Source organism: Oryza glaberrima, chromosome 12 (assembly GCF_000147395.1).
Source record: "Oryza glaberrima chromosome 12, OglaRS2, whole genome shotgun sequence".
Lineage (NCBI taxonomy): Eukaryota > Viridiplantae > Streptophyta > Magnoliopsida > Poales > Poaceae > Oryza > Oryza glaberrima.
This window is the reverse complement of record NC_068337.1, coordinates 12290558-12362646: the sequence shown is the minus strand read 5'-3', so window position 1 is coordinate 12362646 and position 72089 is coordinate 12290558. Positions and strand designations below refer to the sequence as shown.

At 41.4% G+C, this 72089-nt stretch overlaps 2 protein-coding genes, 2 long non-coding RNA genes and 1 pseudogene across 11 annotated transcripts; 2 read left to right on the top strand and 3 right to left on the bottom strand.

The window, feature by feature from the left end:
• Positions 1–254: 254 nt before the first annotated feature.
• On the bottom strand, positions 255–1290 carry LOC127756650 (thiosulfate sulfurtransferase 18-like). The gene is made up of 3 exons (XM_052282008.1): positions 923–1290; positions 710–763; positions 255–622 (listed from the first exon to the last, which is right to left on the bottom strand). The coding sequence occupies exons 1-3, from the start codon at positions 1217–1219 to the stop codon at positions 554–556; spliced, it is 420 nt and encodes a 139-aa protein (XP_052137968.1). The 5' UTR covers positions 1220–1290; the 3' UTR covers positions 255–553.
• A 4950-nt stretch (positions 1291–6240) lies between these two features.
• Positions 6241–7644, bottom strand: LOC127756517 (uncharacterized). The gene is made up of 2 exons (XR_008013229.1): positions 7002–7644; positions 6241–6895 (listed from the first exon to the last, which is right to left on the bottom strand). It is a non-coding gene; the product is annotated as an uncharacterized LOC127756517 (long non-coding RNA).
• A 23262-nt stretch (positions 7645–30906) lies between these two features.
• LOC127757841 (subtilisin-like protease 4) lies at positions 30907–33275 on the top strand (annotated as a pseudogene).
• An 8983-nt stretch (positions 33276–42258) lies between these two features.
• Positions 42259–47262, top strand: LOC127756711 (uncharacterized). 7 transcript variants are annotated; one of them, XR_008013291.1, is made up of 5 exons: positions 42259–43558; positions 45378–45482; positions 46150–46234; positions 46384–46461; positions 46577–47262. XR_008013291.1 is itself a non-coding variant. In XM_052282084.1 (3 exons), the coding sequence occupies exons 1-2, from the start codon at positions 43016–43018 to the stop codon at positions 45480–45482; spliced, it is 648 nt and encodes a 215-aa protein (XP_052138044.1). In that variant the 5' UTR covers positions 42260–43015; the 3' UTR covers positions 46577–47262. The 7 variants fall into 7 exon arrangements, 2 of the variants coding, with proteins under 2 accessions (XP_052138044.1, XP_052138043.1); XR_008013290.1 differs by having other exon boundaries at positions 46150–46387; XR_008013288.1 differs by having other exon boundaries at positions 46150–46461.
• LOC127756712 (uncharacterized) lies at positions 44188–45894 on the bottom strand. Of its 2 annotated transcripts, none has more exons than XR_008013293.1 (4): positions 45781–45894; positions 45332–45502; positions 45046–45196; positions 44188–44959 (listed from the first exon to the last, which is right to left on the bottom strand). It is a non-coding gene; the product is annotated as an uncharacterized LOC127756712 (long non-coding RNA). The 2 variants fall into 2 exon arrangements; XR_008013292.1 differs by having other exon boundaries at positions 45332–45493.
• Positions 47263–72089: the final 24827 nt, after the last annotated feature.

The window sequence follows — 72089 nt, the reverse complement described above, 5'->3', positions numbered from 1 at the left end:
TAATATAGAGGTTCCGTGATAGCGGATAATGAGGAAATAAAGAACTTGAGAATAAAAGTGTTTTATGGATACAAATTGGGTGAAATTAAAGCAGAGATCGGGAAGAAGAAGTTAGGGAATTGAGATTGGAGAAATGGAATTTGGGAAGGAGATTCCCGATCTCCGCTTCCATTTCACCTTTGTATCCCCAAAACACCTCTATCTCAAGCTAGTTATTTTACCTAGCTTTTCATTGAAAATTTTAACAGTCGGTATAGTGCTCCATCAATTCTCTCAAGCAATTAAGGTTGACTTATTTACATATTTTGACCGGCCGAACATATAGTCGCATATACATTCAACCGATGGATGGATCGATCGGAAACATCTTTAATTATGTTCTGCTTCGATCGTCGTCTTGTCTTGAGCAATAATCAAGCTGCCACATCTCAATAATCTGTAGCGAGCGACAAGTATAGTATATAATCACCCCCGAAGAAAAAGTAGTACTCCTCCGTAGTATTATATAATTAGTGGGCATGATCTGTAGGTAAAAAATCAGGCTCGGGTGCGGTTATTGTTGATTAGCAGCGCGGAGCAAGGAGAGGTAGCCGCCTTCAAGGTTCCTCATGTTCTTGAATCCCTGCGTGCGCATATATTCAATTCAATTCCTTCACTGAATAGCTGAGAAATTTGTAGATCAAGGCAAGGCAGGGCAGGGCGTACATACCGCGGCGACAAGGTCTGCCGTGGCGAGCTTGGACCGGACGCCGGAGCGGCAACCCTGCATCATCATCACCACCACAATACCACATAAATGATAAATCCATAATCTCTAAATTGTTACCCAGCAATATTGCACTTAATTGGATCAGTAGAAGAACACAGGTACAGATCGAATAGAGGATGGAAAATTAAAATAGCAATGGAGTTATATTCTTACGACGATGATGTGGTCGTGGGCGTGGTAGAGCGCGGCCACCTGCTGGACGAAGTGCGGGTTCTTCTCCTTGGCGCGCGGCGTCACGGAGAGGTAGTAGGGCACGTTGCGGGCGCCGGCGACGTGGCCCTTGTCGAAGTCCTCCCACATCCTCACGTCCAGGTATTGGTGCCTCCCCGAGCTCAGCAGCGCGCACGCCTCCTCCGCGTCCACGCTCCTCATCACCCTCTCCGTCTCCTCCTGCTTACTGCAATCTCCTCCTCCTCCGCCGTCGCCGCCGCCTCCTCTCAGCGAGCCCATATCGATCGATCGATCGGTCGACCGGCGCTTAGCTGGGTGTGGCTGTGTTGCTCGCTGATCTCTCCGACGGCCGCGGCGAGGCTCGTCTTTTATAGGCAGGTGAGTGGCTCAGTGCATTATTGGTTTGATTAAATTTCTCAAATATTTTTGGGACTAATTAATCGGAGGAGTAGTTGTTGCCACCGATCGATTAGCCGCATCCAGGCATAATCCATCCAGCTAGGTAGGCCATCATGCGAATGCGATGCTGCCGGGCCATCATTTTCTGATAAGTCTTCGCCTCGATCGACCCGATCCTATGCCCTACCTAGCTCGATTAATTTTGTTGTACTGCGCTATCTGCGATATGTTTACATGAAACACGGCTGGTGCCACGCCAGTTTCAGATCAGCCTTCCCTGGGTCGCAGGAAAAAAGGATGATGCATGCATGCAACACTGAAGAAAGATCAGATAGGTACGATGACGCGGCGACACATCCCATCACACATAAAAAACATACGCTGACAGGTATATAAAAACATCTACTAACAGATAATATAAAAAACTATAAAAAATATTGCAACTAGTAGTCCCTCCGTCCCATAATATAAGGGATTTTAAGTTTTTATTTGTATTGTTTAACCACTCATCTTATTCAAAAAAATTTGTGCAAATATAGAAATCGAAAAGTTGTGCTTAAAGTACTTTGGATAATAAAGTAAGTAAAAAAAAATCCGAAATTTTTATGAATAAGACGAGTGGTTAAACAGTGCAAGCAAAAACTGAAAATCCCTTATATTATGGAACAGAGGAAGTATTATGAAGGATAATTGTTCTATGAACTAGGAAGGTAGCCCGCGTATTTGTGCGGGCATGTTTTTATTTCGTTGCGAAAACAGGTCTAACAAAAATAAGTTTAAATTAAAGTGAGGGAATATTCATTGTATTTTTTCTTTAAAAATCTTGAGAAACTTTAATTTCTCATAAATATATAATTTTTACCATCTTGCTATCTCCTTTTTAAATTGATCAAATATACATATCTTAGATAGTGATTCTCATACGTAGGACCCTACAGTATTTTTAAGAAAAAATACCTAGTCAATATGAGTCTTAAAATAAAAATTAGTAGGAAATTTCTAATCATATTGTTATAAGAAATGCTATTGATTTTGTATTGACACCTTAGAGGCATTTACATGCAAGCCGTCGAATTTAGTGTATTCGTTTAATTATTATTGACCTTCGTCTCTTGATGTGTCAAAGCGAAATATGACTTTTATGTAAAAAGTTTAAAAGAATAAAATATCATTAGGATGTAAAATGAGCTTTCTTTTTTCCCTGTAGCCAAGGGAGTAGATTGATTCAATACTACCTTTGTGGGTTAAGTGCTCCACTAATATAGTTCATTGTGTAAAAGCTTCAACGCTACCTTGTGGGTTAAGTACTCCACTAAAATAGTTATGTGTAAAAACATTACAAAAGTCATTTCTAAAGGTAGCCCATGAGTCCGAGGCAAAAGGCTCATCACATAGGGGGCTACACATTTGAGGAACTTGTGAAAAGTATTCTCGCGGAAATCATCTGATTAGAAGTGTGATGAACACAATTGTACATTCAATTAAAAAAGTTGGAAAAGTGGCTTAATGTTGTCATTTCACATTGATTGGTTATGAAAATAATGGTATATACAAATCTTTGTGCCCATATCATTGTTTGCCAACAATCAATAGAACTTGATAGTTACTTTTGGTGTTCCTTTTGGTATGTAGCAAATTGGCTACATATTTTACAACTTACTGTATCCTTTGTTGAGATGCACCTGCTTTTTTTTCTCTGTATACTTGATTGTCTCATTGTTTATTAATGGATGCCTTGGGTGCATGTGACATAAATATATTTCAACTAAAAAGCCTTCTCGAGTCTAAATTGATTCCGCAGTGTGGGAGATAGTTTATTATTTCGTGTAGAGTGTGTGAGACTCCATGTAACTTAGCATGAATATGATTTCGTTGCGAAAAATAACTCCACATGTGTGATTATTATGTAGTGTGGTATGATTGTTGTCATGATTTAAATATTTTTACTCTAAAATTTATGATTAAACATTAGGAATATACATAATGCAAACGGTCACTTTGTGATTTTATTTTAGCTAACATGCATTAGGCCTTTAGTGATTATATTTATATTGCATAATCCTAAATATGAAGCCTCCAATGCTTACCCTATTTTATCTTGTTTGAAAGAATTAGCCATTTATACAACCATGATAGTTTAAATACTAAATAGTTTTTAACTTTTAAGTTTCTAAAATAATTGTTCGATAAAGCTTTTAGCTCGGCCATATGTGATACACACATGTAGTCCCAAGCTAATTTTCCCCGTCACACTGATAGTGTCCCGAGTAATGTCGATGGGGGCAAAACTGTGACCGATTAGAGTCTTAATTTTTTTCAGTTCAAAGAAAGAAAAATGAATCTCAATTTTTTAGACTACTATCCAATGTCTTTTGTACTCTATATGTACGAACGAAGCTATAACAAATCTATTTTCCTTTGCGTTAGATCGATGTACATGGCCCACACCATTAATTTATATAGATCTAATAATTAAAATCAATAGTTCTGCCGATTTGAGTGAAAACTGATGGTAAGAAATATTTTTCTTCTTTTAGAATTTATAGGATTTTATCTAATTTGTTATAGCGTCATGTGACGATTTAGGAGCATTTGTAGGATGACCATGCGGTGGCTTAAGAATGGTTATTGGAAGTATAATAGACTTTTAGTATTTTTTTCAGTTTCAGAAAGAAAAATGAGTCTCAATTTTTTAGACGACTATGTAATGTTTTCTTCTTCTGTAAGTGTACGACCGAAGATATAACCGATCTCATATCTGTAAGTGATCGATCTATTTTATATAGATCTAATGGTTAAAATTAATTTCTCTAACGTTTTAGATGAAAATCAATGCTAAAGATATTTTTCTTTTTTTCTTAGAACTTGTAGGGTTTTTTCTAATTTATTAGAGAGTCACGTGGCGATTTAGGAGCGTTTGTAGTATATAACACAAGACACGTATAATTATATTATTTTGACTTACCAAAGGGGAGTAATTTCTTTTGGAACATTTTGGTTTATTTTAATTATTGTGAAATTATGTTTGAAGATAAAATCTATATTGTTATTTTTTATAATATTTTAGAATTATTTAAATGGCATGTAAAAGTTAGAAATTATAACCAAAACGTGACATTCTTTTTGAAAGATTAAGTATAAGCAATTTAGATGTTATATTTTTTTAATCATCAATTGTGCTCATCTATTGTGCTTTCTAACTAATATTGTAATATATAAAAATAGGAATAAGAAAGAGTAAATTTCATAAAACTACATATACTACATATACTTTGTATGATCTATCACAAAACTATATATTTAAGAACTTATTTGACAAAACTACAGATTTAATATCTTCGTTTATCACAAAACTACAAGTATTATGCACAATATATCACAAAACTACAAATTTAAGAACTTGTTTCACAAAACTGCAGATTTAATATCTTCATTTATCACAAAACTACAGGTTTAGTGTTTTCATTATCACAAAACTACAGGTGATAATGGAGACACTAAATTTGTAGTTTTGTGATAAATGAAGACACTAAATGTGTAGTTCTATGATAAACGAATACACGAAATCTATAGTTTTGTGAAATAAGTTTTTAAATCTGTAGTTTTGTGATAGATTGTACAAAGTACCTGTAGTTTTATGATAAACGGACATACTAAATCTGTAGTTTTGTGAAACAAGCTCTTAAATATATAGTTTTATGATAAATTATGCAAAATAGCTGTAGTTCTGTGAAATTTACTCGAGAGGAAACAGACAAGGAGGAAGAGATTAGGCATACGGGCTGTCCAAGTAAGTACGTACTACGACTCCACGTACAGTCTTGGTAGGGATTGGAGGATTGTTTTTTTATAGATCGATGTAATGGTTAAAAATACTGGGTCCACCAGATTAAATAAAAATCAATGGTTGAATGTTTCGTTTTTTTCTTAGAATTTTTAAGAATTTTTATAATTTATCATAGTGCCAAGTGACAGCTTGAGAGCGTTTGTAGGGTACACGTGGCAACTTAGTAGCGTTTGTAGGAAATTTAATGGACTTTTAGTATATAATAGATAGATAGATAATAGATACATGTGAGCCCTGACCATGACCTGATAAGCTGATATGATCTTCTTCCTGCAAAAGAAAAGTGAAAGGTGAGAAAGGAGCTGATAGGTACTCCTACATGAGAATTCTATTGTCCGATGTGTCAGGTTGATTAGGGCTTGGGGGACGCGTGGATGGAATATTGCGACCCAAGGGATCAATTTGGTGTGGGCAATCATGCAGACCATGAAAAGGATTGCACATTTGGTGATATGGGTATGGTCCTCAGCTGGTACGAATAACACCAAACTTATCTCCTCGGCTGGTAAGTATAGCACCTAACTTATCCACTATGTGTCACTCACCAATTCTTTCTCTTAATTTCCAGGATACACAGTTATAACAAAGAACGCACACAGCACATCCCCTTTCCACTTGTCTGAATTGAACAGTGGACCCACAAAGTCTGGATCAAAAAAAAATATATCTCGACAAATGATTTTTCAGCGTAATCTGAAACATACATCAGAATATTTCTTTTGTCATTTAAAAGGATGATAGTTTTATTGAAAAAAAGAGTAAATTTCATTTTAGGCAATCTTTATGGACCATAGTTTTACTAGCACTACTAGAATAAACAATTTTTTCAAGCGGCCAAAACATGTTTTCACAGGTGGACATATCTTCCGCATGTACCTAAAGGTATGCGGACCAACCACCGCCTGTGAAAATCATTTTCACATGCGAAAATTCAATCTTCCCAGGTGCTAGGTTAGTCCGCCCGCAAATAGTCTCTGGCGCCAAAAAAAAAAAAAAACCTCCCCGCCCTCGGGTATCACCCACAAATCACAAATTATCCCAAAATCTCCATCCATTCAACAAAATCCAATCATAATTCATTTATCAACACAATCCTCCATACATGAACACAAGATCTTCGGATTCGAATCCACAAAACCGACTTGCATTGCAGATTAACATCATAAAAAAACAAGCAAAAATTGTCGAAGGGTGTAGCTCCGCAGCCGTCGGCCACCTCCCTGTCGCCCTCTACTGCTGCAGAGGGGAGGGCCGCGCCGCCGCCAGCGGCGGCCTCCCCCCTCCAGATGGATCTGAGAGGAAGAGGGAAGGGAACCGCCGCCGCCGGTAGCCTACTCCTCCGGGCAGATCTGAGAAGAAGAGGGAGGGAGGGAGGGGAGGGCTGTGTGACGGCCGGCCTCCACCCTCCGTCCCCCTTCGGGCAGGTCTGAGAGGAAGAGGGAGGGAGGGGAGGACCGCGCCAGGGAGGGGCCGCACCGCCGCCGACGCTGCTACCGGCCTCCCCTCTCCGTCCCCCCTTAGGGCCAGGTGGATCTGTGAGGAAGAGGCCACTGAACTCATCCGTGTCGTCGTCGCTGTCGATGAGGCCCCTCCGTCGTCGACACAGTCGTCGTCGCCATCGCCGAGGCCCCTCCCTTGTCACCGTCATCGTCATCGTCGCCATTGCCGAGCTCCACCCCTCGCCGCTCCTCCTTGACCATTGCCGCATCCTGGATCCCGCACCGACACCACCTCCACCACCGGGATTAGAGGGGAGAAGCGGGGATGAGAAGAGGAGAAGAGGGGAGAGAGGAGCCGAGCTCCCGCCGCCCTTACTTGTCACCGAGGCGCCTCTGGGATTGAGAGAGGGAGTCATGTGGCCACCATCGGCCTCCCTCTCAGTCCGCCCTTAGGGCTGGAGTGAGACAAAGAGGGAGGGAGGGAGTCGCGCCACCGCCGCCGGCCTCCGAGGGAGGGGCGCCGCCACCGTCGGCGGCCTCCCTCCGGGCAGATATGAGAGGAAGATAAGGAGGGGGCCACGCGGGGAGGGGCATGCCTGCCGCACCGGGGAGATACCGATGAGAGGAGATAAGAAGCCGAGGAAGAGGACTTAGCCGATTTAATAGCTACTACTGCTGTTTCTACGGGTCTGTTTGGTACAGCTCTAACTTCTAAATTTAACTCTAGAAGTTGGATCTGGAGTGGAGTTGTGGAGCTGTCTGAACCCAGCTCCACAACTCCAGTTCATTTTGTGAGAGAGCTCTACCCAACTCCACTCCCAGTTTTGATAGAGCTGAAACTGTTTGGCTGAGCTCCAGCTCCAAAGTTTTGATAGAGCTGAAACTGTTTGGCTGAGCTCCAGCTCCAAGAGGGGTGGAGCTGGAGCTGGAGTTGTGCTAAACAAGCCATATTTTCTAGATGGACCACTTAAGATCCCATCTGAGAAAATTGAATTTTTCTAGGCGGACGCCTTAAGAGGTCCGCATGCGGAAATGAAATTATTGTTGCAGGCGGAGCCTTATGTCGTCCATTTGCGAAGATGATTTCGCTGGCAGAGCCTTATGTCGTCCGCTTGCAAAAAATATATCTTCGCAGGTAGATGACGGTATCGACCCCAGTTGTCATTTTCGTAGGCTGCCGTTTGGCTCCGAGAGGTCTACTCGCATGGGAAAAAAAAATGCCCATATCTACAAAAATGTTTTTTTCTAGTAGTGTAGTATTAGACTCTTTTTACTTAACACCATGCATATTGACAATTCTTTATACTTTGTACTGGGTTCATGATTTGGCAACCAGTTGATTGGCAATCGAGTAGATCTAACAAGAATGGTTTTGGTTGACTCTAGGTACGACAAACCCAGACTGCAATAGCGTTGACGTCACAAGTGATGGGTGTAGCTATTAGAGTTTGTGTCGAATATGTATATAAAGTCAGTTACGGTTTATGATTTGGAGTTGTTCTAGCTATTAGGAATAGATTAAGAGTTGGACTCTGTCTTAGGTCTCTCTTAAACTAGGTGATTCCCCGCGCTTTGCTGTGGGAATCACTAAGCAATTTCAATATATTTTTTCGACAATTGAGCTAAGAGTAAAAAGAAAAAAATAATAAAATGTCAGGACTCAGGGTTTATCAGTACTTATCATAAGCAAATAAATGATACCCGCGCTATAATGTGGAACATGCTAATAAGTATATGTGTTAAATATTATAAAAATGATAGATAGATTTGTTAAAATATTGTGGAAATGATGTGAGAGACGATGATATATCAATATTGGTTGAGTCCACTGTTGCCTTTATATATCAATATCACAAGAGTACAATATTTGGGATAGCATAATCTAGTCTTTGTCGGCTTTGTGTCATAGAGCTCTCACACGTACTTGACAACTAGTGTAGTATTCGTCCTTGAATATGAACTCGACGAGATTGGAGGTAGCGCTAGATCCCTCATGTTGGCCTCTTTATGGCTCCTACATTGGGTTTGTCTAGATCTATATTGGTTGTTGTTGGCATGTCCCCTCTCCTACTAGGTGGTCTTGTATTTATAGCGAAGATCATCTTCCTCTCCAAGTAGGACTAGGAGAAATAGAACATGATATGGAGAAGACCTTATCTTCCCCGACTATGACTTTATCACCTTCTATTCCAGGGAGATAATTTCCTTCTTTGTCCGCCGTATTTTCTTAGTGAAAGAATACCTTCTCGCATACTATTTGGTATATTGTATTTTGTATACCGCAAACCCATTTATAGGAGGTATGCCTTATCCTTGACACTGACAATTAGCTCGATTCATAAGACATCAAGGAAGAAAAGGTTCTCTTCATGTCATATGAGATTGATTTATCTATTTGGTCATGACGCCGATTATGTAGATCAAGTAAAATTTAAGACGGTAGATGGAGTTGAACATGGTCTTCGGGGAGTCTATGATGTGATAGCTAGGAAGGAATTCAATTTTGCTTGCTGATAAGATGACTATAGTCATATGAGAGAAGGTGGATCACTGTTTCTTTTTTGCACAGAAAATAGTAGGGGAGGCCCCTACGGTATATATATATATTAAAAGAATAGAAGAGTTAAATTACAAGGGGGCTACAAAGTATCCATCCATGATTGAACAAATATTTTTTGATTATCTCTAAGCCTAATTATTGCAGGTGGAGTCAAGAGGAAGAAGTTATATGAATAGTGGAGTCTCTTGTTTACAGTGAGCCTGGTGTAGGCTTGTCGCTCTGCGTGAGCGATGAAAGAACCAACTCAAGTCCTGGTATATGGATGTTCATGCAAGGAACAAATTTAGGTTGGCGTAGCATATTCGCTAGGGTGGAGTTTGTTAGAGTTTGTGTTGAATATGTGTACATAGTCGGTAATTACAGTTTAGGATTTGGAGTTGTACTAGATGTTAGAAATAGAATAAGAGTCGGACTATGTCCTAGGTTTTCTCTTAAATAGAGGGGTGGACCTGTTGTAACAGTATGGCGACTTAGCATAGGTGAGAGGTAGCGGCTACCCTTTTTGTTCGGCTGAGGATCTGACCTCTACAATGCCAAGACAAGAATGGAGTTCAGGATATCTGCTAATTGTCCCTCAGAACTACTGAAGTCAATGTTTGTCAGGGTTATGGATACCACATACCTAATAGTAGTTGACTAAATCTCGGCAGGACCCACCACATTCCATGTCCTATACGGAAGCAACCTTCGGATATAGGAGGAGTTCTGGATAAGGAAAGACAACCAGAGTTCTACATAGAAACGACAAGGACTACTCGGATTGTATCCATATTGGTTTCCCTAGTTCTACTTGGACAAGGGGACACCTATGAGTATAAATACAAGGCCCCCTAGGAGGAGAGGGGACACCCACCATGGGACAGAGGATCAACACCCACCATGGGACAGAGAATCAACATACACGAGACAATCAACACCCAACACAATCGACATAGAAGTCACAACATAGAAGCCTACATACGCCAAGACACGCCACCGGATATCGACTTCAGGGATAAGCACGGCTAGTACCCTACGGTGTCTCCGGATACTGTCAGGAGAGACGAAAGCGCTATCTCTGATCTCACCGGGCACGGATTCGAGGAGAAAGGCTACCCTGTTGTCGACCACGAGTCAGATCGTCAGACCGCCATGTCGACAACAGTTAGATAGGCTACCCCAAATATTGTACTGGTGTGATTATCATGAATAAGAGCAATACCGACTTCGGCCAACAGGATGTAGGGTTATTACCTGACAATTCAGGGGCCCGAACCTGTATAAAAATCCCTGTCTCCATCTCTTTTACCTCAGTCTCGCGTATATCCTAGCACCAACGATCCCCATACTATGCAAATACTGTAGTCGAGACATCAAACGTCGACAGTGGCGCGCCAGGTAGGGGGTTTTGGTGCTTCAAGGTTTCGACGAGATGGGTTTGAGAGATGGATTCTCCAACAAGAAGCTACTCGATGACTTCGGCCGTGGAGAGATCCAACCTACATCTTCCGTCTAGATCGGAACCATCATCGTCATCGACAACTTGGTTTATCGAGATCATCCAAGCCTCAAGCTTCGCTGCGTACCAAAAGATGTCAGATCGTATGATGTCGAACGAGTATGCAACAAGGTAATTGGTAGATTGGTTTTTTAAATTAATCTACTAATTTCGTAGATACATCCGACATATATCTACAAAGGTACGTAATATTTCATATGCAATTTATCGTACCTATTCAGATCATACAGTATTGTCAGATCAATAATTTATTATGTTTACCTAGAGCATGTCTTTTATACAACATCTATTGTGCGAGTGTCCCCGATGTTAAATCGACTACGGTCTAACGCTGGGGACTCGCTCTATTTTCTTTCGTATAAATCATGCTTGTTTACGGTTTACATAATCCCTGATATTTACATCTGTTCGTTATATCCTGATAATACTAGAAGATCCATGCAGTTTTTTGAGTACATACTCGATATTATCTGCTATATATCTTATCTTCTAGAAAATATTTTTCAGGAACAATCGAGCACACGAGTAGGTTGTGGTCAAATACACCGCATTATCGAGAACGATCTTGACAAATGCAGAGTCGTTGCGCCCAACCTACCAAAGAAGACCGACGACCTATCTCATAGCGCCGGCCATCGCTGGACTACTCGAGAAAAGGTTGTTAATGGATAATTCCTCGTGAACGTCGTCGGCTTGATCACCCGACATGATTGCGAACGGACATCCGGATATGCTACAAGTTGGGTGCGTGAGTCATGCTGGCTACATGAGACGCACATGCAATAAACCAACTCTAGCATCTCCATTGGTGTTCGAGAGATCATTCTACATGTTCGCTGGTCCTCGAACCAGTACGTAGCAATCTCTCGCACTGCAACCTCCATTGGTGTTCGAGAGATAATTCTACTCGCTCGCTGGTTCTTGAACCAGTACGTAGCAATCTCTCACACCGCAACCTCCATTGGTGTTCGAGAGATAACTCTACACGTTCGCTGGTCCTCGAACCAGTGCGTAGCAATCTCTCACACCGCAACCTCCATTGGTGTTCGAGAGATAACTCTACTCGCTCGCTGGTTCTCGAACTAGTAAAACGTAGCAATCTCTCGCACCCTGACTTTAGATGGTTGAGGAACAGCTACGACTAGTCTTCGACTAGCAGAGTAGCGGTCCTCGCACCACGACTTCAGACGACTTCAAATGATCGAGAGACACCTACTCATTGGTCCTCAACTAGTCAATCGTAGCGATCTCTCGTACATTTACTTTTAGTGGTTGAGTTACGACTACTACCTGGTTCTCGACCAGCGGTGTAGCGATTTTCCCACTATTTCCACTTCAAGTGGTCGAGTTTAGACTACTGCCTGGTTCTCGACCAGCGGTGTAGCGATTCTCCCATTACCTTTACTTCAACAAAGTTGATATCAGGCCTCCGAGGAACCTAAAGGAACTTTGGCTGGGGACGCCCAGAGCCGATAAGGCCTTGTCGGATCCTTCAGAGACGAAAGACCATGTAAGATTTGGTCGTGTAAGAGTTCTCGCCGTGCGTATTAACCAAGCCGTGTTAGCGGAAATGGATTTTCCAACTTCACGGCTGGGGGCTAGGATCAGTGCTTGTTCAACCGAGGCAGGTCAAAGGTCCAAGAGCCTTATCCTCCGAGAATGATTCTCCGACAACAAAGCTGGGGGCTAGGGAGAGTGTTTGACTCATAAACTGACTGATCGAAGTCGGTAAAAGAGTAGACACTCATATACAAAACATTGGTCTGTAAGTTTAATTCATTTTCAGTTTTCCATACATATTATAACATGTCACCCTTTGAGCGCATTCGCTCGGGGGCTATTTTTGTCTAATATTCTTTTTTGAGTATTGATTTCAGGAAAAATCTATTCGACATTATCGAAGACCGCATGTCTCTATGGTTCTACACCAAGATCGACTAAGGTGAGTACGACAAATGTCGACAAGGCTCTGTCGTAGACTCTACGCCTACTCGATTACTCGAGAACGGTTGATGGATCTCGACAAGGAATACGGAATGAAGAGATGGTGTACCCGCCGAGATAAAATTTCTTGACTTCAATCCAAATTCTCGATTACAGCAAGACGGGAGACTTAGTCGTATGCTCTGTACTTTCTTGGTTGATGTCGGAGATTGACTCAGACAAACCCTTTAGGTGCCCGCACGAGGCTGACAAAGGAAGTCTAATGTTATCTCTTAACTCACCAGGAACGGTCATGTGAGCTCGATAACAGTTCCTTCAAGATCTGCGGTTGAGAATATGAACTCGTTCATTTGCATTGAAGTAGGAGGCTACTGTCAGGGTTATGGATACCACATACCTAATAGTAGTTGACTAAATCACGGCAGGACCCACCACATACCATGTCCTATACGGAAGCAACCTTTGGATATAGGAGGAGTTCTAGATAAGGAAAGACAACCAGAGTTCTACATGGAAACGACAAGGACTACTCGGATTGTATCCATATTGGTTTCCCTAGTTCTACTTGGACAAGGGGACACCTATGGGTATAAATACAAGGCCCCCTAGGAGGAGAGGGGACACCCACCATGGGACAGAGAATCAACATACACGAGACAATCAACACCCAACACAATCGACATAGAAGTCACAACATAGAAGCCTACATACGCCAAGACACGCCGCCGGATATCGACTTCAGGGATAAGCACGGCTAGTACCCTACGGTGTCTCCGGATACTGTCAGGAGAGACGAAAGCGCTATCTCTGATCTCGCTGGGCACGGATTCGAGGAGAAAGGCTACCCTATTGTCGACCACGAGTCAGATCGTCAGACCGCCATGTCGACAACAGTTAGATAGGCTACCCTAAATATTGTACTGGTGTGATTATCATGAATAAGAGCAATACCGGCTTCGGCCAATAGGATGTTGGGTTATTACCTGACAATTCATGGGCCCGAACCTGTATAAAAATCCCTGTCTCCATCTCTTTTACCTCAGTCTCGCGTATATCCTAGCACCAACGATCTCCATACTATGCAAATACCATAGTCGTGACATCAAACGTCGACAATGTTGATTCTCCAATTCTCCGCATACTCCCTGATGAAGTGATATCTTGCTGCAATTTGTTTGCTATGATCATGGAACACATGGTTCTTGCTAGGCTATGGTAGATTCACTACACCAGGTCATGTCATCTCTGACAGGCTCATATTGTCACCTTTGATGGGTTTGGCCCTCATTAGAGATTAGTAATCAGTGATAACTTCACCTCATCTCTGAAGGGTGGTGGCCCATCATAGGTGAGGTTGACCGCTATGACCAAGTGGGCTGTAAAGGTTGCGTTGATCTAGCATAGTGATTTGTTGTCGATCAAGAGCTTAAATTGGTTGGGAAGCTCGCTCTTCAGCTCCACCAGCAGGTGTGCCAGCCATATCCCCTAGCACACTGCTATTGTTGTCGTCACATACTCCGTCTCACATGAAGAGAGAGAGAGAAAGAGAGAGGCGCCAAGGTTGAAGAGGACTCTGCTTGTGCTCTTGCAGGTGTCGACATCCTCTACCATGTCCAAGTCTTTGTAGCCGATCAGAAATGATGGCATCGACCCCCTTTTGTAGCTGCAGCAAAAAGGGATCATACCAACCGAATCTGCTCCACTACTGCTAGATGTTTGACCATCAATGATGACTCCATAAAGCGAATTACATACCCAACTGCAAAGTTGTGGTTGGGCCACATGTGCACCAAGTAGTGTAGGCTACCCACAATGCTATGATACTAGGTGGCATCTATCGGCGTTGTTGTGCTTGTCTTGTTAAGCATGAGGCAAGGCTCCATCAGAGTGGGAGCTCAGCTTTAACTCGCCCATTCCAGGTTTGTCTAGTAGGCACGGTGATGTAAGATCAAGGAGGCTGACTGGGGGGGGGGGTGAATAGGCGGTTTTAAAACTTTTGGCTAAAACAGAGTTTTGTGTACGGAAGCATAAATCAACACGGTTTTGCACAATTCAAAACCTAAATCAACTAGTCACAAGTAAGTGCACAAAGAAGCTAGACTATGTTGAGGTTTGCAAGCTAGGGTGATAATAGCACAAATAAACTCTAGTATGTAAACTTGCTCAAAGTAAATTTGCACAGAGTAAAGGAGACAAGCGACAAAGGATTTTTCTACCCGATGTTCGGAAGCTTGCCAACTTCCTACGTTACCGTTGAGGCGAGTCCAACTTCATCGCTCAAACCACGAAGCCACCGCAAGCCCCATTCGTCAAGGGGTGGGCAAGATGGGAGCCGGCCCACAAAGTGGTTTCCCAAGCCTCTATCACTATGGTTGTTCTGCCTCCACTCTAGAGATGGCGAACACCGAGCCACTCACAATCAAAATCAGGCCTCCTCCACAACCTTCTTGGAGAGGTCACCGGACAACTCCTCCAAACCGTCTAGGAGGTGTCAACCTCCAAGAGTAACAAGTCTAGGATGCTTGCTGAGGATGATCAAGTGCCACACTAGCTCTAACAATGAAGCAATGCACTTGGATTGGCTTAACTCACTCTCCAACACCTCACTAGATAAACTAAGTGCACAAGGGTGCGAGAGCTCTTGCAAGGCTTCAAGATAATGCAATGGAGTGCCAAAACCTTACCCTTGCTGCTGGGGAGTGGGTATATATACCCCCAACCACCAAAACTAGCCGTTGCAGGGTAAAACACTTTTAGGACATGCCTACCGATCTGACCGCGCTAATAAACCTGGTCAGACCGGCCCTCTGTCCAACGGTCAAAAAACTAGCCGTTGGGGGGCTTTCTGACCGCTGGCTAATTTTCAGCACAACCCACTGACAGTAAAACGAAACGATGATATCTCTTAACTCGGGTCTCGGAATTTGACGTTCTTGGACTCTATGGAAAGATAATTCAAAGGGCTATCCAACCCATGAATAATACATCCAAGAAACACAACTTTTGTTAAGGATAAAGGACTCACACTCCAAAGGATATCCACCGGACGTACCTACAAAATGTCACTCACTCCTATTGGACATGCCCACATCTCTCTTTGTTTGGGACTTGAGAAAACTCATCACACTTGGCTAGACAGTCCCACCAAATGCACCCACATGCATATGAACTAATATGGCACAAGATCATCCACGTGCTCGCTTCATAGATCCCTCTTGATAGTACGACGCATATCTAGCAAATCTGGTCTACACCAAACACCAAGATCGGGGAAAGACTAAGAAAACATTCTTAGTTGCATTATACCTTTGCCTTGCGCCATCTAACTTGTGGTCAATGGTTGAGCCAAGATCAACACTTGTGACCATTCGGTTGAACCATGTTTAAGCCGAGGTCTTTGACCATCCTTTGTCAAGACTTTCTTCACATCACAATCTTGACTTCATTCTTATCAACATGGCGATGTTTTTGGCTTGGTGACCATCAACCCATGGTGTCATCCATTAGCCTCATCACGGTGGGACCTATTCCTTTGCACAACTCACAGGAGAACATTAGTCCCAACAAATCGGTTGTCATCCTCCACTTGGTAACCAACCGATTGCATTTGAAAGATATGGATATGTTTGTTGAGTATTCATTAGCATCACAAGTGTCATATACTTGTATGCAAGCTCAAATGCAAAGATCCAATATAAATAATAGGTGAACAACATGGATCTAGAACATGCACAATAAATATATAGGATTTGCTCCCCCTAAATATATACATACAAATACATATACAATAGAGGAAAGTGTATGCATAAGTAATGAAGAACCAATGGGGTTTATCCTATACATTTGGAGAAGGCATGTAGCAATGATAAAGATAAACAAAAACAAATACCTTCATGATCTCCATGTTCTCAATGTAGAGAAGACTAAATAAGATAAGACTCAAGTAAACATTTAGTCTCACACTTATATAACAATAACATAGAAATCATATATATGAACCTATCAAAAAGTAGGAGATAATAAATGGTACATATCACTTTATCTCCATGAATGTCATCCTTGTCATGATTAAGGTCCATCACCAAAGAATGCATATCTACCGCATCTCATTATTGGGAATTAACCTAGTTGACAACTTATGTAAAAGAGAAGTTAATCCCATAAACATCACTTTATCATCTATCACCAAAGCAACAATTACACAAATTGTTTAATCCAAGATCTTTCAATCTTCTCTCTTTTGTGACAGATAATAACCCGATATAAAAGACAGATAATAACCCGATATAAACAATACAGAGAGATGAGATAAAATATAATTTCAAATCAAGATAGAAATCTTATAATAAACAAAATATAGAATAAGCTCTCCCTCAAGATGTGCATACATATGGATATAAAGGAACGCATATGCACATAATCAATCAAGATCAATGAGGGAGCTCACGCTATATTTTGGATCCACAAGAGAGACCAAGTTAGAATATGTGAAGTTTAACCTCTTATCATTTTTATTTTCATATTCAAATGAGATTAGTCAAAGAAAAGCTCATAAAAACGTTAGTCTCATATAATTAGATTTATCATTAATCACCAAAATCAAATTAAGGCACCTAAACTTACAGGTGCGTATGTGGACCAGTTTAGTAAGATGTCAGTGGTGCTTTGACAAACCTTGATCCTAAGGTAGAAGATGAGTGGCCCTAGGTCACTCATCTTGAAGATGACCTTCATCTCTTCTTTTAACTGCTTGATCTTGAGTCCCATGCTACCGGTGATGATGAGGTCATCGACTCTCAAAACTGACCTAGGTTGTGTGTGGTCTGTCGCCACACTCGCACCTCTTCCTTCAGTGCGATTTCATGTAGCATGCTTTGTCTAGGTTGCCGAGTTATAAGCCAACTTAGATGAGAGGCCAAAGCTCAGTTGGCCTAGGCCTGAGTGGAGTAACTAGGTGTCAAACTGCCGACTAACAGTTCTGGGCTGGAAAGGAAAGGATAAAGTAAGAAAGGACTGGTGTATTTTTGGCAATTTCACAATTTTATTGAACATTTTTGCATAAAGTGTTTCGAGTTATCCCTAAACATTGTTAGTCCAATTTGTCTTTGAGAAATAACACAAGCTATTAAAAGAAACAGACTTGACTATATGAATGTCCAAAGCTATTGAAAGAACCAACATCTACCTGAAATCATCCATGGTAATTAGTTAGGACATGCTTTAGTTTGAGAGTTCTCAAGTAAAGAAATATACTTGGTTTAGTCCTTGTGTTCTATTATCAATTCCTGTGCGTTCTTTTTTAGATAATGGATAGAAATACGGCCTCTATATCCATAAAGGATATACACAACCATATGTTACAGGAATACTTAGATCCCAAGACTCATAATTGAGAAACAACAAGTACAAAAACAGAAAAGACTAGAAGACTAGCTTCAAACTTTTGCTGCCTAACGAACCCCGCTACATCAAAACCATATTGAGATGATCTTGAAATGTAGTCCAAACTCCTACAGCCAGCATCCATGTTCCATACACCTTTGATTTGGGGGGCGTTCGGTTTCCTCGATTAAATTGGGTCGGTTTCTTCGGTTTTCTCATAGATCGGTTTCTCTAAATCACAAGCCGAGAAAAGATTAGAAAGAATAAAACCGGCGAAAAGAAACAGAAGAAAATCGGTTTCGGTTCGACTTCAGAATATCTCTATCTTTGAAGAAACGGACAAGACCACAAGTTCTGCTCAAACTTAATTGGATTGCCGATTAGTTACCAAGATGGTAGGTTGATCTTTTGACTTGGTATGGACAAGCGACCCTAGTTCAGTTTGTCCTGACCTAGATGCTGGTCTATCTTATTATGGTTATTCATCTTCCAACTTGACCTATAAAGGTCATCAATAAAAATCGTCGTGGCCTTCTTTGGAGGGGATAGAAAAGACACCAAAGGTGATCATTGTCTTGTTGCTTAGGAAAAGGTGCAACGACCCCATGAGCTTGGTGGTCTTGGCGTTTCAGATCCCAAAATGCTTGGGTGGGCACTCAAGATGCGGTGGTTGTGGTTACAAAAGATTTTGGGCTTTTCTAGTCAATTCAAGTGCATGACTGTGTAAGAACTTTTATATGGCGGTTGGAACTGAGATTGGTTATAGGCTTGTGCACCCTGTTTTGGAAAGATAGTGTTGGCAACTTTTTTGACAAGTTGACAAGCACGATCGCAGCACCTTAAGTCTTGCGGTGATCCTAGAGTCGCCAACTACCTCGATCTAGCAAAGAGCTAAATCTAGATGGGTTTTGATAACTAAACCGGCTAGCAGAGCCGATTTCTAGATAACTACCCATCTCGTGGGCAAAACGGAAGGTTTTCAGAACAAACCTACAAAGAGATGTCGCACTCTCACAGCGGCGGTGGACGGTTTACGGTGCAAACCTACAAAGATGGACAAACTAAGAGAAAACTAAAAGCAATATGAAAAAACGATTCGATTGATTGATTGTAGATTTTTTTTACAATGAACCGGCTATGTCCCTTATATAGGGGTTGGTCTTGCCCTCTACAGGCCCTCCTCCACGTCCAACTCGGGGTAGAAACTAAAGGAAACCTGAAACATTCCTTCCCGAGCAAGGAAAACTCGAAACCCGACGAAACACAGTCGGACTCGGACCTCCCGGTCAGACCGGCCACACACCGCCGGTCTAACCGGCCCTCAACCGGCGGTTTGACCGCCCAACACACGGCGGTCAGACCGGCTCACTCGGAGGAAACCAGTAGACTTCCAAATTTTGGCAATCTTTCCTATTTTAATCCTAGGTGCCAAATTTGGGTGTAAACACATGCCCCCCTGCCTTTTTGATGAACAACGTGAATTTAAAAGCATAGAACATGTTTTGGTCTTAGGACGATAATCCAATTACCGGCCATAGCACCTCCTAAGCGTCTTGCCAAACGCTCGGGAAGTATTTCTTCAAGTATTTCCCATTAATTGCTCGCTGAAAACGCTCCCCTTGAAGTGTATCCAAAAAGTATGCGTTCCCTCGAACAATGCCGCACACTCGATAAGGACCTTCCCAACTAGGAGACCACTTACCGAACTCCTTGGATCGAGTACCCAAAGGCAAAATTGTCTTCCAAACTAAGTCTCCAACTTGAAACAACTTTGCTTTCACCCTCTTGTTGTACGCCTTGGCCACCCTCTTCTTTTCTTTCTCTATCTCTTCCAATGCCTTCAAGCGCTTGTCGATGACTTCATCAAGGTTGTCTCCCATCAACGTCTTGTAATCTTCACTTGACAAATCATCTTGCTTGATATAACGAAGAGAACCAAGATTTACCTCTACCGGTAAAACGGCTTCTTGACTATAAACCAACTCAGAAGGAGTGACTTTAGTGGCACCATGTTTAGATATCCTATGCGCCCATAATGCTTCGGAAAGCACCTCCTGCCACCTCTTTGGGTGTTCCTCAATCTTCTTTTTCACTAACTTCAACAATGTCTTATTACTCGACTCGGCTTGTCCATTAGCCTGAGCATAGTAAGGAGAAGAACTCAACAATTTAATACCATAAGATTCAGTAAAACTCTTCACTTCCTTAGACATAAAAGAAGCACCTTGGTCCGTAGTTAATGTTTGTGGAATACCGAATCTATGAATAATATGCTTCAAAATAAAGTCAATTACCTCCGTATGAGTCATATTCTTCAAAGGCACGGCTTCGGCCCACTTGGTGAAGTAATCCGTAGCAACTAGCATGAACCTATGCCCCTTTGATGACGAAGGATAAATTTGACCAATGAAATCCAAAGCCCATCCTCGAAACGGCCATGGTTTGATTATGGGGTTCAACACGGCGGCTGGCGCCAATTGAACATTGCTGAACCGTTGACAAGCCTCGCATCCTCTATAATATTTGAAGCAATCATCAACCATATTCGGCCAATAGAACCCTGCTCTCCGAAGCAACCAATTCATCTTGTGGGCCGATTGATGAGTTCCACAAATTCCTTCATGCATTCTCCCATAGCCACTTTAGATTGATCTTCATCTAAGCACTTCAACAAGACACCATCTATATTTCGGCGATATAAATCCTCATCAAGCAATGTGTATTTGAATGCTTGCCGCCGAATTTTCCGATCAACCTTAAGCGTGGGATCTTTCAAATATCGAATCAAAGGAATTCTCCAATCTTCTTCTGATTCCTGGGCACAAATGTCCGAATTCACAATTAATTCGGCCTCTAAATTGATTGAAACGTGCCCCCCAGCGCTCTGCCCAGAACCGGTCAGACCGACCACACAGGGCCGGTCAGACCGCTCGGGGTTGCCGGTTAGACCGGCGGCATGTGGCCAGTCAGACCGCCCCTGGTCACCGGTCAGACCGGCTGTGTAATGCCGGTCAGACCGCCCCTGGTTTCTAGTTTTGCCAATTTCGCACAAAGATTTAAAATCAAGCACCGGCTCTTCTAATATCAAAAATAATCCCTTCTTCACATTATAGCCTGATGCTTGTTGTGCCAAGTCATTTCCTCTAGAATTATCACGCCTAGCAACATGTCTAATAGCAAAATTATCAAAATTGGCAATAATATCCAAACATGAATCGAGGTACCTATTTAGTGATCCGTCCAAGCATTTGTAGACTCCGGCGACTTGTTGCACCACCAATTCCGAATCACCAATAGCCTCCACGTACTTAGCTCCAACCATCTCCATAACTTGTAAGCCGAACAATAAAGGATTGTATTCGGCTTGATTATTTGTACAATAATACTCCAAATGAACCGATGCTTCATAACACATGCCATTAGGTGAAAACAAAACTACCCCTATGCCTTGACCTTCTTTGCAAGAAGAACCATCAAAATAAATCTTCCAATATAACTTCAACTAAGCAAACCTCTCCCTCATAAGCAATATCTACATGATGGTCCACTATAAAATCACATACAATTTGGCCTTTCATAGATTTCAATGGTTCATAAGCCAAATCATATTCTATCAAAGCATATGCCCACTTGCCAATTCTCCCACTTAAAATTGGCCTTTGCAACATGTGTCTAATAACATCGGCTTGAAAAGCAACTATGCATGTACTAGATAACAAGTAATGCCTCAAGTTGGTACAAGCATAGTATAAGCATAGACAAAGTCTCTCTATAAAGACATACCTCGTTTCGGCATCCAAAAGACGGCGGCTCAAATATGTAATGATATATTCCTTGCCATCTTCCTCTTGCGTCAAAATGGCACCAATGACTTTGTCTTCGGAGGCAATGTATAACCGAAAAGGCTTTCTGGCTTTAGGCGCTCGCACAACGGGTGGAGTAGACAAATATCTCTTCAACTCTTCAAGCGCCTCTTGTTGTTTTGCCCCCCAAGTAAAATTGGCTTCCTTTTTCAAGTGAAGTATAGGAACAAAAGCATCGATTTTACCCGCTAGGTTAGAAATAAACCTCCTCAAATAATTCACCTTACCTAGCAACTTCTGAACCTCCTTCTTGCATGTCGGCGCTTTGAAATCACGAATCTTTTCTATCTTCTTAGGATCAATCTCAACTCCTCTCTCATGCACCATGAATCCTAAGAACTTCCCCGCCGACACACCAAAAGCACATTTAAGTGGGTTCATCTTCAAACCATACCAGCGCATCCTCTCAAAAGCTAATCTCAAATCGGCTATGTGTCTTTCCATACCATCCGATTTGACAACAATATCATCAATGTAGATCTCTAAGACAATCCTAACAAATCATGAAAGATCAAATTCATTGCCCTTTGATATGTTGCACCGGCATTCTTCAACCCAAAAGTCATGACAACCCACTCAAACAAACCAACAAATCCCGGGCATCTAAAAGCCGTCTTGTACATATCCTCTTCCGCCATAAAGATTTGATTGTAGCCGGCATTACGATCTAGAAAGCTAATCACCTTATGACCCGAGGCATCATTAATCATCATGTCGGCTATAGGCATAGGATACTCATCTTTGGGAGTTGCTTTATTTAAATCTCTAAAATCTATGTAAACTCTAATCTTACCACTCCCCTTCTTCTCCACCGGGACTATGCTAGAAACCCACTCCGCATAACGACATGGCCTAATAAACCCCGCCTTCAACAACCGATCAATCTCCTCTTTGACTCGGTCATATAGCAAAGGATTAAAATGACGAGGTGGTTGCTTATAAGGCCTAAAACCCGGTTTAATTGGAAGCCGATGCTCAACAAGCTCACGGCTAAGACCCGGCATCTCATGATATTCCCATGCAAAGCAATCAACATACTCCTTAAGTAGCTCGATTATCTTAACCTTATAATCGGCTCTCATATTTTTGTTTACAAAAGTCGGCCTTGGTTTAGTTCCATCACCTATGTCTACTTCTTCCAAAGGATTGGCCGATGTAAACCCTTTCCCAAGCTTCTCTACTTCATCGAAATCTTCAACGGTTTCACCAATATCATTCTTTGTAGACCGATATTCTTGCACCCTCTTTTGTAACCACTCTAAATTAGCTTCCTTACTCATTATACAAATTTATATGGCTTAGCCGTGCTACACTAGCCGGCTTTACAGAGATAGGTACAAATTTGCCATCGGAGATACTAATAAAATCATAACTAGAAAGATCCCTCCCCGATAAGCATTGGATATTCCCATGACGCCACTCAAAAGTAGCATCGGCCATTGCAACCTCGGCCGATGTATCCGCTTGAACAATTTCAACATCATCGCCATCCCATTAAATGAAACATTGATGCAAGGTAGAAGGCACACAACAATTGGCATGAATCCAACAACGACCCAAAATAACATTGTAGTTACCTTGCACATCGACGATGAAAAAAGCGGTTGGTAGCATCTTGTTTCCCACGGTGAGCTCCGCCGAAAAGATACCCTTCGCCTCCGTTGGTTCGCCATTGAAGCCATTGAGAATCATGTTAGTCTTCTTCAACTCATCATCCTCAAGCCCCAACTTCTTGAATAATGAATACGGCATCAAGTTCACGGCGGCACCTCCATCCACTAACATCCTAGAGACCGGCTTAACATCAATATGGCCTTTGAGATAGAGAGGCTTCATGTGATGGTTTGACTCATCAGGCTTCTTAAAAACCACGTCTTTAGGACCTAATGAGAATTGAGCAACCTTGGCTTCATCCATAGCACAAAACTCCATAGGCAACATACATAGCATGTTGATATCCATGTCTTCTTTTGGAGATAATTCACCTTTATCAACCGATTGTTCCTCCTCCTCTACAACAACCGATTTTTCCTTCTCTACGGACTTATGCCTCCATACCGGTGGTGGTCTCAACTCATTAAACCTCTTATCCCTTTGCTCTTCTGCCTTTTTTTCTCTCATCTCTTGAGCCCGAAGAAGGTGCAACCTTCTTTTTTGAGTAGCCGTCAAATCCTTAGGCATCCATCTAGGATTTGGCTCTGTCCCAGGAGGTAAATAATGTCCTATATTAACCATTCTTGAAGACGATGAAGCCCTCACATCGCCCTTTGCAAACCTCCCATCAAACCGGCGCTGGAGCCCGGTCAGACCGGACGTAGACCACCAGTCAGACCGGCCAGATGCGCCGGTCAGACCGACATTTGGCGCACGGTCAGACCGGCCTGAGGCATCGGTCGGACCGCTGTCGGGTCGGCGGTCAGACCGGCCTGATGGCCCGGTCAGACCGGCCGTATGGCTACGGTCAGACCGGCCAGAAGGCCTGGTTAGACCGGCCGACTGCGATGAGCTGGTACCGGCTTCGGATTTTTTGCTTGAAGACTCTCCAACTTCATCTCCAGAAGGTATTGGCACATCATGAGACCCCACTTTGATGGTAATTACTTCCGAAGTCCTTGCCTCCACCTTGATGTGTTTTCCTTCCCTCTTTTCATCATTAGCCCGATTCTTACCATAAAACCGGCCATTGTTTGGTGAAAACAAACGCTCATGAATTGGCCTCCTCGGTCCTCCCCACCCTTGGTTGAATTGCATTGGAGGCATATGATTGAACATTGGCGGTGTCGCCCCCCATGGCATGTAATAAGGATAAGGATAACCCGGCGGCGGCATTGGATAAGAACCCCATGACATGTCTTGTGGATGATGATATGGAGGTGAATGCGACCGTCTTGGTGAATGATCTTGGTCTTTTTCCTTTGTTGCGAGCCGTCTCACCACCTTGCTTCTCATATTTCTCCAAAAGCATATCAAAAGTTACTTTGGTCTTCCTAGGGGCTTTAGAAGTTGAAGCTTCACTCTTATTCTCCTTCCAAACGCCAACCTCCGGCTTCTTTGGCACTATCATCTTAGGTCTTGGTTCGCCAATGACTACTCCTTTTCCCTTAGTAGATTCGGTTTGCTCCAGCCGAATCAACACCTTCTTATTATTGAAATTAATCGTATTCACTGGAAGGATCATGATCAAGCTTCATCTTTGAGCCATCGGTGAACTTCAATCGTCCTTCATCTATGGCCGATTGAACCTGTCGTCGAAACACATTGCAATTATTAGTAGAATGAGAATGAGAATCATGCCATTTACAATAAGCTTGACGTTTCAATTCTTCTTGAGATGGTATGACATGGCCTTTAGGTAATCTAATTTGTTTCTCTTGTAAAAGATAATAAAAAATCTTATCACACTTGGCCACATCAAAACTATATTTAACCTCACTTTGCCGATCTTTGCGAGGAGTCGGCATTAGGTTAGAGCAAACAAAAGGCTTGTTTTTGTTAGTCCATGACCATTCAGCAACATATATATCATGATCACCCTCCTCCTCACTATCACTAGCCTCGGGGTAATCAATTACATTAACATTAGGTTTTTTGTCATATGATCTAACAAGTTTTTTATTATCCTTAACCTGGCTTTCTTGAGCCAGAGCCCTTTGCATAAGTTGACTAACATCAAGAAATTGTTGGCCATCCAGTCTTTCTCTAAGAGGAGCAATTAAACCATTAAAAGCAGGACCAGCCAAATCTCTGTCAGTTATATTCAAGCTATAACATTGGTTTCTAACATCCCTAAATCTCTTAATATAATCAATGACAGGCTCATTATACTTTTGCTTAACCGATGTTAAATCACATAACCTAAGCTCAGTTTCTCCTGTATAGAAATAATCATGAAATTTTTCTTCTAATTGAGCCCAAGTATGAATAGAATTTGCCGGTAAGAAAGTAAACCATGTAAAAGCATTACTGAACAAAGATAAAGAAAACAAGTGCAATTTAAAAGTATCACTATTAGCCTCACCACATTGCGCCAAAAATTGACCTACATGCTCCCATGTGGTCTTACCATCTTCACCACTAAACTTGGTAAATTCGGGAACTCTATAATTATGGGGAAACCGCACATTATCATAATAATCAGGATACGGCTTTTTGTAAACCCTAGCACGATTCCTAGTTTCAATCCCGAATCTATTCCTAATAATCTCACCAATTATATCCTCCATATTATTAGGCCCATGTTGATTTGGCGGTGGATTTAGTGGCCTAATAGTTTTTGTTTGTGGCGCAATATGATTATATTGGCCTTGTCTAGTATTGGGAGGATACCCCCTAGCAACGTCATTATAAGCATTAGGAAGATGTGGGGGAACTTGGAGATTATTTGCAGCAGTAGATACAGGAGGATCAAATGTTCTAAGATGATACAAATAACTAGCATTAGTCATCGGATCTATCCCCTGTATCGGTATTATCGCGCCGGTCTGACCGGCCTAGGGCCCGGTCTGTCCGGCATCTAGAGGCACGGTCCGACCGGCCTGAGTACTGGTCTGACCGCCGGGGTAATACCCGGTCTGACTGGCCGTTTGGCCGGTCAGACCGACGGCTAGGTCGCGGTCTGACCGGCCATCAAGCCCGGTCAGACCGGCCGTGTGCGCCGCTCCATCGGTTCTACTACCCGTTTGATCTATAGGAGGTTGGTTAGCAGTGGTGGAGGCCTTATCCTTTGACATGTAATCGGCCATAAGAGGGCCGAATTTAACTCTTAAAAACTCATCAAAATTACCCTCAAAAGTTGCATCTAACTTATCTTTAAAAGCAATCATAGATGAATCTATTGTAGATGCTACTTGTTGTTGGATAGATTGTGTTACATCATCATTGCTTACCAGATCGGGGGCGAGCTTAGGACGTGGGCCAGGCTTGATGATCACGCCTTGACGAGTCCTAGTGCTTGCCCTCATCAACGCCTCCCGTGTGAGTTCGTTGATGTACTCCTCCATAGCTTTGCGGTCTTCTCCTTCGAAATCATCCAATGTGACCGGTATCATATTGGATGGCTCCACCGCCGTCTTGGATGGCGGCTTCGTCATGGCGAAGTCGAAGTTGAGTTGACGATGAACGGATCTCCTCCCCAGCGGAGTCGCCAAAAATCATGTTGGCAACTTTTTTGACAAGTTGATAAGTACGATCGCAGCACCTTAAGTCTTGCGGTGATCCTAGAGTCGCCAACCACCTCGATCTAGCAAAGAGCTAAACCTAGATGGGTTTTGATAACTAAACCGGCTAGCAGAGCCGATTTCTAGATAACTACCCATCTCGTGGGCAAAACGGAAGGTTTTCAGGACAAACCTACAAAGAGATGTCGCACTCTCGCAGCGGTGGCAGACGGTTTACGGCGCAAATCGACAAAGATGGACAAACTAAGAGAAAACTAAAAGCAATATGAAAAAACGATTCGATTGATTGATTATAGATTTTTTTTTTACAATGAACCGGCCATGTCCCTTATATAGGGGTTGGTCTTGCCCTCTACAGGCCCTCCTCCACGTCCAACTCGGGGTAAAAACTAAAGGAAACCCGAACCATACCTTCCCGAGCAAGGAAACCTCGAAACCCGACGAAACACAGTCGGACTCGGACCTGCCGGTCAGACCGGCCACACACCGCCGGTCTGACCGGCCCTCAACCGGTGGTCTGATCGCCCAACACACGGCTGTCAGACCGGCCCACTCGGAGGAAACCAGTAGACTTCCAAATTTTGGCAATCTTACTATTTTAATCCTAGGTGTCAAATTTGGGTGTAAACAGATAGATTGTTACATGGGCAACATATCATGGACTTGGCACCCCATATTTTTGCCATGGTCCCCTATTAGAGGGGCCACAAAAAGAATGATCTAGTAAGCACTAATGAATCATAGTTGGATCTAGGACATTTAGGGGGTTCTCTCTATTAAAGTCATAGCTGATTTTCTCAATCTATGGATTTGCTTTCTGAGGTAGTTCTACAGCCCCTCGAAGACATTCACACTGGTGGTTCTCAACTTCAGCATAATATTCAACTAAACCTGTGTATGATTCCTTCTTCCAAGGTGTCACTTTGTTCAGGTTGTGGTAATGCACTTGGAAGACTTGGGTGCCTGGAAAGTGTCACTTTTCATGTAGCTTTTGTGCATAATTGCTGTTGGACACAGATGTCATTCTGTTTAGGTTGTGGGAACACATTTCAAAGACCTAAGTGCCTGGAAAGTGCCACTTTTCATGTAGCATTTTGTGCATAATCGCTACTGGACACATGTGCCATTCTATTCAGGCTGTGGGAATGCATTTTGAAGACTTGGGTGCCTAGAAAGTGCCACTTTCATGTATCATTTTGTGCATAATCGCTACTGGAGAACATATCGTCTTGCCCGACGAGGTCTGCCACACCTGAACCTTTGCCTTCACTGCAACCAAGAGGATGAAGCAATTGATCATTTGCTCATAGGTTTGGCCTAAATTATTTGCCCCCCTTGAATGATGATCAATATTTTGAGTAATGGGGAAACAGACCAATGAGGCAATTAATGGCTTGGTGCAACATGGCTTCAATTCTATAGTTTTTCTTGGTGCTTGGATGCTTTTTAAGCATCGAAACCTTTGTGTTTTTTTATAGTGTTGCCCCTAATTTTGGCAAATGTTCTTTTGGTCGCTAAAGAAGGAAGGATGTGGTGTCTGGTTAGGGTTCAAGGGCTATCCCTTTTTCTTGCTCAAGAGTTAGGCAGATAGTCTCAAGTTGTGGTCGGGGTTAGGGTCGTGGTCGTTTGTTTTGTTTATGGTAGTGCTAAATTTGTGGCATGTAAGGTTACTAGAACCTAGTGCTACTCGCGGTTTTTCCTTCCCTTTCTTCTTTTTAATACAATGATACACAGAAAGGCATGATGAAGTTTCTTTGAGTTTTTGTTGACAATATATCTGAGTCTTACTAGAAACTCAGCGCGCCGTTGGCGTGCTCATGTTATAGCATGTGCATATTGCTTTTTTATGTTATTAAGAAATAGAAATCTTATATATTTTATAACTAGTTTTATTTTTGCTAGATTTTGAAAATCTTTTGAATTTTATATATTTCCGTTAATATTTAGGGTTCTTTTGTTGTGTAAAATTAAAATTGAATTTTTTATTAAATGATAAAATAGGTGATTGTATTTTTAAGGTGTTATAGGTTTTGTTTGCAAATATATAGAAATCTTGCTATAAACAAGATGCTTTGCACTCTGTTAAAAATAGTTTTAAAGCCCATCGATCCTTCTAGGTTGGAAATCCTCTTTTTTTTTTATGGAAAACCCCATTGTTAATTTGCACTTCTCTCCCCTTTGTGTACGATAGACCATTGGGGCTCCTTTCTTTTTTGTTTGTTTTTTTCTGGACGGATTTTTTTTCTTGATGAATCTTTTTCTTTCTCCACAAAGCCGAGCGTGGGAATCTTAAGATGGTTTGGCAAAGTAATCATGTCTTGGTGTCGTTTTTTCCCTCAAATAATATAGACTTATTTGCTAAGGGAAAGGCACCACGTGACCCGATCAAAGCTTGCAAGCAATGTTGGCATTAGAATATAAGATAGGTGCACCAGTTGACGCGTCTGCTACTGGTGGTTTTATAAACCATGAAATATCCATTTTATGTGAACCTGTAGTATTTGTTTCTTTCTATGCTACAAACTCAATCAATTGCCAAGTAATATGTCTTGATTGTTATGGCTATCTTATGTATCTCTATTGTCAAAGTGAACCGAATAAAGTTGGTCGGTTAAATTCTAAGCTACTGAAAAAATAACTTTATTATGTAGGCATGTCAAACAATCAACTGGTAAATGTTTTTCCTCATTTACTGATTAGGACACACACTGAACATGTCACGAAGGTCACATAGGAGATACTCTTATATTGCAGTCACAAGAGTTATATGGTCTCAACCCCGATATCTCGTATTTAATCCCCAACACGCTCATAATCCCTTCAAATCTTATGTTTTTTTTTTTTTACAGAAGGCACCATGCTTTGAAATTCAGGTCGGGAGGACTTCAAATGAAATTCTTAAATACTATTATATTGTGATATAAGTGAATTTGCTGCTTCTTATTGGTAGAGTGGGAAATCCATATGCATTTCAGAAGAAGGCTAAGCGTGTGATGATAGGGAATCAACAGTTGAAAGCTTGCTTATTTATGTTCAGAAATTTCACATGCTTCTCCTTCCCTGATGTATAAAATTACTGCTATAGCCAAGCCAAAAAAAAAAAAAGCCTTGCGCAGTCAAAATTTTTATTGGGGCTTACGGGCATGTATGGCTGCTTGGAGCCTTGGACCATTGGGCTACACGCCGAGACCAAGGAGCAGATGCCGCGAAAATTATGGCACGTGGCTAACCTTGAAATTTCACGCGCAAGGTTTACATCCTCGAACCGCGCCGCGCCACGTGGCAGGGCCGTTCGCCTTTTGTTATACACTAAACTGCAGTGTGGCGGTAGGGTCTAGCCATTTTGCTCTTGTTAGTTTGTGGAGTATTGCACTAGTGTTATAAGATTCTCTCCTAGATAATGATTATTGTAAGAATGGTACAGCTGAAGACTTTTGCTCCACAAGGGCTTTGCCCTTTTGATTGAAGAAAATATCACCCACAGTATCCCAGCCAAAAGAAGTTACAACACAAATTCCCGATCACATGAATGTTAAAGCAATACAAATAATCAGACCGAACTATTTATATGTATATATATTGAAATTAAACTGGAAACCAATGAAAGAATCCAATAAATCCTACAACTATTCACATTCATAACTTCAAAGGCATTTAATGAGTGTATCTCTAGTCATAAATTCTCACATCTATCTCAAGTCAATCAAAGAACCAAAATAATATACATAGGCATAATGTTTCAGATCAGAATTAAATTCCCAAGATACACAACAAATCAACCTATATCAGTCTATATCGACTCATAAATGTGCAGAAATAAATTCGAAAGATTATACACAAATCATACCCATTAATTATTGAAGATAAATATGTTGGTAAAGAGCTATAAATAGGACAAGAACCAAGTTCATCAGACATAAAGCTTCCCCTTGTATACGACCTTTGACACTTTCGTCATGGATATGCAAACTCTCCTATTGTCTTTCCTCTTTGTTTCCATCCTTCATGTTCACACAACTAGTTCCACCGGTACTGAAAATTTCGATGCATCTAGGCTAGACACATATATAGTGCGTGTGCGTCCACCACCAAACTTCTCAGTTGACATGAGCAACATCAAGCTTGAGAAGTGGTACAGATCATTTCTCCCACCAAGGATGACTTCATCAAATACTTGTCAGGCGTTCATCTACACCTACAAGACCACCATTTTTGGCTTTGCGGTGAACATCACCGAAGCTGAAAAAGATTATGTCATGAAGAATAACGGCGTCCTTAAGGTATACAAAGACAGCCTCCTCCCTCTCTTGACAACGCACACACCAGATTTCTTAGGGCTGCGTCTCAGGGAAGGATCCTGGAAAAAAACTGGCATGGGTGAGGGTGTGATCATAGGTGTCCTTGACACAGGGATAGATTTCACTCATACCTCATTTGATGATGATGGCATGCAGGAGCCACCCACTAAATGGCGTGGCTCCTGCAAGTCATCTCTGATGAAATGCAACAAGAAACTCATTGGGGGTAGCTCATTCATTCGGGGTCAGAAATCAGCACCTCCAACGGATGATAGTGGCCATGGGACACATACCGCAAGCACGGCAGCTGGCGGTTTTGTAGATGGTGCAAGCGTGTTTGGCAATGGAAATGGCACAGCAGCTGGCATGGCTCCTCGTGCACACCTTGCTATCTACAAGGTGTGCAGCGATAAAGGTTGTCATGTATCTGACATACTTGCTGGCATGGAGGCGGCTATTGCTGATGGTGTTGACATCATGTCTATGTCTCTTGGTGGTCCAGCGAAACCATTTTACAATGATATAATAGCCACTGCATCTTTTTCTGCCATGAGGAAAGGGATCTTTGTAGGTCTTGCTGCAGGAAATTCTGGTCCATCTTCCAGCACTCTAAGCAACGAGGCACCATGGGTTCTGACTGTTGGTGCCAGCACGATAGATAGACAAATGGAAGCCCTTGTCAAGCTAGGTGATGGAGACTTATTTGTTGGCGAATCTGCTTATCAACCACATAATCTTGATCCCTTAGAGTTAGTGTACCCACAGACTTCCGGTCAAAATTATTGCTTCTTTCTGAAAGATGTTGCAGGAAAGATTGTTGCCTGTGAGCACACAACCTCATCAGACATAATTGGACGCTTCGTCAAGGATGCTGGTGCATCTGGGTTGATCTTGCTAGGTCAGGAGGATAGTGGCCACATAACATTTGCTGACCCAAATGTCCTACCGGTGTCCTATGTGGATTTCCCAGATGCAACAGTAATAAGACAGTACATTAATTCAAGTAACAGTCCAACTGCCTCAATCATCTTCAATGGTACCTCATTGGGGAAAACTCAAGCTCCTGTAGTTGCATTTTTCTCATCTCGTGGCCCTAGTACTGCGAGCCCAGGTATTCTTAAACCTGACATCATTGGTCCTGGAGTAAACGTCATTGCTGCCTGGCCGTTCATGGAAGGGCAAGACGCAAACAACGATAAACACAGGACATTCAACTGCTTATCTGGAACATCAATGTCAACTCCTCACCTTAGTGGCATTGCTGCTCTCATCAAGGGAACACACCCAGATTGGTCATCCGCAGCGATCAAGTCCGCAATCATGACAACAGCTTATGTTGTTGATAACCAGAAGAAGGCAATCCTGGATGAAAGATACAATATTGCAGGGCATTTCGCAGTTGGTGCTGGACATGTTAGTCCTTCTGAAGCCATTGACCCCGGTCTGATCTATGACATTGATGAGGCACAATACATTTCATATCTCTGTGGCCTGGGTTACACAGATGTTCAAATTGAGATAATTGCAAATCAGAAGATGCCTGCAAAGGAAGCAAAATAACTGAAGCTGAACTTAACTATCCATCAGTAGCAGTAAGGGCAAGTGCTGGCAAGCTTGTGGTGAACCGGACTGTTACTAATGTGGGAGAAGCAAATTCAAGCTACACCGTGGAAATTGATATGCCCAGGGAGGTGAAGACAAGTGTGTCACCAACAAAGCTAGAATTCACAAGATGAAGGAAAAGAAAACATTTTCATTAAGCTTAAGTTGGGATATTAGCAAAACTAACCATGCCGAGGGAAGCTTCAAGTGGGTATCTGAGAAGCATGTTGTGAGGAGCCCCATTGCAATTTTTTAGTGTTACTTTGTAAACACAGGGTGTTCCTATGATATGAGTGTGCTACTATTCATATGAATGAAATAATAAATTTCCAGACAATACCATTATATTCTTGTGTTACAGGTATTGTAAAGATTCAAGACATAACTATGGGCCATGGAAATGTCATTCAATAACAGAAACCTAATGTAGTTATCTTATTAAGAATTTATGGTAGCAGTTATCAAGACAACCTTATCTTACTCTGGTTTCATGTTATTCAAATGTGTGTTATCTTATTTCGTGAAAGATCATTGGTTCAGAAATTATTTGGTTTCCAAAAGGCAACAGCTGTGTTTTTAGAGACATGTAGAAGGTTCGGAAGGAACCTGACAAAAAATTCGGTAAACAAAGTTTCTGATTGGTTACAACATATTTGATTGTTTTGGGGGTTTTAACCTCTTGTAATTTTTGGGTTTTCTTCTCTGTAAATAATTACATTATTTTCTATTTATAAAAGGTACACTACTAGGCAAATGCCTGGTAGTATTCATTGCAAAAGAAGAAATACCGAAGATTCGAACATGTATGTGGGCCATTGATACAAGGTCAAGAAATTCTATAATTGACTGCTATGTTGTTTCAACTTTCTCAAATATCCTTGGTTTATTAACACGACATATACCTTTGACCTGAAAATTTTATCTCTTTGTATTAGTCCATTCTTAGTTGTTACAAGAATTAATGGTGACTAGTGTAATGCTTTTTATCAAATTAAGTTGTCGGAAGAGGATGCATGGAAGCGTGGAAAACGAGCAGATACAACTAGAATGTGTTCAAGTCAGTGCGTCAGTGGCTTATTCTGATTTTCACTAGTAAAAGAATATCAAGCATAAACCATATTTGTCCAGAATATCCAGGGAAAATTATACAAATGTTCACCATGATTGTTCCTTTTTTTCCTTGTTCTATTAGTAGAGGTATATTGCATTTGAAAAGGACACTCTGCTAGTTTGATCAAAAGAGGTAGTAAAAAAGTTCTAAAAATTACAATATTTGTGGTGATGTAAATCCTACTGGGCCTATCTTCTTCCTTTTCCAGCTCGCTTGCTCTGTATGGAAAGTCAAATGTGTTAAGTTTACTGAGACACCAAAAAAAGTGAAGCTTTGCTCACTCTTTTGATCTATATCTTTCAGAAAATGAGAATAATTTGATTCTTATAAGATATCCACCATAATGTGGACCTTATGGAAAACAAGAAACACTGCATGTTATAGAAATATTTTTTCTAAATAACTCTTCGACATTAATCTTTATCGCCTGGTAGGTAGTTGCTGAAAAGCCAGAGCTGCAGAACAAGGAACGCGATAGGGTCAGGGGATGTTGCAGTAGATACCTTCAGATACTACTTGAAAATGGTTTCATACTTTTATTTGCCACACTATAAATTGCTCAGTTAGTATCAAAATCATGGCAACAGTTATATATTGCCACAATTTTGAAATGTTTATTATGGCAACAGTTCTATGGCATATGAATGATGATTTTTGTATTCTCCAGCGTGCATGGTTGCAAGGACAACAAAGTTCAACTGCCGGACAAGCTGCTACTAAGCAGGATACTTGGGACTGTAAATTAAAATATCGATATTAACTTGGGACTGTTTCTTTCATACAAGCGTATAGTGGTTTGCAGATCAATGCAAAATAGGAGTCAGGAACTTCAGTTTTCCTTGAGAAAACATAATTATTTATTTATTTATGATCTAGTGAGATAATGTATTGAGCTTAGGCCGGACCACGGTCAAAGATGGTTGAAGCAGAACACCTCTCCAGAGAATTGATCGGTCACCATCACTGGATTCGAGCATCCGATTGATTTGTTAGCAAAATTTGATGTTGAACTGAAAAAGAACGGAGCAAAAGGGTTGCTATGACTATGAGCATCCTATTTGAGATGCTACGCCTGTGATTTGTTGTTACCGTCCATCTCAGAATTATAGTACTAATGGAATTGTGGCATTCTCAGCAGAAGAGATAGTTGCTACACAAAGGAACCAAAAGCATTCTAGAGAGACTAAGCAAAGATTATTACTTTCTTATATCTCCTAATAATGCAAAATTGTAGCATAACAAGAAATAAATTGTATATTTATTTAAAAGACTCTAGTTGTGTGGTGGCAGCACCCTACTCTATTACTTTTACAGTTTTTATATTTTCTAATATTATGGAATAGTCCAACATTTGGTTTCAACAAATAAATATCCGATAAGCAAATAAGCAAACAAGTGATACTAAGATATTTGATAAAAAATATGTATTTTTTGATATAACATATTATGTTGTTTTTTCTTCTGCCCATAACAAAGCTTGGGCATTTTTCTAGTGATACAATAATAAGCTACTAATACTCCTAACTGAGAACTGCTATAACGAAATAAGTAAATTGGATGGCACAGAAAGCACGGTCAGAACGCATCTGCTTTTTTATGATTTTTGGAGTGCCAAATATGAAACAAATATGGAGCGGAGAAATTAATTGAAGCAATACCTCGATCAGATCGGTGGCATGGAGCCTGCAGCCGGGTGGTGATTGAGAGATCACTGGTGATGAGTGATGAGGAAGGGAAGTACGGAAAAATATCGGATGCCGGGGAAAAAGGGTGTGCGGTCGAGACTGGACTCTGGAGTCGAGACTGAGGGGGAAGTGCCGCGCCGCGGCCGGGTGTGGGGACTAGGCGGCGCTAGGCTGCTGAGTGGCAGCGACCGTGGAGGACCCGAGGAAGATGAGGATGGCCCACTTGGAGGTTCTGAACTTTTGATAGCCCAAAGCCCATAGGTGGCCCAGTTCCATCCCCATTCCTGATTGGAATAAGTCCACTTGGACTCCCTTAATTAGTGGCCAAATCTAATTCGTACCCCCTCAACCACAATACTAGATATGTTGGCCCTTAGAGTACGTGACGCTTTGACTCGATCTAACCGGCTAACTCAGTATGTGGGACCCACATAATCAGTGTCACATTTTTTTTATTCCTTCTCCTTTATTCTCATTCTTTCTCCCCTCTCCTTTCTGCTACCACGGTGGCTGCAGCGGCTTCGAGAGGAGACAGAGGTGCGGCCGCGAGGGTGGCAGAGAAGCTAGCGCCCAGCGTGGCACAAGGCTGAGCGGCGGCTGTGCGACCCCAATGTGGCCTCACCGAACTCTCGCCACCGCTTGGGACCTCTACCTACTCCACTCGGATTTCTCAGCCTCACTCATCCTCGGGGGAATCTTTCTCAGCTGCGGCAGCAACCTCCAGTTGCAGCTCTGCACAAGTGGCTCTCTTCGTGGAGGCAGCAACGGCGGCAGTTGCGTTGGTATCATGAGAGGACAGCGGCCTCCCGACACCCCTTATGCCGCCCTTGGTCGTTGGAAGCTTCGAGCTCCTCGCGCGCATGGCAGCGGAGATGGGGGGGAGAGAGGGCTAGCTTGGGATGACAAGGTGAGCGCCTCCTCGACCTCTCGTGCGGTCGCGACCTCCATCCCCAGTCCATCGACCTCTTATGCCATGGTGACCTCCCGAAGCCCCTTGGCTCGCTGCTGGGAGCTTCAAGCTCGCACGTGCGGTGGAGGAGATGGCGGAGAGAGGGTCAGCTTAGGGATGGTGTGATGAGTGCCTCCTCGAGCTCCTATGTCATTGCGGCCTCCATCCCCGGTGTGTTGACCTCCCACAGCGTGGCAGCCTCTCGGAGCTATGGGGACGACGGTGGATGGGCGGCCATGCTTGAAGGGACTACTCGGCCACGTGCGACTCTGCGACATTGCTGTCGTCGATGGCCTCCAGTCTGACTGCGTGCGCCGGTCTTGGTGGCGATGTGGAGGTACCCTGCCGACTCATCGGCTGCCTCGCACTGCTAGGCTAGAAAGAGGTGAAATGGAGAGAAGAAAGGGGAAGGAATAACAAAAATGTGACACTGACATCTGGGTCCCACATGCTAAGTTAGCCGGTTGGATCAAATCAAAGCGCCATGTCAGCGAAACCGCCGTCCAAAACCGTTGAAGGAGTCAAATTGCATTGGTTTTGATAGTTGGGGGGCCAACATATCTTGTATTGTGGTTGAGGGGTACCAATTAGACCCGAGGCACATTTGAGGGAGTCAAAGTGGACTTATTCCTTCCTCATTCTAAGCTTTGTCGGTTGCCCATATTCTCTAATAAACCAAACCAATTTATTAGGGAATAAAACTTATTTTATAGGTAAAGCTTTTATATATTTATTCATAGAGATTTGCTGCAATAAAATTACGTTGAAACTATCTTAAAATCAACTTCAAAATTAAATTTAAAAATTCAAATTTTAGCTTTTACTCTAACTTAATAGACCAACCGATGGGGCACTCTATAGATGGCCAAATAGGCCGCCCGACCTGGCACGGCCTAGGCATGACTGGGCTTGGGCCAAGATCAGTCGGGTCGGCGCGGCCCGACCTACACGTTGGGCCAGGCCGTGCCGGTCTACGGGTTGCAGAAACAGCCTAGGCATGGCCCAATAAGACTCGGGTCATGTCGGGCCGGCCCAAAAGCACGACATCCCATAGTGCTTCTTCATAAATAAGTATATTTTTCCTCCCCCATCTCTTTGGACAATGTCTTATATGGCTGGAATAAGTCTAATTCGCATCCTTCTTCTCATTGGGTGGTGCCTTATATGGCTAAATTGTGTCTATTTTGAGTGCATCAACTATTTTTCATCCCTACTCATTGGACCTTGCCGTGCCAGGCCAGCCCACCGTGAAAGGCATTGGCCCAACTGTCAGGTCGGGCCATCACAGGCTTGACACCAATCGTGTTGTGTCGTGCTTGGGCGGGGCCGTTGGGCCTCAGGCTTTATGGCCATCTATAGGACTCTCTACCTATCTATTTTTCTTACTTTATCTTAAACACGATAAATACTCATATACACATATGTATACTTATCCCTTCCAAATCACCTCCAAACCTCCCAACAACATCTCTATCTTTTATCCTATTATTCAAACACAAACATGGGATAAAGTCGCAGGGACCCGCTAACAGTTTTTAAATGGAAAGATAAAATTAGTTGTTCTAGTTCAGGTAAAAGATTTTATAAACTGAAAATGAAAACAAATATTTTTTTCTAAATACATCACCACCCACTATATCTATCAGTTTCACATTATTAGATGTTTTGATAACTTTATCCCTTATCTAAATTCACTAAGATCCATATGAATTTTGACACTATCTCAAGTTTCCTATCACATCTCTAACTCTTATCATATTAACTAAATACAAACATGGGATATAATCATAGGGACCCGCTGCGAGTTTTTAAAAGGAAAAATCAATTAGTTGTTCTAATTCAGCTAAACAATTTTATAAGTTAAAATGAAAAGAAATCTTTTTTATTCTAAATACATCACCACCTACTCTATCTAAATGTTTCACGTTATTTGATGTTTTGATATCTTTATCCTTTATCTAAATTCAATAAGATCCATATGAATTTGGACAGTATCTCAAGTTTCCAATCACATATATACCTCTTATCCTATTATCCAAATACAAACAAGGGAATATAGTCGTAGGGACCCGTTGACAGTTTTTAAAAGAAAAAAAATCAATTAGTTGTTCTAATTCCGCTAAAAGATTTTATAAGCTGAAAATGAAAATAAATCTTTTTTTTTGTCTAAATACATCCCACCTACTCTATCTATCTGTTTTATGTTATAAGATGTTTTATATATTGATCCTTTATCTATATTAACTAACATCCATATAAATTTGGATATTGTCCTAAGTTCCCAACCACATCTCAATCTCTTATTCTACTACCCAAACACAAAAAAGGATAATGTCGTAGGAACCCGCTGCTAGTTTTTAAAAGAAAAAAAATAGTTGTCCTAATTCAGGTAAAAGAATTTATAAGCTAAAAATTAAAATAATTCTTTTTTTCTAAATACATCACCACCTACTCTATCTATTTGTTTCATTTTACAAGTTGTTTTAATATTTTCATCTTTATCTAAATTTACTAAAATCCATATGAATTTGGACATCTATATAAGCACATATACATGGATCTTTGTATGAATCTATATAAAACCCAAATCATCGTAATTCCATTGAAATCAGGCGCCCTTTGCTTCAAAGGAAATTCATAGGAATTTTAAAGGATTTAATTTCTGTAGGAATTTTTCCTATATAGCCTTTAAATCAAAGGAATGAATTCTATGAAATTCCTATAGAATGTCTCTTCCTATGCAAGTTTTAGTTTTGGAGGAAATTTAACATAAGATAGAACCTTATGGAAAGAATCCTTTGAGTCTTTATCTCTCCTCAAATTTCTATGTTTTTTTTGCGGCCCAATCAAATGGTCATTCATGTGTTCTCCCAATGTTTTGCAATCATCTGTTTTACACTTGTATTCCAGTTAGAATTATATGTTTTTCTTATTCTTTCTCTTTTTTCATTCCTGTGATTCAAAGTGGCTCTCAAAGTTCAATTGATCTCAGTTGATCTAGCAAACAGAAGGAGTTTTCAAGATGCTGAAGAAAGTATCCTCTCTGTCCCATCATGAAAAATGCCAGACATTCATAATTTTAAACTCCTAGTTAATGAATTATGCATATAACCACAACTACTATATGGAGTATGTACTTTTCATACCACTGCGTTGCAACGGAGCGGGATCTAGTGGACGTGGTCTAATCACATACCACTGCGTTACATACGTATTTTTCTCTTGTTCTTTGCAATGGTTTCTATTTTTTTTAGCATTTTAATCCTATGTACTTATATAGTTCATTCCCACTAAGATTGTGTTTGAAACCCTAGGTTCTCAACCCCCTCTCTCGTATTCCGCGTGCACGCTTTTCAAACTGCTAAATGTCGCACTTTTTTTTAAGTTTCTATACGAAAGTTACTAAAAAATATATTGATCTATTTTTTTAAAAAAATAGCTAATACTTAATTAATCACGCGCTAATGGACCGCTCTGTGTTCCGTGTACAGGGCATGTGTTCCCAACCTCTGTACACGAACACAGCCTAAGTGTAGTTAATGATATTTCTCTCTTCTCTCATTAAGCCACATAACCCCAATTATTTTTAACCTTTGGATGATAGATCTATGATTCAAATTATCTCTTCTTTCTTCTCTCATAACACCATGCAATCTCAATTATTTTTAGGCTCAAAATTCATAAGTATTAATTTGTTGTAGTTTTAATAATACTAGAAAAAGTACCCGTGCATTGCAGCGAGTGTAGGCTATTTTAATCTTATTATTTTTCAATCTGAAATTCACTATGAGAATTTGCTCGGATATATATTTTTCTAGAAAATCATGTCATGTTTGCATGTGAGTTTTTTTAAGGAGATTTCTTATGCGACTGCTTCTGTATTTCCAAAAGCGAGCGAACTTAAAACCCGACTCAAATACGGATCAGTATTTTCAAAAGCAAACGAATTTAAAAATCAACTTATACACAGATGACATACTAAAGTACCTACAAAAACATCTTCAATTTTTATAATATATATAAGTAGAGAAAGATATTTGGAGTTCTAATTATGACATATTCTGTTTTCATGTTTTTAAAAGACACATCGTCCGTGTATTGCACCAGTTAATATTATTGTGGATAAGTTTGACCACAAAGATATGTTTGTGTGATGATGCTATTGATATGTGGGCTCGATGATTGTGCACGGGGACAATGAACGGAAATTTATGTGACAAATAGATATAAGCTGGAATCAGAACAGGTTATTATATTATCCCTGTTTGACGTTAAGTCATTAATTATTTTACATTTTGTTTTATTTTATGAAAACCAGCGTAAAATAAAAAAAAATGGAGGGAGTACGTAACATTTTTTTCTTGCAAATATTACCTTGGGAAATATTGAAATTGAAGAAGAAAATAATGGGAAGATAGTACTTCCAACACTAACTTATTGTGATCCATTGCTTTAGGCGGTTAGTCTTGATAGTGTTAGCATTTAGCAAGGAACGAATCTGTTTAATTGTTAATTTGGTAGCCATACGTCAACATTAGGCATGGCAGCTCAGAATTGTCAATGCATCAACCTTAGATCCATTTGGCTACTCGAGATCCCAGATCCACATGCACTAAATTTAAAATCTGTATGTTAAATAATCCATCTAATTGTTATGGACGGAATCATATATTCAGATCCATAAATTCGTGGAGCTAGAAATATACAACTTTTCATAAAATTTTGGTTCTTAAGCTATGTCAAACACGGTCTTATTATTGTAGATATTTTTCTTCTCTAAATAATAATATTGTCAAGCATGTAGCTGCAATTGATGAATTATTGGCACATTAATAAAGTGGCTAGAGGAATTATTTTTTTAGCATTTCAGTTGATATTAGTGTATTAATGGATTATGCACAGACGGTCAGACTCAGACAAGCTTTGGATATAGGGCTGTCAACGAGCCGAGCTCGAGCGAGCTTACCCATCTAAGCTCGAGCTCGGTACATATTCGAGCCAAGCTCGAATCGAGCCTACCTGTGCTTCGAGCTTATAGACAGGCTCGGTTCGAGCTCGCTCAAGTCTCGAGCCTGCTATCGAGCTTAGCCTCGTCAGTTGCTTGGACGGTCTGTTGGATTTTAGTGATGATGCCACTCATACTAGCCATGGCGTGCGTTGACTTTTGAATGAAGAGACGACAGGAGGTGTGAGGCTTGCTCCGGATAAAAGAGAACGAATAGACTGGCAGACATGCATGCACTAGTACTCCTACCACTACTATTCTTTACAAGAGGCACGGACGCACAGTGCTAGCATTGATGGTGCTCTAGGCACGGATGCACTAGTACTCCTACCACTACTAGTCAACGCACACTACTAGCTACTCCCTCCGTCCCAATATGTCATAACTTTTGGCATTTAAAATTTATCCCAAATATTACAACCTAGTACAACTTTTACCACCAATCTATCAATTCTACCCTCAGCATTGTTATCAGTAAAAAACAAGAAAAGAAACGTGTAGTCACACCTCCAACCTGCGGGCCCCACCCAAGAAGTCACGTTCCTATCCACCCACGGGAAAGCAGCGCTCTATCCGCATCCACCACGAAAAAATCGTCGTCTCCCGGATCCCCAATTCATCGCTCGCTCCAATCCCCAATTCCCTTCTCCGCCTCGCCTCTCCTCCGCAATCCCCACTCTACTCCCTTCGCCGCGCCCCTCCTCCCCAATCCCCCTCTCCGGTGTCGGCAATGGTGAGGGGGCCACACGCCGATTCACCTCCCATCGTGCCTGCGGAGGTCACAACGCGGAGAAGGGTCGCACGCAAGCGGAGGACGAAGGATGCCGATTCCATTCAGGGCGGCGTTGAGCTTCGAGCCTCACGCAAGCGGAGGGCGGTGAAGTCGGATTCCATTCAGGATAGCTGTCGAGTAGAACGCGGAAGGCGTGGTTTTTGGGTGGCATTGAAGGGCAAGAAGAGGGGATCCATTGTTGTAGAAGGGAGGGATTTTGTTCAAGATTCAGAGGAAGGTGGGGCTGATGAGTACCTCTTCGTGGCGGAGGAAGAAAGCAGCGCTGATTCACATCAGGCAAGTGGAGGAAGGCGGGGACGATGCGGGCGATGTGGTGGAGGGTTATTCAGCTCCAATGGCGACTGCTTCCTCACTGAGGAGCAGCATCCTGGTAGCAACTTCTTTGACACCGATAATTTTGGCGGCGGCGGCCTCTTCTCCGATTCCGACGAGCAGACAGGTGACAGAGGGCAGAATCGTGGAGTGCTGCTCGACGCCGAGGATGTCTACTTCGCCCTCGAGTCGGAGCAGCAGGTAGGTGGCTATGTCTCCGAAATGGATCAGCATCCCGACGACGGCCTCTTCGTCGATTCCGAGGAGCTGGCGGGTGGCAGAGGGCATTGTGATCGTGTGGTTGTCGGTGCCGAGGACGGGTGGCAGAGGGCATTGTGATCGTGTGGTTGTCGGTGCCGAGGACATCTACTTCGTCCCCGAGACGGAGCAACAGGCAGATGGCGTCTTCGTCCCCGACTCCGAGCTGCATCCTAACGGTTGCTTCGTCCCTAACTCTGACGAGTCAGAGCAAGCAAATGGTGGCGTCGTCGACTCCGAGCTGCATCCAGACAGTGGCTTTGTCCCTGACTCGGAGGAGCAGGGGAGTGGTGGCGTCCTAGACTCCGAGCTGCTTGCTGATGGCGGCTTCGTAGCTGACTCTAAGAAACAAGCTGTAGGTGGTGTCCCCAACTTGGAGGAGCAACACTTGGATGGCATTGAAGAGCTGGTCGACGGGGAGGTGGCCCTCGTACAAGATGATGCTCATGCAGCTGCCGATGATGCGAGGTTGACGAATTTGCTGAAACTCGCGAAGGTATGTTGAGGCTTTTACTTCCCATGTACTTCATGATACATCGCCGATAATTCCATGGAAGATATGCCATCTAGTACTATTGGTAGTATCAGTACAAGTATTATTAGTATTAGACAACTAATTAGGAAATCAAGGCTGAAGATATGGAACTCTCTTTTGGCCAAAATATTTTGATGTGGATGGATGGACTGAAAATATGTAAAGAAAATAAAGAACTCGCTGGACGACCTAGCCTGTTTGGTGAACATGCCCTTTTGCGTAATCTGTATGCATGGGATGCTTGATCAATTTGTGTAATTAATTAATTAATCAACCACCTTGTACTGCTTTTTTCTATCATGTTTGGTGAATTTCTTTAATTGGAGTAGTAGTTCAGTGTCTTGCATCTCGAGCCTAGAAGTACTTCTTGTAGTCTATGATGCGGTTTTGATTCTAAAAATACTTTTGCCGATTTTGATTTGAGTGATTCCAACATTCGGTGCCAAATTGCTTCTCCTTGCACTTCACAATCTCGTGTAGTGCTATTCAATCCGAATTCAAATGCCATTGCTGCCACTAAATTTTTAAGCCATAGGCGTGGAAATAGTACTTACAAACAAGAGTATTGACTGCATAAACATATGAGCATACAACTGCATATCATCATTTAAATATGATACTAGTCAAGTCATAAACATTAAAACTCTTCTTGACCACACACATTAGGTTTCATCCAAAACAACATCGAGCAACACTTGGCAACAATTCAGAACATAATATGCCAAAATATAACTTCATCACGACTAAGTGTATTGGGAAGAACTCCATGAAGCTCTATCACCGGTGTAAGGATCGCATCACACGAACATATGTATCTTGATCGCAACTAAGTGTAGTTGGAAGAACTCCATGAAGCTCCATTCCTTGTTTGTACATGTGGGGAATCGTATATCCATTGCTTCCTGTAGCCTTCATAACCTCTATAAGGCAGGACTGTAATGTGAGGAAGACACGATTAGTTTTACCTGCGTCATACTCAGCACACTCTAGTTCAACATTGGTAATTAGGTCATCGATAGTTCTAGAATTTCTTCGTAGTGTCAATGACTGAAGAGAAGCAAAGAAACCAAGGTCAAGAACATTCATATCAGGTGAATTAGGAGGTTGGTGCATGATGCGAATGTCAAGCCCTGTTTCTGCCACGGCTTGAAGAAATGCTGCATCATCTGATGGTATATGTGTTCTGGCATTGTCTTGTTGAATCCAGATGGTCTCCATTTCTTCTCCTTGAGGCCATGATGCTGCAATAGCTGGGACAACTCTTGTAACCAAATATTCTCTAATTGTTTCTCTGTTAACAAGGATGGGTTTTGTGACCATTGTGCCTCTAACCCTATTGCGACTAGTCCTCAACGCTGGTTCCTAGTAAATGAAAGAGAAATATAAAAATATTAGTTCAGTTCAAATATAATTGCAACAATAAAGCAATCAAATTAACAAAAGGCCACCTTCTTAACAAAAGGCCATGTGCCTATCTTGCCATCGAAAGTGCAATTTCCTGCATGATCATATCTTGGCCTAGCAACTGCAGCCAACCTGATTCCTCTAGCTCCTCATATTCAATGTCCACATGATCCGCATACACGCCAAAGTCATCATCTATACATTGCAGGAACAAATAACTTTCAGATTGTAAAATTAGTAAATTATTATGTACATTGATTATACTATTTGGTTGACTTTAGGACAGTAATTAACTATATTTATCTTATATTATGAACATTTTTTTCATACTTGATTGATCTTCATCATAATCCTCATCATTGTATTGTATGTTCAGATCGGAATGATGGGGAACAACACCTTCATATTCTTGGACTTGCTGGGCTTGTTCTTGCTCCTGATGGACTTCACCATCTTCTTGGCCTTGGGCATGGTTCCTTAGGTAATGTATATCTGCATAAACTGAAGAAAATAAGCTTTTTTTATTCTAATATTATAGTAATACTAGTTGTTCATAAGGCTTGGTTTATTCTAACAAACTTATATATGTGGTATTTACTGACTTAGTAAGAATTGAAATTAGGATATGACCATTTTTATTAATCAAAATCTTGGTCTCAAAATATCAGTAATGCATGATTTATAAACTTTGCTACATCAATCTTGTTAAATATCAAAAGTACACTTGATTTTCGACAGTGGATCATCCTGTAAATATGACTTAGATGTTGTAATCATACCTGATTGAGCTTGATACTCCTCGTCATCGACCTCCATGTTTAAATCGAAATGATGGGCAACATTACCAACATATTGCTGGACTTGTTCTTGGTCATATTGGAGTTCACCCTCTGTTTAGTGTAAATACAGATGTTAAATTAGAAATGGCAGTCATTCTTTGAGGTTATCGATATATAGCACTGTGATTATAAATTACTATGCTATATGCATTTTCAGATTCCAGGCACAATAATACATTTGTGATCATATACTAGTACATCTTGCTGGATTTTTGCCTAAATTAGTGGATGTACACTACAAAATCTAAATGTTTTTCTCTGAAACTTTTACTATAATGAAGCTGCCATCATCATATTTTGTCCTGACAGCACTTAAGCAAGCCTTGTGCATATGACAAAGCGCGCAAAGAAAGGTAGGCCAAGCACTGTTGAAGTGGTTGTCTCCTTGTCTGAGGTATCCATCTACTCCTCGATGCTGAAATCATGCATGCGATGCAACTGAGTGTCTACTATATACTCTACACATGCTTCCTCTTGAAAACAAAATCAATATTTGACATAATCATGAATGGGAGTTAACAAGTGATATGCAATTCATTGCAGACAGGTGCTAATCTTCTTGTGCTAGTACTACATCTACACTTGTCAATTTGAGTCAGATTTTTTTCCCTCATTGATTATGTACTGTGTTCCTGACAATCAATATCATCATATTACAATTTTGTTTTTTTAAAAAATAAATCATGTTTTTAAACAAACCTGGCTGTTCTTCATAATTCCCTTCTTCGGCTTGCAGGATGAGATCGAATGGGTGGGAATGATGATCATGGTCTTCACCTTGCCCAGCATCGTCGTCCACAACATCCTGTTGGAGCTCTTGCACAGCATCCTGCTGGAGATCATGTTTCTCAGCACTCTCTTCCTCTTCTTGTAGTGCTAGGTTGAGATCGAATGGGTGAGAATGATGATCATGGTCTTCATCTTGCCCAGCATCCTCTTCCACAACATTCTGTTGGAGCTCTTGCACAGGATCCTGGTGGAGATCATGTTCCTCGGCGCTCTCCTCCTCCTCTTCTACTAGTAGTGCTAGGTTTAGATCGATGTTCATGGTGGTACCATGTGTAACTGAGTTGGATGGGCTGTGGATGGATGGTGCTGATGTGGTGGTGGGTGTTGCTGATGGATGGTTCTATGGATGGATGGTGCTGTGATGCTCTGAATGTATTAGGAGGAGTGATTTTTGGTGCCTTGCCTCTGATTTGTATTTGGCGTATGTGCTTTTGCCGCCTACCAGTTTAAAAATTGATTTGCGTGTGAGTGGGTATTCACTGTTTAACCTTGCCCTTGCCGCTTCAGTTTCTGGCGCCAATGCATTTGAAATGCACGTGTGAGTTTTATGGCATCAAGCATACTGTCACCACTGCCACCTCTGAGTTTTTAACACCAGAGACTATTATTGAGGGTAGTATTGTCTTTTTGCTACTACTTGTGCACTTTCCTTAATACTTGTGCACAAGCTCAAAAATTGTGACATATTGGGACGGAGGGAGTACTCTGCAAGTGCTGCTCGTTGGGAAGTGATGTTGCATGAAAAATGAATACTATTAGTACTACTCACAGCCAAAGAAAAGTAACGCAAAAAAAAAAAATATAAACACAGGCTCGTCAAATAGTTCGAGCTCGGCTCATGAAGCTCGCGAGCTCAGAGTGAGGCTTGAGCTTGATTCAAATAGGAGACGAGCCGAGCTCGAGTCGAGCCTTAAGCGAGCTGAGTTCGAGCTGCTCACGAGCCTCGAGTTTTTTTGATAGCCCTAGTTGGATACCAGCATGAGAACTTTCTCGTTCTCTCTCTCCTATTCTCGTTTTCTAGTCATCAAGCGACCTCCACGCCTCGGCAGCAGCAGAAGCAGGCGCTTGAACTCCTCCCTGGCTCCCGGCACACTTGCTGCTCTCCCTCCCCTGAGGCGAAGGACTCTACTGCGCTCCTCTCCCTCTAGCGCTGCGCCAGCGCCAATCCCTCCCCCATCGCGATGGCTGGCTCAGATCGGTCCTTTCCCGTCCTTTGTTTCCTCTCTTCACTCCCTACTTCTCTCGGCCACGGCAACCATGGCTGCGGCAGTGATGGCCAAGGCGGCCATGGCGGCGATGGCTAAGGTGGCCATGGCGGTGACGGCCCCGCGGCAGCTTCGACAGCCAAGGCGCGCGGGCGGCGGCGAGGCTGGTGGGTGGCCGATCCAGCGGTTGGGAGGCTCGAGGGCGGCGACGAGACTGGTGCCTGGTGGGGAGGATCGAGGGCAGCGACACGGTTGGCGTGGCGATGGATCCGTGCCCTGCCGCTTGGAGCTCGCAACTGCAAGTCAAAGCCGCCCGTGAAATCAGGATAGATCCGATTGATTTTCTAGCAAATCCCGTGGAAGTATTTATGGGGTGGGTTTCAACTGTTCTTGAGTCCAAATCGAATTAGCATTGGACTATAGTTCTCCGTGGATCTCTTTTCTGATTTTATTTGGGTGGATTAAAGTCTGATTTAAATTGTCAAGCTCTCCTTTCAGTTATAATTTCGTTTTTGAATTGGGAATGAAATTTTGGAACAGCTGTGGGATTTTGTTTTTTTCCTTGTCGTGTGTGCATCCGATTTGGTTTTGCCGATTGGGAACACTATTGGAGAGATGCACATCTCTCCCGGTTCGTAAACTCCTTTATTCCCGGGTAACGAACCAGGAGAAATCATCCGGCACCCATCTTTAGTCCCGGTTGAAATACCTAGGACTAAAGATCTAGACTAAAGATCTCTTTAGTTCCAGTTGAAGTCACCAACCGGGAGTAAAAATAAAAGCGCCACGTGGCACTTTCTCTTTCTCTTTTCGTTTTTTTATTTTTTTTTGCTACTTTCATATTGATTTCACACCGAACTCAACAACAAATTCATCCACACAAACAAAATCATTCAACATCACATATTCATTTGCAACTTCATAGAAACATCTAAAAATCATCCACACATTTACATCACAAAATCATCCACAAATTCTCAAAAACATCTAATAATCACCCACAAATTTACCAAGTCCGTAAATTGATTACCCACAAATTTAAAAAAAACCAACAACCTGTAAATTGATCATTTCGATACAACAACTTACCAAGTCTGTGCGAACCTGGACCAAAACGATCTCTCCAAGCAAAATTGATCTAACATGGTACGTTTTGATGAGTAATTTTTTATTACACATCTAATTTCTCTTCTTCCTTGGATTCTAAATAAGATATCCAAAACAATGGTCATACATGTAAGCTGTCATGCCATCAGTTTGTGATGTTTTACAACGATTTGGTTTGCACTGACAATTTTGGCCCAATTCGCACAGATTAGTCAAGTTGTTGTACCAGGATGAGCAATTTACAAGTTGTTGTATTTATTTGCACCCACCACAAAAGTTTATATACCACACAAAAGTTTATATACCACGTGCACAATTTACTCATAAAAAAAAGAGTGGGAAGAGGAGGTGCATTTTTGCATGTGCGTGAGTTAAGAGCACCGCATACGAAAATACCCTTATTTCACGTGCAGGCGTTTTAAGTGGCCCGTTTGAAAAAAAAAAGGATTTTTGCATGCGAGTCATTTAAGGAGCCGAATGAGAAACAGAGGCCAATTGTTCCGACGTGGATACTCATTGCCCGTCTGCAACCTATTAGTAAGTGCATATATTTTTACACATAAAAAATATGTGTATACATAAAATTTATACATATATGTTGTACACACACACACACACATATATATATATATATATATTATATAAATACGTATATCTCTATCTCTACTTCTATCGTCCGTAAAAAAAACCGAGCGAAAAAACCGGGCGAAGAAAGACCGATTAAAAAATGGGCGGAAAAAAAACCAGACGAAAAAAAATCTGTCCGATCCAAAAAAACGGGGCAAAAAAAGTGGGGAAAAAATCGAAACGAATCCGACTGCGTCGACGCGGTAAAAATAGGGCGAAATTTTTTTTTAAAAAACTGTCTGTTTCCACAGAAAAAAGAATTATGTGACACGGTACAAAAAATTGACTGGGCAAAAAAACCGAGCGAAAAAACCGGTTGAAAAAAGAAAATAAAAGTCCGATAAAAAAAAGGGGCGAAAAAAACACAAATCTGTCCGATCCAAAAAAAGCGGGGCAAAATGTGAGGACGTCCCAAAGCCTAGGTGGTGCAACACTCCAAGGCATGTCAGCGCGAAATATCTGGATGGATGGGGTCTCAAATAAAGCCCAAATAAATACGGTAACCATCCAACCTCATCGCAGACCCCGACATGTCTTGAAGTATGCACTACATACGCTCTAAGTCATCAGATATGAAATAGAAGACACAACCGTTGGAATAGCCACACCAGTCATCTATGTCATACGCCCATCAACCACTCGATGGTGGCGACCAAAAGCGTACCCCAGAGACTCGATCTCAACAAAGGCATATTCCCTGGTTATCTCAACCATTTCAAACCCATCCTCATGTGGGACTAGTTGCCTAGGAATGCAACATAGTCTCACATAAATCATCTCAAGCATGATATCCAAATAATAAGTGGTTCTAAGCAATAAGTATAAATAATCTTAATAAGGTTCTAAGTAGTACTTGGCGGCAAGCCATAAATATTGGTTCATGCGGTAAGCGTGCTACCCAAAAGCCTATAGGCAAACCGACTAGGGTAAATCCCTAGTTAGAACCATCTTGGAAATCTGCAACATCACAAGCTGCATCAAACTCCTCATCCAAACAGTCATTACTTGTCATTAATCAAATTAATGTACTGGCAAGTCGGAAACAATCCTAGCATACTACATGCTGGCCATATTCAAGGATAAGCTGTGTATAGGTTAATTTGCATAAATGCCAATTTTAGTTCACAACATGTTTCGCAACGGAATTTTATAACAATAGTATAGAGTAAGTAAAACTTGTAATGTGAATGAATAAATAACACACATCTACCCCTCAAGGTAGATCATCACCACTCTCCATCATCTCATCACCATTCACCGAAATTTACCCAAGTTCACAAACAAAACATTCCAACTATTTTCCAAGTTCACAAGAGTTTATCAAAATCACAAATTATACTCATGACACTTCACCATGACGCTCATGACCGTGAGCACGGCTAATCAATTAGTTTTAGACTCTGCAGAGTTTGTACAACTTTTAAGCCCACATGATATGGATCGGTCTAGTTTGTCCGATACCCGTCGGTATCACCACACTCTACACAATGAGTGTGATCTAGAGGTCATAACGAAACCGTTACATTGTTTATTGTCTAGCCTTGCACCAGCACGATGTGTGTTTTACCCACGCTACTAGCAAGGTAGCGCCACTAGGTAGCGGGCCCACGCTTTAACCTAGCGTCGTAAGGAACCCAGCCCGGAATCCCTCATGAGGCACGACACCGTTGTATTGGACAGACTACCCGCTCAAATCATCACATAGCACTTGTCATTAATCAATTTCATCATATCACAAACCATAGGAAGTTCCGATAAGTTACCAAAACCCGGTAACCCATACCCTTCGGCCTACCAAGATGCAAGGCTAAACTCTAAACAACTTAATAGGTTGAGACCAGCGCATACTTAGCACATGTGGTTTGTACTGTTTTCATTAGTTGGTGACATAGAGTGGGGTCCTTAATCGACTCGGGCGAACGCTCCCCCTATCGGTGTACAACTACCACCATATGTACACCACTCGCCGCCCAAGTCTAAAAACAAGTTATCTCCATTTTCAGTTCACAATACTCACACATTTAAATTTTTGTCCAGCAACATCAAAATAACCATTTTCACATATAACATTTATCAAAACGAGTAATTTGCAAGGCGGTAACCGAATATAAGCATATTGCAGCAATATAAGCATAGTATAATCCCAAAGAACACAATAATTGTATTCAAAAGCACTTTATGGTTACAACCAGCAAGGATTCAATATTTCAAGGTGGATTATGCAGCAATTAGGTCATATCTACCATTCCCACATTTATATATTTTTTTACCAAAATTAATACTAGCTAACGTATGCATGTTTGCAATAGAATCATTTAGCCCAATAAAACATAGGATCAATGTGGTCAAAGGAGGGGCAAACTTGCCTTCGTCTGCAAACTCCTGAACCTGGTCGTCAACAAACTCACCCTCTTCTCCTTCGATGTATTCTTCCTCTATACAAAATACGCGTATACGATAAATACAAAAATGCATAAAAACCAAAATGCATGAAAATGCACGAAACTTATGCAGTGAGTGTGTGCTGGTCTCAGGTGGTCTCTGGTGAAGGAATTTTTATTTTGTCACTTTTTAATTACAGAGATATGCATTTTACAATTAAAAAGGTTTAAAAAGGGCTATGTTTTATTAAGCAACATTTTTGTACACAAGTAAACAAAATTCCTTTTCACAAAGTTACAGAGAATGATTTTAGAAAGTTAACAGAAGTGGTTTCACAATTTTTAGAGCTATATTCAATTTGTTATGGATTTAACAAGTCCTAGGCAACATTTATGGCAAAAGAAAAATAAAGGAAAAGTTTGTACAGAAAGTACCCAGTTTTATATATTTTTTTTAAAATAGTTCACAGCTTTATGGATCTAATAAAACTGGTTTCAAAATTTTTGAAGTTAAAATGAATTTTCTACAAATTTTAGAAGTTCTTTAAACCAAAATAGAAATCAATTTTCGAAATTGAATTCCAGCCGGGTCCACATGTCAGTGAAAGGAGATTTGCATAGAGGCCCTCGGAAGTTGGGGGAATCAACCCGCACTCCTTCTGCCACCTGAACAGAAAACTTTATTAAGAGTCCCTATTATTTTGTTTATTTCCATCAAGGTTCTGCTATAGTAATATGAGTCATGGCAGTTTTCAGATTGGACCCTAGAGTCGATCAAATTCAAGAAATGAAGTCCCCAGCTAGCTCACATCAGGAGCAGCCATGGCTGAGCCCGGTCTACGGCTCACCGGCGGCGATCGGTGGATCGAATCGGTTCGAGCACAAAAGATAAAATGTAGAGAACGTTCTTGCGCATCCGTGAGTGGTGGTGGTGAGGGAAACGGTGGTCTGTAGCCCATGGAACATGAGCTACAGCGGCGGTGTGTCTTGGTATGCCCATGCATGTGCATGCAGAGGCTTGGTTAGTGCAAAGGGTTAGTGCATGTGCTCTCATATGGTACCAGGGTGCTCACCAAGCAGAGAAACGGAGGCAGCGAGGTCCAGGGAGCGGCGGAGGTGGTGGTTGTTGGCCAACGGCGGCAAAACTCCGGCGTCGACGTCGCCGGGTCGACTCAAGGCGCGAACTGCAACTTCGAGAGTACGGGGGCGTTAGAGATGAGCCACAGAGGGTGCATGCGCGAGGAATCCGGCGGAAACTCACCGGAGCTTGGTGTTGCTTCGTGGTGAGGAACGGCGACCGGAGCGGCGTCGGCGGTTCGGGTGGCCGGCGGCGAGGACGGTGACGCCCACCACGTGCTCGACAGATTGGTCCTAGGGCAAAAGGGGTACGGGTGAGCTCGGCGTGATGCGTAGGTCATGTTCCATAGGAGGGAAGAGAGAGGGACTCACCGGGGATGCACGGCGACGATGGCTAAGTCGCCGGAGCCGGGTAAGACGGCCGAGCTCTGGGCATTCTGTGCGTGGGGTGTGTTTTCTTGGACTTGGAACGCGATGTGGGGAGTGTGCTGTTGCTTTTGGTGCTTTGGCTTAATTGGGATATAAGGAAGAGTGGAGTGGGGGAATGAGAGAGAGAGAGGTGGCTGGTGCTTTCATTGTGTTCCTTGGGCATCCATTGGGCATGGGGGACGGTAGATGCTGTGAGGGGAGAGTGGGAGGCTGTCATGTGGGTCCCAGGGGGTGTGGGACCCACTGTCAGTGAAAGAAATTCGAAAATAGCCTTGGTGGCAAGTCAAAGAGGGTTGCCTGCCAAGGATCTTTGGAGGGGATTCAAGGTGGATTTTGTGTAGCAAGAAACTTGGCCTAGAGATCCTCTTGGTCGGGGGTGATGTGGAGAGTAAATGTGCTGAAGTGGATTGGGTTAGAAGTCTCTGGTTTAGGTTTGATGGAGTGATGAACATGTATTGACAGTGTTGGTTAGCAGCAGTTGACAGTGCAGTTAGCAGCTGATTGGATTTTTGGAGGGAGAGAAGAAAGGGTTAGAGAGTGATCCAGGGTGTGCCACTCCTCAGGGTGTTAGAAGAAAGTTAGTAGAAGACTTTGGCTGAAACCAAACTTCAAAAAGAGGTTTTGAAATAAATTTTACAGAGAGAGCAAGTTTGAATCTGCTAAGCAGTTCTTTTCAGGATTTTGGAGATATTAAAGGAGATCAACAAGTTAGCAAACCTTACTGAAAAACTCTGCAAATTTGTGGGTTGATTTCTGACATATCAATGTATTTTTGAGAATTTTTTTGAAAGTTTTGGATGCATATAATTACCAGATTAATTGTTTTTGTGACTCTAGGCCTATCAAGATGCATATGATGAGATGATTAAGATCCAAAAACAATTAAAATCACTCCACAACCACATGATGAATTTAAATTAAATTTAGTTCTCAGGTTTACAGGCTTGGGTATGTTACACAAAAAGCGGAAAAAAAATCGAAACGAATCCGACTCCATTGATGCATTAAAAAAAGGGCGAAAAAAATAATAAAACTGTCTGATTCTAAAGAAAAATGAATTATATATGACGTGGTAAAAAAATAGAATCCTACTATATCTAGAAAGGTCCGATGTCACGCCCGGAATTTTCATCCAAAATTCCAAACGCTTACATGTGTGTGAACCCTCGTCCAGGAATCAGCCGAGGCACAAAATAACAAATTGATAATAGAGTACAATTATTACTCTAATTAATAAGCGAATAAAATGTCATTACAGAGATAGATAGTTCCTCTCAATCAGTAAAGATCTAAGCAGCGGAAAATAAGATAAACGGCGCAGACGACTCCACTCCACAGGCAGCTTGACCAAGGCTACACCTAATCCTCCACACCATCAGCATCACTGTAGAACTCCTCCTCTGATGAATGATTGCAAGGTGAGTACATGACATACTCAGCAAGCCATGCAGCAAATATGCAAATGCACAGGATAACAAAGGATGGCATAGTAGGGTTTCATTTGCATAAACAACATTTAATAAACATTTCAGAATTTAATAAAACAGTTAAGTAATAATTAAACATTATTAATCCAACGCTATACAACATACCCTGTTGCATAGGCCCAACCATTCTGAACAACCATCCCGGCTGCACAGTTCTATCTCCAAACCAGGAATATACCATTCCAAACCAGGAGCTAATCAAATTATTACCAGTTATAGCATCTTTTATTATGATGAGAAGTGTGAAACTAATCACGAAAGACATGGTTAAACCCGCCCATAACCGCGGGCACGGCTATTCGAATAGTTTTACTCTGGCCAGAGGTGTACCACTGTACCCACAAGACACAGCCCCACGACATGTCACCATGTGCCTCGATACCACCACGGTTCCTCGGAAAGGAGCTGTGACAGTACCCCTCGCACAACACAATCCACCACAGCGCACCGTTCCTGGATCATAATCACCCCCTTATAAACAAGGCATGGACTCCCGAGCGACCCCCGTGGGCTTATCTCCGCCATTTCTCAGTCTGGTGCCCCGCAATGAACCATGCTATACAAAAGGTAAAGCTGTTGCCCACGCTGGCTTGTGGTTGGCACGGTTAATGTTTCACAACCGAAACTCGTGAACCGGTCCTTAATTGTCATGAGCACGACCATCAAAACCATGTGCTCACAACCCACCATTATCAAGTTTTAGTAAGCACATTTATTAATTAACCAATCACGATCGACCATCGTGAGCTATCATTAAGCCATCATTAAATAATAGTGAGTCATAAGTTGTCCCAATAGTGTGCTAATGTTTCTAAGCATGGCTAAGCAATCATATCTAATATCTAGCTGAACCAATATATAAAGCCCAACTAGTCAAGTTATAATAACCCAAGGTATCAAGGAATAAAGTAATCAAGAACAAAAGGGCTATAACAAACAATAGGTTAATTCCACCCAATAACATTCGAAAATAAATGCAATAGTTGAATAGAAATGATAGCTTTAAACGGGATCAACATGCTCAAAGGGTTGTTTGGGATCTGTGTGACTTGCCTTGCTGGCCTTGGGACTCTTCAAATTCTTCTCCTGCGAAAACGAACTCTCCGGAAACGTCGGAATCTAAACAGAAAAGAGCAAAATCACCAAAACAGCACATAAACAAGCATGAACAGTACATGTGGATATTTTTAACATGTAGATCTCAATTTTAGAAAAATTTAGAGACTTGAACCAACTAAATCCGAGCTAAGATGAATTAGTTATGAATTTTTAAAGATTAAATCGGATTAAACACTTATATGGGTTTTAATTGAATTATGACGCAATAATGAATTATTTTTGAAAAGGAAAAGGGAATTATTGCGTCAGTGGCTAGGGTTCGCGGTGGACCGGGTGCACGGCGAAGGCTCACGGAAACGAACGGCCGAGATCGATCCTATCCACAACGGACGGCCAAGATCTAACGGTCTACGATCGGGCCACGACAGACGGCAACGATGACGTCGGCGATGACGTCATCACCGGCGGCGGCTCGGGCGCTCAAGCTCGCCGGCGAACGACGGCGCGACAACGCGAACGGAGGACACCAACACGTAGAGGGCGACGCGGCGAACTCACCGGTGACCAAAACAACGGCGGAAGATCAACGGATGGCGACGGCGTCGAGGAAGAAGCGGCGGCGACCTTCGGCTTGACGACGACGGCGGTGTTCCGGCGGTCGACAGCGACGGCGGAGGGGCGGACGAGGTCGGCGATGGCTTGGCGATCACGACGGCGGCCTTCCCGAGCGACGACGACGACCGGAGCGGCGGCGGCACACGGCTGGACGAACGGCGGCGACGGCAGCGCTAGGCTACACGGTGCTAGGGCTCTACCGGCGACGACAGTCGAAGGCGAGGGTGGCGGCGGGTAGCGGCGGGCTTGGGGGTCCTTTTATAGGGGCAAGGAGGTTGCGGTGAAGGCCCACGGCGACCGGCGACGACGAAGGAAGGTCTAGGGTTCGGGGAGAGAGATGAATCTGATTCGAGATCGAATCCACGGATTTCCAAACGAAATTAGCCGACGATTCCATAAGAGAAAAGATAGAGAGGATCCCGGGGATCATTTCCCCTCTATTGATTTCATTGGAAACGGAAAGGGGCGGCCGGATTTGGAAGGAGACGGCGGCGGCGCGGCGCTAGGGTTCGGGCAGCGGGCGGCCGGAGGTAGACGACGACCTGACAGGCGGGCCCCACCTGTCAGCGGGCGGACGCGCGCACGCGGCGGCTGCGGGCGGACTGGGCCGGCTTGGGCCGGGGAGAGAGAGAGAGGTTTTGGGCCGACTTTCGGCCCAAAGCCAAAAGAGGACTTTTAGAATCTTTTTCAATTTAAATTATTCATTAAATGCAATTCCATTTATTAAAAATACTTCCTTAGCTCAAATAAATCCCAGAAAAATCTAGGAATTATAGAATTAAGCAAAGTATTTAATGAAATTTTATCTGGCCCCATTTTATATTGGAATTTATTATTTAAAACTAGATCTTCTCTTCTAGGCTTTTAAAATCATTTCTAATAATTCCAATTAAACAACAATTTATATATTTGAGATTTTTAGGGTGTGACATCCGATACTATCAGAAAGTGGCAAAACCATTCGTAAAAAAATACACGAGGAAAAAAATAAAAAGGGCAAAAAAAAGCGAGGTAGAAAAAAAATCTAATTTCTATTATGTTTTAGTAGTCTGTTTATATCTCTTCTTTATCTCTAATATAATCTAATCAACTATTTAAAAAGAGAAGTTTCTACCATATATTAAAAAAGAAAAAATGCGCGTGAAAATAAAAACGTGTGAGGAAAAAATGTAAAAAAAAAGGCGCAAAAGAAAACGCGCTAGAAAAAAGTTACGTAGTCAATAAAAAAAATGAAAAAAAATCGAAATGAATCCGACTCTGTCAACGCGGTAAAAAAAGGGCGAATTTATTTTTAAAAAAACAGACCGATTCCACAGAAAAAGGAATTTTATGTGACGCGATAAAAAAAATCGACCGGGTGAAAAAAATGGGACAAAATTCCGACCAAAAAAACTGTCGTAGGCTCTCCGGACCTTCCATTATAATTGAGAGATGAAATGAATAATTCAAGTCATCAAACAAGCATAATGAAATATCTAACGCCTCGAGAGAGGAATATTGGAGACGTTGCTAAGCCTTTAGCCTGCCAGTCAACTTCAGCCTGAGATGTGCCCGTCAAACCACTCGAAGGCGGCGACCAGATGTGTTGCACATTCAGGAGACTTGACAAAAATGGCTAAAAATCTACAACATCTCAAATATTCTTTACTCATACTCATATGAATCTAGCTCCTAGGATGGGCACTAGATTCACACTTTCATCTCAAGCATAGATATACATAGCAAACACAATTAAGACGAAAGTGATTATAAACTACATCTACTTAAGTTACGTTGGCCGACCGGCCAAATAAATAATAGAACAGCGGAAACTTGTCTACCAATCCACAAGCACACCGACTATGGGTGAGTCTTTTACCCCTATGCCATTAAAAAAGTTAGAGGTTACGCGTGTGCCACAAAAAAGTTCTGAGTCACCTGTATGCCATGACACAAACTTTCGTTTACACGTGTGCCATTCCATCCACCTTCTGTTAGAGAATGAGCTCTGACATGTGGGACCCACATATGAAAATGACTAAATTGCCCCAAAAGCATTTTCATCTCGACTACTCCTCTCTCGTGCAATCTCCAGTGCCCTAGCCTAGCCGCCGCCGCCGCCACCTCACCTCGCCGGCACGCTGCCGCCTCTCTAGCCGCGCCACCGTCGGTCATCGCCGTCGCTGACGCGCCGCCGCCGCCGCCTTGCCTTACCGGCACACCGCCGCCTCTCTAGCCGCCGCTGCCGCCTCTCTAGCCGCGCCGCCGCCGGTCGTCGCCATCGCCGCCTTGCCGGCACGCCGCCGCCTCTGTAGCCGCCACCGGTCGTCGCCGTCGCCCGCACGCCGCCGCCTCTCTAGCTGCCGCTGCCACCTCTCTAGCCGCGCTGCCGCCGATCGTCACTGTCGCCGCTGCCTCTCTAGCCGCCGCCGCCGCCTCTCTAGCCGCGCCGCCGCCGGTCATCGCCGACGCCGCCGCCGACGCCGCCGATTTATCTTCAAATGTTCCATCCAAAGTGGCTGAAATAGATCAAGGGAAAAATAGATCTTTCAATCCTCTGTTAGTCTCCGTTAGTGCTGATTCCATCCAAAGTGGCGCATAGGTAAATGAAAATTTGTGTCATGGCATACAGGTGACTCAAAAACTTTTTTGTGGCACACACGTAACCTCCAACTTTTTTAATGGCATAGGGGTAAAAGATGGGTTTACCTCATTAAGTTCGAGTCCTAGAAGAAGCAGTCGAAACTCGCATCACTCAAAGTCTAAGTCTAAATCCTGCAAGCAAAAGTTAATCCAATAGCAAGAGTCAGTACATTATTAAATAATGTACTGGCAAGAACCAAGACAAATCTAACACTCTACTTGCAAGGCATATAATCAAGGAAGGCATGATATGGTTCCTTTTAGCATAAAGCAAGTTTTATTTGTATAAAACATTTCCAAATCAGATTTGCTTTCAAATAAATTTCAGCAAGCTAGTACTTAGCATATGGGCATCAAAGTAGGCATTAATCATGTATAAATATGCACCTCATTGCCATCCATGGCAGCAAGGAGATCATTATCAAATCTCAACATAATTTGAACGTAAATTCAACATTTAGAAGAATAAACACAAGTCTATACTCAACACATATCCATACGCCGCTCATAACCGTGAGCACGGCTAATCGATTAGTTTTTACTCTGCAGAGTTTGTACACTTTACCCACATGATGTGAAATAATAATCATGCAAGAGCATGGCACACGATACATAAGTACCCGATTTATTACCCGCAACAAAGCTTTTCCAAAATTCATGATTTAGCCTTACACCAGCACGATACGTGTTACTCCATCCTAAGCCATACTCGATATATGACCTAGAACCATTAAGTGACGGGCCCACGCCTTAAACTTAACGCCGTTGTGGCGGACACAACGGGAACCCACCACGTGGCACAATACCGTTGTATTGGACACGCTTAGTCACCTAAACAACCACGTCGGGGTAAATAGGAAGCTCCTCTAAATTATACGAACTCATACACACCGGCCTACCAGAATATAAGGCTAAACCATAAATAATTTACTAAGCTTGGGCTATCCCATACTAGCACATGTGGTTGTACTGTATACAAAATAAACTGACATTGAGTGAAGTCCTTAGGTCGGTTTGGGCACATACTCCCCCTATCGGTACACAACTAATCACCATATGTGTACCACATGATGCCCAAACCTATCGGTTTGGGCACATACTCCCCCTATCGGTACACAACTAATCCATGTTTTCCATCATTTTATTTGTCAAATACTTCATTTATTCATCTCTGTCCAGAATCTTAATAAAATCATTTTTCATGTTAATATGAGCCCATGTGATAAGTAAAACCATTCTAAGCATGGCTAATCAATATAGTAAAATAATGACAATGTAACTCATATTCCAATTAGTATTAGGATATGATTCCTAAGGTTAGGAATGCGGGATATGGATATATGTGGGGTTAAGGTAATAATGCAAATAATAGGAATTTGTCTAACAAGTTTAACAAAAATTTAATTTATTAGTGTACAATTGACATGCAAGATTTGCAAACATTTTCAATAACCTCCAAAACATAGGTTGAAAGTGATCAAAGAGAGGGAGGTGGGACTTGCCTTGCAACTGAAAAATGTCAGCACCTAATTCACTTCTTCACCGTTTAAGCAATCATCTATACAAAGTACACGTTATGCAATTAAACACCGAAATATGCGAAAAATCCAAAATGCTCTAAAATGCTTGATTTGTGCACAATGGATAGGTACTGGTCTAATATGAATTTAGGTGAAATAATTTCTATTTTATCTCTTTTTATTTGAGAGTTATGAATTTTAGATGTTTGCTCGGTATAGGTAGTATTTACTTAGGTACTATTGTGAAATGCTGTTGTAAGGTGATTCTTATTAATTTTATGTTTTCTGAGGTGAATATATGTGTTTTCTAAGACTAACACATTTGGTTTCATAATTTTTAGAGTTAATATGAATTCTTTATGTATTTTACAAGTTTTAACGTGTTCTAGGCATATAGTCTCTATGTGCACATGGCTTTGGAGATTTAGGTCCAGAACTTGCTCTAACTTGCTAGTGTTGTATAAAATGAGTATTTTAGTTAACTAATCTAATCTTAGTTCATAATTTTAGAGTTTATATTATTTTACTACACATTTTATAAATAGAGATGTTCTATGTTAGTTACTTAACTTATCAACCTAAAGATTGTTGCATGAGCTAAGTTCATCTAAGTTTTGATAGATGGGGATGGAACTATGGCTCCACTGGTCCTAACAAGTTTTATTTGGAGCTACCATGCATATATATACTTATTCATATGTATTGTTTAACCACTATTATGTGTTTAGTACCTATTCTACCAAATTAAGGTTTAGAGTTATGGTCCGTACAGAGGGTGCCATAATTCACTCTACTAGGTTGAAGTATATTACTTGCTGGTTCTATAAAAATTTGGTTCACTTCATTTAGACTAAAGATGAATTTTCTACAAATTTTACAATTTAAAGTATACTCCATGTTGCTTATTCCTTACATAAATGCTTAGGGGTTTTTATTATACTGTAAGTATGTCTTTTTATTTTATAACATTGAAGTGCACAACTCTATGATTCTACAGAACTTGAGCTTACTCAAAAAGGATCTAAGATGAATTTTATATAAACTTCTAAAGTTCAGCTTGTGCAAAACTAGTTATTTTAAAGATAATAGTTTTAGAGGCATTTGATGTAAAGTATGTATATGTTTTATTTTACTTTATTTTAGAGAACATGTTGGTGGATCTGTAGAAACTAAGTTTGCTCTAAAATGAGTTGAAATGAATTTTGTATGCATTTTATAAGTTTGTATATGCTTTATGTATGATTTATCTTAGACCAATTTTAGAGGCTACATTTGTGCTGTGAGTGCAAGTTTTTATGCAATAACACTAAATTTCATGATTCGATGAGTTAAAAGTAATTTGTATTACTCTAAAACGAGTTGTTTTCAATTTGTTAAGGATTTTACAAGTTTACATGTTTTTCTGATGAAAATATAAAGCTTTAGGCATTTCATTTAGATTTTCCCAGAATTTAAATAGATTGGGTCCACAGGTTAGTCTCAAGCCAATATGCAAAAAGGCTCCTAGTGTTTCAGGAAATCAACCCGCAGTCCTTTGACTGCTCTGTGTGTGAGGTAGTTTTTTACAAACTAGTACCTAGAGTTTTGATTCTTCTCAACAGAGGTCCTTGGATTGAGCTGACACAGAACTAGCCATGGCCGAGCTCGTTCTCGAGCTCGCTGGTGGCAAACGGCGGTAGATCTCGGCGTGCAACCTATGGAGAAAATGTAAAGGGGTTCAAGGAGAGGCTATAGGTGGTATTCTTGCAAGCATTGGTCATCGGAATTAATGGCGACGGCGGTGCGAGCGGCGGTGGTTCTCGGGTGACGGTGCATGTGGAGCTAGAGCATTGATCTAGATGTTTAGCTACATGCATGTGCCTCTATGGGATCCTAGGATGCTTACCGAGCGTCCAAAGAAACTTGGTGAGGTCCAGATAGCGATGACACCCCGGAGGTTCTTGCCGCCGCCGAGTGGCGGGGTGAACGGCGATGGCTCAATCGGCTCCAAGAACTATCATGCATGTGTGTCCACGAGGTTATTGAGGCCAGAGAGATGGTGTGCGCGCGAGTAATCGAATAATGGCTCACCGGAGGAGGTGGAATCGACAATGGCGATGGCGACCGGAGGTGAAGAAGACGGTGGCCGATCTCTGCACGCTGTGCCATTGCTTGGGATTTCTTGAGGGGTTTTGAGGAGGACTTCAAGGAGAAGATGTTGGCACGACGGCTCGGCTTGTCTTGGTCTACAGCGGTCGGAATGACGACGAGAACCCGACGGCAGCACTCGGTGCGCGCTCCGGAGCAACGATGGCGAGGTCCACGTTCCCGACGATCCGCTGCACCAAATGGGATGAAACTTAGAGTAATGAAATCGGCTTAGAGAGGTGATAATGGAATGCAAGTGGAAAGGCGACGACCGCGGCACAATGGCCACGGCGACGGCCGTCGTCTTAGCCGATGGCAAGGATGAGGGCGGCAGAGGCGAGGCGATCCGTCTCTCTCGATTTGGTCTAAACTTCTGGTAATGGAGAGGAGGCGATGCAGCTGGGAAGAGTTGAAAGCGAGCTCGGCGTTTTGAGGACGGCGACACGTCGAGTACACGCGTCGTCCGCGCCCAGAACGCCTCTCCTCCCTCTCTCACGCCTGCTGGTCGGTTAAAGGAGTTGGATAGGGAGAGGGCAAGCCCAAGTGGCTGCCAAGCAGGCCCAGATCGTGGTAAACTAGGTGGTAGAGAGAGGTGTGGCTAGAAACATGGGTGAGTTTGGTTTTTGGATGAATTTCCGGAATTATTTTCCTCCCCAACATTATAGCTTCATAACTTAATTTGTGATAACTTAATGTGTGGACCAGATTAACTAGTGTTGATTTTACTGGAGGTAGATGATTATACCTAGATTTCATTTTCTTTGGTTGCACTTAAAAATTATGGATAGATTACTCACAGAAATTAGGAGAAGAGGGGGCTCTTTGGAAACTAGTTTGGATTTTTAGGAGACCTAAAAATAGAAGATAAATTCGGGAAAATTATATTTATTTATAATAATTAACCTAGTATTTGAATAAATTATTTCTCCTATACACTTCCATGCAGTTAAATGCACTTTTAGACAAAGTATGGTTTTAGCCGATTAGGAATTATAATTAGTCTATTATTTGACTGGTTTGACTGATTTATTTGAGGTATCAAATTTAGTTATTAAATTATACCAAAATTACAGTGATTTGTATATGTTAAGTAGAGCCTACATGAATTTTCCTACGATTTTATCTTGCACGAATTATTTTAGATAATTCGCAAGACTTATGTCTTATATGTGTTTCCCTTTCCTAAATGCATGTAAATGTTTATAAAAGTTATATTTGGACTCTTATTAACCTGAGGTGATGTTGATATGTTAGAATTATAGTTTACCTTACACATGTCATAAGCTTCTTACCTATTTATGTATAAGTTTACTTTAGTATTAAATTAAGAGGATGCTTATAAAGGTAATTAAGGTGGAATATTTTCTATATAAGTTTATTTAGTTACACACTTCCATACTCATGACATGCATTCAGATGAGTAGACAAATTAGTTTAGTGAGGCTTGACATTAGACATGTTGATATATTTTAAGGTGTATGGTTCATATTTTAACTTCCTCTAGCTAGCACTAGGCCCTAATGGTTTCGTTGTTTATCTAGATCTTAGTTATTATTCATGAGACCTATTATGAAATGCAAATCGAAAATCCAAATGCATATGAAGGACTCAAGTCAAAACATGTCCTATGAGAGTATGCATGCTTACACATAAGTTTACATTTTTGTCCTAGGTTATAAATGAAAAGTTTTAATTTGCCCTCAAATTTTATTCATGCAAGAGTTAAATCAACTTCACCTAGGTTTAAAAAAATGAAAATTTTTGGTTCACAAAAATGAAGAACTTTCCTTTCAACTAGTTTTAATTGAAATTCCTTAATCCTAGGATTCGGGTTTGTTACAAAAACGGGGCGAAAAAAAAAGAAATCTGTCCGATGCAAAAAAAAAGCGGGGCAAAAAAAGGAAAAAAAATCAAAACGAATGTGACTCCGTTGACGCTATAAAAAAAGGGCAAAAAAAATAAAAAAAACTATTTGATTCTAAAGAAAAAGGAATTATATGTGACGTGGTAAAAAAAATCGAATCCTATTATATTTAGAAAGGTCCGACACTATAAGAAAGTAAGTAGCGAAAAAAACCGTTCGTAAAAAAAATGCACGAGAAAGAAAATAAAAAGGGCAGAAAAAGCGCGGCAGAAAAAAAATCTAATTTCTATTCGTCGTTTTGGTAGTCCGTTTATATCTCTTCTTTATCTCTAATCTAATCTAATCTAACTATTTAAAAAAAAGAAGTTTCTACCGTATATTAAAAAAGAAAAAAATGCGCGAGAAAATAAAAACGGTTTAAAAAACGCGTGAGGAAAAAATGTCAGAAAAAAGCACAAAAGTAAACCCTCTAGAAAAAAAGTTCCGTAGTCCATAAAAAAACACGCGAGAAAAATATTTCCATCGTATGTAAAAAAAGCAAAAAAAAAAAAGCATACGAGGAAAAAACTCTTAGAAAAAAAGCTAAATTGATGGACACTTGGTCAGATAGGATCCATCGATTTTTTTTCTATCTCCTACACGACTTGTGTTTCTTCATCTGTTCTCATGTATTAGAGACCCTGCACATCTTTGTAGGCAATTACCAGACTATTTTTGTGAAGTGTAGCTATTATTCTTGATAACACATTATATGGAAATAATATTATAAAATAAACATATTTTAATTGTTATTTAGAGAAGTGTGCACAATGACTCTATTTTGTGTAGACTTGACCATACGAGGCAGTGTATGATTAAAAGAATGAGATTAAAAGAATATTTTAGATTATATGCATTTTCTTCAAATGCGAGGATAACGAAAAATTTGTGAGTCTTTGATTTATTTTGTGCATTTGATTTGTTTTCATTTTTGGTTTTAAATTGGTCTGGATGCAACTTTGTAGGTGCCAAATTGTTGTACATTCTTTAAGTGGGTTGAGAGCTATAAGAAGATGGTGGAAGCAATGGAGCTTAATTATCCTGATGAGGCCGTAAATGATGTTGCAATGCCTATGGATGCAGATATTGCTGAGAAGAGGCCAAATTCGGTTACTGATGCAAAAATTGAAAAGCTAGCTAGGTTCATGCAAATATTAGTGTTCACGAACTGCAGCGCACTAGTTTTTGTGCTTGTATGTGTGTTTGTGATGGCACTGAAGTGATGTAATCCAGCTGCAATGTATCTAGTTATTAGGGTTAAATGGTAGCAGGCAGTATCAAGTGACTCCAGCTGCAATGGCAAAACTGTGTTTTAACCAATGTTTCCAGTTTTTGGGAATGGCACAATATCTAATTTCTCCACCTTTGTGTTAATTGACATACACTGAATTAATTTGGAAACACTGTTAGAAAATTGTGTCAGCATTTTTTTTTTATGCATTGCTCATATATTCAGGTTCAGGTTCAGACATGAGACAACACAAAAATGATAGGTTCAGGTTTGGCAGCAAGCAACAAGCAACAAATTCAGACACAGGTTAGATTTGGCAGCAATCAACAAGCAACCCATTCAGATTTGGCAGATTTCAGCAAGACAACAAGTTAGATTTGGCAACAAGCAACAATAAATAAATTCAGACACAGATCCAAATTCAGCCATATCACAAAAGGACGCAGGTTCAGGTCCAAATTCAGATAGGTTCAGATTCATACATTACAGACTAACATTCAGATATTACAGGCTAAGATTCAGACATTACAGGTTTAGACATAACATAGTGATAGCAAAATGATAACTTGCAGCTAATTCCCAACATAGTCAAATTTGAAGCTTCTTCTTTGGCGTTAGCTTCCTCCTTAGAGACCTGCTGGGCTGGGAGTAGCTGTTAGTAGGCTGGGTACTTGAAGATGTGGCTTCTTCTGGCTGAGAAGTTGTGGCTGCTTGTGGCTGAGAAGCTGTGGCTGCTTGTCCTCCCATCATGAGCATTGCTAGCTGGCTCCAAGCATTAATAAAGTTACATTTTTGTTACTCAGCAATATGGAAATATTGGTACTTAATAAAATACAATGAAGTTACTTTCTTGTGACTCTTCCTGGGCTCTCTTCAATTATTTGTTGCACACAAGGACTTTTGGGACTAGGAACATCAGAACTAGTCCAATATTTTGTAGTGTTTCTCCTTGGCTTCTTCTTCCTGCAAGTTACAAGGCAAATTATTTTAACATGTTATAAAAAACACTTAATGCAATGACTTTTGAGTTAGTGAACTAGCCTAGTTTTTGTTCCATTAAGTGAACACTTGTAGCTAGTTTGAGTATGTCCCAATTCTCCACAGCCCTTGCACCTTCTCTTGCCCCTTACCAACAACCTCTTTCCTGGCTCAGTGTTGGATGTATCAGCTTTGGATTTAGATTTGCCACTTTCAAGACAACTTTTGATCCTAAGCATTATGTTTCTTCCTGCTATCTTCTTAGGTAAAGGTGCATCTAGCACCCATGGCATCTCAACCTGTGGCCAGTAAGACTTGTCACCAAGTGGCTCTATAACTCTCTTGTAGGCATTCTTGAACATCTGGACTGAGTAATAAGGATTGACAAAGTCCTCAATGTTGATATCTCTGCTGTGTTGTGCTGTTATCAATGCCAATGCATGCTGACATAGTTTTCTAGTGTGCTGCCATTCCCCACAAGAGCAATATTTATTGTATGCCTTCACAACATGCTTGCCATTACTATTGCTGTTATCAACAACCTCTACAGTTAAGGAATCAACTTTCACTATTGAAAGGTGACCTAAACCCCTAGTCATAGCCTTCAGTTGCTGTGTAACTGTAGGCAGGATCTTGCCAGTTAATTTCTCTCCAATCCTCCTCCTCTTATTCCAAAGAACCATAACTAGCACCCTATACTTGTCTGCAAGGTCACAAATTGGTAGTGCTTTATAGTCCTTAATCCAGTTGTTGAAAACCTCTACAATGTTGTTAGTTATGTAATCACACTTAATCTCTGGGTTGAAACCACTCCTCATCCACTTCAATGGATGATAGGTTTCAAGCCAAGGGAGAACTTCACTGCAAGAACCAATAACCTCCTTCATGTGCATTTGCCAAATCTCTTTCCTATATGCCCTAGCAGCTGGGTACATATGTGAGTGTACATCTCCTCCAAACCTCTTCATAAAATTCTTCATCAAATGCCAAAAGCACTACCTCTGCTCAGCATGTTTGAAAACAGTATGCACAGCCTTCTCCAACCCCTTACATGCATCAGTGCATACAACTAGAGGGTTAAACATCTCCTATGGCAGAATGAAGCTGACTCATGAACCACTCCCAGTTATCCTACGTCTCTAAATCTATAAACCCAATAGCAAGAGGATACATCCAATTATGCCCATCTACAGCTGTAGCAGATGCTAAGTGACCATTCCATCTGCTATTCAAAGCAGTGCTGTCTATACTAATGTATGGCATACATCCCTCTAAAAAACCATCAATACAAGGCCTTAATGCACAGAAAACCTTTTAAAAAAAAACTCTCCCATCTACTTCCACAGTGTCAATCTCTATAACACTACCATGTGATTTTCTAAGTACCTCTGCCCTCCATCTATATAGCATGTGAAAACTTTCCTCCCATGTTCCATACAGCTGATCCAAAGCCTTGAGTCTACCCTCACATATTGTGTCATAGTTGATTATGCACTTTTGATCTTCTACTAGCCTAGTCTGCAAGGCTTTAGGACCCATACCTAGATTCTTCCTAAGAATTGGAATTGCCTTTGCAGCCACCCATTTACTAGTTGGTGTAGTTGTTCTTCTTCAGCTAGAAGTACATGTATGATGGTCAGTTAGCACTGTCACCTGCAAATCAAATGGAAGAAACTATCAGCATTCATGCATTGTGTGACACAACATCTACTCTATAACTGAAAAGAAAAAAAAACAATACCATCACTGTCTTCTGATTAAGCTGCTTATGCCCAATAATATGCCAAGGGCAGCCATCAACCTTACAACATCCTATATATCGTTCAGGATCTGTTTTGATCAAATGCAACTCAAATCCCTCATTTATGGCATATTGCCTCACAGCCAACCTAAACTCCTTCATGTTTGGGTACATGGTGCCAGCCTTCATGCATGGCTTGTCAGGGTCATAGGGCATCACCAACTCCCATGGTAGTTCATCAAACACAGGAATTGCTGCCCCAGTAATGTCTTGAGCAGCATCACCCACACCATCACCAGCAGCTTCAGCCCCATCACCACCAGCAACCTGACCCCCATTGCCACCAGCTTGTCTAGCCATCTCGGCTTGCTCATCTTCAGCCCTTAAACCCAGCAACTCATAGAATTTGTCATCCCCAACAATATCTAACCACCCTTCCTCGTCGTTTCGGGCCAGAATGTCTAGGCTATCCCAATCCACAACGTTGGTAGCAACATATGGGACATCAAGAACAGGAGACCCAGCTGGTTCCCCAACTTGTTCCACGACTCCAGCAGGAGAAACGAAGAAAACACCACCATTATCACCTTCACCACCACCACCACCACCACCAACACCAACACCGGGTTCTAACACACTTAAGCTAAGGGCAGGCTCCTCCACGAGCCTGAAGAAATCAAATGTGGACGAATGTTAGAGAACTCTCGAACTGATTCGCACCTCTAACTGATTCGAACCAATCGCAATCACAAAAGCAAGCCACAAATCGGTAGAACAACTTACCCGGTCACTAACTCGTGCCAGGTGCAATCCATCGATGCCATTGTGCTCCTACCTCCCACGCGCTAGCACCATTGGATGGCGACGGCACCGCCAGCGACAACGACCAAGACGAAGGAGCGACTAGATCTAGGGATCCCCTTTCTCTCTCGGACCTAATAGCGGCTCGATCTGGTGCCGCTTTTTCTCTCACCTCAGATAGAAGAAACATACCCAAGGGCATTTTCGTTAGCCCAAATGTGAAAACAGCTGCAAAAGAGATTAAATGGAGAATGTGGCAAAGAAAACGTTGGGCACCGCATGGGGATGCTTTTTTAGCGAATCGATTCGGCGGAGTGGCATTCCAGCGAAACCACTTATTGGGAATGGCACAATATCCAATTTCTCCTCCGTTTCATATTATAAGCCATTTGACTTTTTACCTAATGAAACTTTTTTAAGTTTCATCAAGTTTATAGAAAAATATTAGCAGTATTTTCAACATAAAATAAATATATTATCAAAATATATTTTCAACATAAAATAGACATTAACTGATTTGATATTTGAGATGTTGATGATTTTTCTATAAACTTGGTTGAACTCAACAAAGTTTGACTATGAAAAAAGTCAGAGAGTATATAATTTAAGTTTAAAATTTTATTCATTTCAAGTTTAAAAATAAAATGAATTAAAAAAATGTGAGTTTTAAAATAAACTTAGATCGAAGAACAAGTTGAGGATTAGAGTGTAAATCTATACTAGTTATTAAGCTAAATATTATATAATTTAAGTTTAAAATTTTATTCCTTCCAAGATTTAAAATAAAACGAATTCCTGTGTGCTTCAATTTATTGCGGCCGGAGGCTTATTTCCTGGCAATTCACAAACAATTTCGAACTAGCTAGGTCTATTCTAGAATTTCAATTCCTATAGCTGCAATTCCGTACATATTCAAGAAGCTAGCTTACCACAGAAATTTGATTGTTAATGCAGTTTCATGTTCAGTACAATGCAATGCGAATTCTAAGTCTATCAGTAACTTAACTATATATGGTTTTTAGTCTTAAAAAATATATTTACATGGTTGTCACGAGCTAGGAATAAAAATGTCAGGCAGTTAGTAGTCACAGAAATAATATGTACACTTACATCGTCCAGCTTCGAAAATGGATTTTAATCCCTTGAAATGGATTCTAATCTCTCAAGAGATATATCCCTCTATACCTTTTTTTTCTAATCCAAATATATGAACTTACCCTTGTAAAAAAAAATAACAATGATTAATACATATTACAATTTCTGTGACTGTACAATGAGAGAGAAAAATGACAAATTCATGTGTGAATAATACGCTACTATTTATGTGTTGCATTTGTCTTTTTCTATATCTTAATTTGAGAGTTGGGTTAATTTGAACCTAAAATTTTGTGAAGTGATATTTTTATATATAACGTATAAGTTTTGTCAAAGGTTTAAACTTTAAAAAATGTTCAATTTTTAAACAAAAAATGATGGGACATCCCTCAAGCGATCACAATAGTTTCTCGTCCAACTTTAGGTGTATATAATCGTGCATGCATATTTGCCGGGAATTATAAAAGCAATTGGTTGTGTAGATTGAAACTGATTTTATTTATCTCCAATTCTCCATGGCAGCTACTAATTATTTGGTAAGATATACTACCTCCATTTTGTCGACGTTTGAGGTCGACTAGGGTATTTGAATGGTATGAAGATCGTTGGTACCAGAGTATATGCGAGATTAAGGTAAAAGAGATAGAGACGGAGATTTTTATACAGGTTCGGGCCCCTTATCTGACAGGTAATAGCCCTACTCCTGTTGGCCGAAGCCGGTGTTGCTCTTATTCATCATAATCACACCAGTACAATATTTAGGATAACCTATCTAGCTGTCGTCGACTTGGCGGCATGGATAACCAACTCGTAGTCGACGACAGGGTATCTTCCTCCTTGAATCCACACTTGGCGAGATCAGAGATAGCGCTAGATCCCTCTTGTTGGCCTTCGCATACACCATATTGGGTTTGTCTAGGCTTATCTCTGATATTAATATTCGGCGGCTTATCTTGGCATGTGTTAGCTTGTGTGTCAATTTGCATGTCTTGTGGCTTGTTGGTCTATCCCCCCTCCTCATAGGGGTTCTCCTCATAGGGGTCTTGTATTTATACACATATATGCCCCCTTATCCAACTAGAACTAGGGAGATCAATATGGATATAATCCGAGTAGTACTTGTCGTTTCCATATAGAACTCTATTCGTCATTCCTTATCCGGAACTCCTTCTATATACGAGGTGTGATTACATATAGAACTCTATTCGTTCTTCCATATCCGGAACTCTAGAAATCTATTCGTCCTTCCTTATCCGGAAGTACTATATACGAGATGTGATTCCATATAGAACTCTATTCGTTCTTCCTTATCCGGAACTCCTTCTATATACGAGATGTGATTCCGTATAAGACATGGTATGTGGTGGGCCCTGCCGAGCATAGCCAACTAATATTAGGTATGTGGTATCCATAACTATGATGCATTTCATATTATAACTATTGTTGACCTTTTCT

Coding starts and splice junctions, on each gene's coding strand:
- LOC127756650 (XM_052282008.1), bottom strand. CDS start 1,219: ATGGGCTCGCTGAGAGGAGGCGGCGGCGACGGCGGAGGAGGAGGAGAT. Junction 764..922: donor CCCACGACCACATCATCGTC/GTAAGAATATAA, acceptor ATGATGATGCAG/GGTTGCCGCTCCGGCGTCCG. Junction 623..709: donor CGGCAGACCTTGTCGCCGCG/GTATGTACGCCC, acceptor ATGCGCACGCAG/GGATTCAAGAACATGAGGAA.
- LOC127756711 (XM_052282084.1), top strand. CDS start 43,016: ATGTCTCCGAAATGGATCAGCATCCCGACGACGGCCTCTTCGTCGATT. Junction 43,559..45,377: donor ATTTGCTGAAACTCGCGAAG/GTATGTTGAGGC, acceptor TTGTATGTTCAG/ATCGGAATGATGGGGAACAA.